A 72,089-nucleotide genomic window follows, 5' to 3' on the forward strand; every position below is an offset into this window, starting at 1 on the left:
CTCAACCAATTATCACTAGATGGGGTACATGGTTAAATGCAGTAGAATACTATCCAAATAATTTTGATTTGATAAAATCTGTAATATCACATTTAGACGACGAAGCAGAATCAATTAAAAAATCAAAAGAAATGTTTGAAGATAAACATTTACAAAATGATTTAGCTTATTTAAAAAGTAATTTTTGTTTTCTCATCCAAGCTATTACTAACCTAGAAAAAAGTATACTATCTCTTGACAAAGGTTTAAACATTATTTTAAATGTGAAAGAGAAATAAGTTATTACAATTAAAATATAATGTGTTTAAATTGTATTAAAAAATCACTAAATAACGTATATTTAAAAATAATTAATATTTTGTTTTAATGACAAATATCTATTTGTATCAACAAAGATATTCAAAATATCATAGCTTTTTATATTTTTTATATATCTTTTTCAATATATAGTATTGAAAGATCGCTGAACCTATCTTGAACCAACGATGTTCTTAGCCAAGTTTTTATTTTTTTCATTGCACTGAAACTTCTTTTGCAAGTAGTCGAACTAATTGGTATTGTTAATGCTATTGTAAATAGTTTTTTTATTATTTCTTATTTTACAAGGTAAGTCGAAACAGACAGTGCAGTTTTAAAAGGCTATTAAAAAAAAACTACGCAACTTACAGAAATTATATTTATTTAATTTATTCAGTACATCATGTCGTTTTATGTATCAAGTTTTAAAAATGACATCAGAAAGATGATAGCCGTCATTAGCGATACATTGATGAAGGCGATTTCTGAAGTTTTCTGTCGCATTTTGACACTTTTCAACTGGTATAGCGCCAATTTCCTCCTTAATTCGCTTAATTTTCCAAGGTTTGAGGCTGATGCTTAAAAACCTTTTCCTTCAGTTAGCTCCACAAGAAAAAATCACAAATGCTCAAGTTCGGTGAGCGCGCAGACCACCTCACACACCCCTCAGAGAGACGAGGTGCGTAGGGAACATCTGTCGCAGCTTCGTCATTGAAACTCGAGCAAACTCAACTTTTGGGTAATCATAATCTCGTAGGGGAAGAATTAGTCTTGATGCAAAATCCTCCTTACTGAGCGGTTAGAAATTCCCAATGCAATTGAATACTTCTGAACAGAACGCGTAGACGACTGCACAATAGCTATCGTCACTATCATCAAATTTTCGTGTGTTCTTGCCATTTTGAGTCTTCCTGAACCTCTAGGATTTAGTGTAGAACCAGTTTCTTCAAATGTATGCATCCAATTCGCGATTACATTATGGTGAGGGACGTTATCATGACGCGCAAGGTTAAACTGCAGCCGGAAAGCTCGCTGAGTTGCGATGAAAGATCGACCACTTTCAAAAAACTTATAAACGGCAAAGCCCCGTTGTTCACCAGACCAAACCATGGTAATGACAGATAACGACATGGCCGCCTGACGAAATGAAACCATCATAATCTTACTATCTCCATCATGCGGGAAGTACCAAACTTTCAAAACTGCACTGTTTGATTTGCCCCATCTTGTACGATTTTCAAAAAAACGAACAGATAATTATAAAAACAACGAATAACATTTCTAACACTTTCGATTTTGGTGGGGCTATTCAAATATATAGAGGGTTAAGCTAACTCGAGTTAATTGTTTCCTTTAACTTGCCCACCTTTGCTAATAGGTGACTAATATTTTGCAAACGCGAACAAATAGTTATGTATGGACGGACGGTCTTTCCGCGGGGATGTTATCGTTCAAATATTGATCTATAAGCACGCTACTAATGTGTTCAGCCCGTTCAGATGAAGTATGTAATTGAAATAAAACAACATTATGTACAATGGTGAAAACGTACTTGGAAAATTATGTACAATAAAAACATTAATAAATATTTATAGTAAAACCCATACAGAAATGTATTATAACTTATAAACAATAGTATATATTATATATTTATCAATATTCAATGGTAATATGGTACAGATAATAAATATACAAATAAATAATACATAATTAAATCGTTTAAACATTATTTTAATTAATATTCGATGTACTGAAAAGTCTGCGTAATTATATTTTTTTATTTTTTTTTTTTTTTATTTACGTTAATCGTTTCCAAAATAATTTATTATTTAAATTATTTTAGAAACGATTAGCGTACTTTAATTCCAGTCAATGTATAAAAATCAAACACACATTTTATAAATTTACATGAACTAGACACATTGTACACGAGTACGTTCATTTAATCGATGTACACGAACCGGTTCAAAGTCGATAGATGTTCGACTTCAAAAACTGACTGTTCAATTTTTAAAATATCGATTTACCGAGTGAATTTAAAACACAACGAATGTTTAATAATAATAATATGTTGTTAATAGTATTGTTGTACCAACAGAGTATGATATAATTATACTATTGATTGACTATATACACCAGTGTTTGCGGAAAACACGTTGTGGTCTACTGATCTGTAACAAAAGTGGTCACACGTTCACACAACGATGAGGCGGCGAATTAAATAAGTATAGGTCTGCTTATTTTTCATTGTATTCAATGGGTACGCTGCATGGCCATATTGTCGTAGACGTGCCTGATGACAGTGGTCTTGTTATCTGAAAATAACAACTAAATAACATTTTTTCCAGTTGATAACCTGTTGAAAAGTAATCAACGTGGACGGCGTTCATCAAAACAAAAGCGAAGACTTTGTACAACAATTTTAGTCTCGACAATTAAAGAGATAGCTGATAACATTATAATTAGAAAATTAATTAGTTTGCAAAATATTTCAATTATGAAATCTATATGATTGAAAAAAGTTAAAAGAGGTTGTATAGAGATTATATCATACGAAGAAAAGCGTTAATAATTGAAGTATGTAATAGTTAAAAGGGATAAGTTCATTGGAAAGATAGACTCATTTGGGCAGCAAGTCAGAAAAGTAAATGGGATATTAATGTCTCAGTCCTAATTTACAAAACAGTTTAAATTAAAACTCTAAAATAATGATTATTTGTACTGAATATATTGGTTAGAATTTAACCATACCATAGTTTATTATGAATTATATTATTTGTTTTATTATATATATTATAAATGCTATGTATAATCAGTGTTGAACATTATCCAAATAAATTATCTAGATAAATAATTAATTATCTTTTATATTATCTAGATAATAAATAAAATTAGTTATCTGATGAATTATCTTAGATGAATTCTTGAGTCATCTATTGTAATTCGAAAAATTGAACTTGAAAGTTAAAAGCTAACAAAAATTTTAAATTTATGAAAACTTTATTAATTTTATTAATTTATTAACATTATAATTAATTACTATTATTTTAAAAATTGCGTTCCTGCAATATATGTTTAGTTGTTTTATTATTTAAATTATACCTATAAGTATTATTTTTAAGAATTCTTTACATAGTTAATAAAAACAATTCAATTTATACTTTCTAGTGACTCTTACAGTATCTAATTTTAAGAAAATCAATTAAATATAACGGATAAAAGTTGAATTACATTTTTAATATTTTAACCATAAATATTACTCCTTAATAAGTATTATATAAATTGTAATGAATTATTTTATAAAATTATATTATACCTACAAAGAATGTATTTTTTTTTTTTAAACTAAATACTTATTATTTAATTCTTAATTCCCATACATAAACGTACATAGTATAAATATTTTTTGTTTATTATTTATATTAGAGGTATCTATTATATTAAAGTTAAGTTCATTTTAATTTAATTTAATTTTCTAAGTATAAATTTATAAAAAAAAAGTTATCTTTTTTTATCCACATAAATAGTGTTTTATCTTTATCTTGATAAATTTCTAGTTGAACAGTGTGTATAATGTTGCATAACTCTTTTATGGTTTTATTGGTTTATCAAGTGGTTTCGAAGCCAAGACAAAACAATAATATTATTTAATTTCTCACTTACTTTTGTAATCTTTCTCTATACTAATGTCAGCTACTGGGTACGCTTGTTCTTTATGCATGCTCACATCCAAACCTATAAATTTAAATAGTGACGAATATACATATACGAGTATCTTATGTAAGTACATTGTAATTGGTAAATAAAACGATAGTTGTATACACTATCGTAATCGTTTTAACTCTAAATCTGCGATTATTAACGCTTATAGAGATATTCAAATTAACTTACCGATGAGTTCTTTGTCTTTAGATACCCGAAGTAGATCGAAAACCTTTAGAAATCCGAATAATATTGTGCTATTAACTACAGACCATGCAATTATAGATCCTGCGCCAATCAGATGTGATTTTAAAGCCTGAAAATAAATCGTTATTTCATTTTGATTCAGATTTTGAGTGAAACGATAAATGTATTGATTTTAACATGAATGTGTATTTTTTTTGTGTACGTGTACTAACCAAATATAAGAAATATGAGATAGGATAAGGGTTCTAGTTGGTATCTACCTTAGGAGTCTCATTTTACGAATTTCTAAACAGTTTTTTAATAATTGTTAAAAACTAAAAAAAATAACGACACTGTTAATGAAATACCGTTTATTGACAAAATCGAATTTTTGTTTTTATCCTAACCCAAAAAATAATAATCATATAGACTTGAAATTTTCATTGATTGCTTATATTACCGTTCACTATATATGGTATAATTTTTAATACATTTTTTTAGCTACTTATACATATTTGAAAATGTCATGTTATTTTTTAATTTAATTTTTAAAAATCGATAAAAAAAATTTTGTTTTTACAAGGAGTCTTGAAAATTTAATACAAAGTTCCTCAGACATATCAATAACTGATAATGAAAACCAAATTAAGCCTAAATAAAAATAAAAAAATTATAAGCGTTTGAGTATAATATTTTGACAAAATGATAAAAATTACAAAAATCCGTTACATATTTATAATTAAAAATACTTATGCTATATCAACTATTTTTAGAAAAATATACTGATTCATCCGACCCCTTTCATTCAGTATCGTTTTATCGATAACAAAGGTACATTGATTTTAAGTTTAAAAAATCAATACAGCAATATTTTTGTTTCTCACTCGACCTAAGAACTGCGCCATTTTTTTTTAACTAGATTATATTATAATATTTTCATTTGTGAGCAAATTTTTTTTTCAAGTAGATCAAATATATAACAGACTGAGGCATTTTCTAGATTCACTAAATTCACTTCCCCCACAATGCAGACCATGAAACGATATTCATTATTTCACTGGGATGTAGAAATATACTTAAAATTTCGGTATTTTAACTTCTTTCGATGATTAAATACGTACGATATACACAGAGGTTGTAAACTTACTTCCAACGAATCGGGATTATTCCAAAATCCTCCTTTTACGAACAACGGCACAGCTATCACTCCCCACAATCCACCTCCAAAATGAACAGCAGTCGCTTCCAGCGGATCGTCCACTGGAAAGCAACAACGACAATTTCATTTATGTAAACATTTTTTTATATTCATGAAATTATTTAAAAAACTAATATTACAGTCAAAAGAATATTTCCCAAATTACTTTGGTGTCTTGTTGGATATGTACCTATAGATAGATATCTGTTAATTAACAATTTTTTTTACCTAATAATTACTAATAATTAATAAATAATAATAAATTATTGGTATATGATTAGGCAGTTACCCTAAAAAGAATATTTTTCCGACATTTAATTAAAATATGCAGATATCCGTTATACCAAAAGAACACAAACACATTTTCAATTAAAAGCAAGCTTTTCAAAAACTAAATTAGTGAACAAATGAATTACTGATGGGTATTCAGTTTTCTTGATTATTTATCAATTATTTTATATATTTTCATGTTATTAATTTTATTATATTTTTATGAAGCATCGACTATCAGGTCGCGACCCCTTATAATGACATTAAGATTTTGAGCGGCCCTTCTACTATGATAACATTAAAAAATAGTGATAAATTAATATGATTTATAAAACGTTTTTATTGACAAACCTTAACTTTCATCAGTTGTAATTGTCAACAATCATTATCATGATGATATTTACAAAAACATCTCACTGGTTATTTTATATATTGGCGACCCTAAAAAGATTGCTTGTGACGCCTAAAGATATCGCGTCCCCCAGTTAGAGAATCGCTGATCTACCACATCTGTTTCATCTGCTGGATATCATCACGAAATATAATGGTATAGTTACACCTGTAGTTCGTTAATCAGCATATTGATACTCAGAATTGTAACAATAACTTGTATTATGATTTTAACATAATAATTTTATTATACATGTACATGTATTCATTACTGTACTATATTTTATATTTCATTTTTAGAGTACTATTTTAGATGACAGTATACCGGGTAAAAAAATAAATAAAAGTGTGCTCCGTTTCTCTGCGATAAATGAATAATATAGGTGTGAAGCGAGAAAAGCTACGCCCTTATTAACAGATACGCAATCAGATGTTTTGTTCGTCAAGCAAAACGTATATTTAACGTAAACATAAATAATTTTGATGGGACTTTGCTCCGCACATATTTTCTGACTGTACTGAGTCAAATTTAAATTTCCGCACATTATCAATTTTTACATTAATATCTACGCACCAACCGATGCCCACCCAGTGCCTACGTCGATTATTGCTGCGTATCACCAAGCAAAATGTATAATGCTGAGTACAGAAGTAAGTATAATAATATGCCATTCCTCCCGATGTCAATTTGAATGGTTTTTGATATTAGAAATTATTACCTTTTAAACACGGAATGAGCCATTGCAATACCAAATATACGACGCAGCTGATCATGCCGATCAGTATCGCTGATAAATGAGAGTATTCATTGGCGCCTCCACACATCGAAACCTATGTGAAAAAATACATATTAAACGATTTTATGGTGAAATTAAAGTAAAGTAATTTTTTTGATTTTTTTTTTTTTTTTTTCAAATAATCTGCCATCTATATTGCAGCGTAGTGTCATACATTTTTGAACGTGAAATTGAACAGATTGTTTGAGTTGGTAATGGTTTTCGGAACAAGTAACATAGACAGTATACGACTGCAGAACGAGACAAATGAGCTGGTGTTTAACGGGTAATTACCTATATCACAACACGGGTTTTCTAAAGGGACGCCTCTTGCAAGAATCACGTTTCACGTCTAAGAAAACTATTCACCATTAACGTTTCTCAAATTATGAGATTTTAAAGTGGTCTACACGCTTTGTATCAATTTTATCATCCAGCAATCCGTGATCCCCGCGGCGCTACGGCATCTTGGCAAATATTTGATAGTTTAAAATACAGTATCGAGATCGAAAAATTAAAAGACAAAAAAAACTTCGTCATGACGAACACAGTAGTTACACTGTGATGGTGCACTGAGAAACGTGAGTTTTCAACAAAATTCACTACAATCGTGCCGCTCTTCACGTACATCACCCCAGCCCCACTCAGCTTGTTTGAATTTTTGAACATTTTCTTCACCAGTATTTAGTATGATTTCATGTACGACGATTTTCCGAACTCATACGATCTTTGTTTTCCCGTTATCAAACAAAAACCCTTAGTTAACCTTTTTCGCAGGTGATTCGGACGGTGGATGGGTGGGTAGGAGGAGCGTTATACTCACCATGCCGATCAAAACGGCGTTGATAGTGGTCGCGAACGGCCATCTCGGGTCCCCGATGAGACCGGATTTGCCCAAGGTCAGTATCACCAGTGCCGAGCCGCTACCGCCCAATATGGTGTTGATCACACTCCTGGCGACCGTCGCCCCGTCTCCGGGTTCCGTTATGTGCCCCTGGGAGCCACCGTTAAACGACAGGAATCCCGATAAGAGCAACAAAGCTCCGGTGGCCACCAGCTGCAATGATAATTGTAATTATAATTATAACAATACGCGCGCGCTGAGCATTCTGTGTGCGAACTAGAGCTCTGCACGGTCCATTTTTTTAAAAGACCGGACCGATGGGATGCAGTTTTCGTTGCTCCGCTCCGTTGGAAAATAACACTGCGGTTTTTTGTGTAAAAGTAGCGAAACATAAGCGATGCGTGGAAAACTGTTTCTAAACATGTCCTAACGGAGCTGTGCAGTGATGTCGCAGTGACAAAATATCGAATGGTGAATAGCGACCCAATTTACAACTTACAACCCGTTCCACCCGAGGACATAGTTTAAAGGGTTGGGAGTTCAGCCCCTCCCGAAAACGTGTATCCTATTTTAGCATTCAGGTAATTAAACGTAATTGAATAGTGATTATGAAACGGGCGCAGTATTACGATCTATAGTTAATCGGATTGATCGATTTATTACTCGTGTACAAATACACCACGGCACCGCCCACCGCCCTAAAAATATGATCTGGTCTTGACCGGACATGAGCTCCGAGTTCAGTGCCACTGGAACTGTGCGTCGTACAACTATCCCTTTGAGCAAGTTGATTTTATTGACGGCAATCCGATCGCGTTCCCTGTGCATCGGCAGCACTCGTGTGCGCTCGGTGTAACGTCCAAACGATACGAATTCATGCGACGCGTAACGCTCAAGTACTCTCTACATGTTCAAGTTAGCCGCGTAGACGCCGTCTTAAGAGCAGACCGGTATTTTTATTTGCCGTATTCGTAAAAGTTAAACGAACAATGTTCCGACAATTCTGTGCAGTTGGGGCGAAGTTATAATTCTGTCCTGCTATTTCGAACTGATAACCTCGATGAATAAGATGTTATGGCATGTTAAAATGTTGAACAGCGGTTCAAGCGCGTAAAAGACATAATGTTCGAGTAAATCGAACAAACAATTTTATACAAACGACAAACGTGCACTCGGTTGTTTATCGGTTTTCTGGGTTTCGCTGATTGATTGAAATGTTTCTCTAATAAACCTGAACTCCCGTCGCAATGTAGAATATCGCTCCATACATCGACTGATAAAAAGTAAAAGGAGCTAAGCGCACTACAGGATAAAGAAATCATTCTATTGAAACTGTAATGAATTACAGTTTATAACTAACTGTTCGTATTGAAAACAATATCTTAAAATAAAATTTAAATAACTAATGTATATATATATATATTACCGTTTAGAATAATTTCCTTACCGGCATGGAATGTCCGTTGTACTCGTTTGTGTTGACAGAACTGAAACGTCCAATCCTCGGGCCCACGAATAGTGCCCCGACAAAAGAACACGTGCCGGCCAACAAGTGCACGACCCCGGCCCCGGCGTAATCGAAATAACCGATTTTATATAACCAGCCGTCGGGCGACCAAGCCCAATGGGAGATGATGGGATACGTTACTCCTGAAACGGATGATTTTCGTCATATGCAAACCCGTCGATTATTTGTCACTCTCAAAAACCACTTCTAAACGTGAGATACTACATTTAATTTACTAATTTTGTAATTTAATTTACTAAATTTATTGATCAACGTGAAACATTGAGTTGATAACAGTAGACGAATATACCTTATCAAAAAATACAGATCTAAAACTAAAATAAATAAGGTTAAGCTAATCGGGCATGATCGAATGTTTTCAGATTACAGTCAAATTTATGGACTTTTTATTATAATTTAGGTATATTCCAATCAAATTAAAATATTTAAATTATGAAATAAAAAATGAAAGTTATGTCATTTATAATGGAATCATAGACTAACGGTATTCTGTATTTGATATATATATATATAATTGTGGGAAGGGGCAACAAATTGAAAATAGCCCCCTCTTGATAGCCCACTCATTTAACATGAACGTGTCAAAGATTGGTTTCTATTCCAAACGTACATGCGCACACAATTACATTTCCACAGTATCACGATGTACCTACGCGAACACTGCACGTCCAGTAAAATATAGTTTTTTGATGTACAAAAAAACCTACCAGAAAAAACATAAAAATAAAACAATGAACATACAGATAAAAGTAACGTGTACGTGTTATATGGACAGGTATAATTCGGAATTCGTTCTACAAATAAATGAGACCTATACGATTGTGGTATACGAATGATGCCAAAAACGAAATCGACCTAAGCATTAACAATTAAGGTATGGGCAACGGCCAATGAATAAGTTTAATAGTTTAATAGTTTCTTGATGTACGAAAAAACCAACCAGGAAAAAAAAATAATAAAACAATGAACATACAGATAAAAGTAACGTGTACGTGTTATATGGACGGGTATAATTCGGAATTCGTATTACAAATAAATGATACCTTTACGACTGTGGTATACGAATGATGCCAAAAACAAATTCGACCTAAGCATTAACAATTAAGGTATGGGCAGCGGCCAATGAATAAGCGTATATGTATAATGTACAATTTAATATATATATATATATTACGAATGTTATGCTACTGGGTGAATACCAAGACAATTAATTTTATGACACATAGATGATTATTATAAAATCAACTCCAATAGGTTTACACTATTAGGTTTAATGAAAATTATGATTTCAAGGAATACTGCGAGGGTCGATAGATATGAAATAATAACACATTTTCTAAATATAAATCTAAGTCTATGCATTAATATTGTTTTATACAATTACGAATGTTGAGATAATAATAATTATTAACCATAGATTAAGATAATATAACCTTATGGAATGATTTATGAAATAAATTCGAATAAGTTGATCGAAAAAATATTACAACCTTCGCATAATTGTAACAAATTAATTGAGACCATTCACTTGTACTATATGTACCTATATACTTTAAGTTTGTTTCTACAGGTATCTAATGTACAATTTTTAGTTCATTTAATTTTTTTTTCAAACAAGGAGGCCCGTTGTAAATTTATTATACATTATGGTGACCAGTCCGATGGTATCTATGCGGATTCCTCTTGTGCATTTCGTCGACTGTAGATCATGATAATATTTAGACATTTCATTCACGCCATATTACCTGATACGATTACACTGTAGAATATGTAAGCGATGAAGTTGCATCTTTCAGCCACGGCTCCGGATATTATCGTAGCTGCGGTCGCGGCGAACACGTACTGGAAGAACCATACGCTGTTTTGGGTTTCCGGCAACCCCACGCCGGCAAAATATTCTTTGCCGTAGAATCCGCAACCACCGCCACCGTACGCCAAACCGTAACCGAACAACCAGTACGAAATCGCACAGAAAACTTGAAATAATAACATTAATAACAATAATAACCAAGGCTCGGGACTTATAGTATTTTCCTATTTTTATGGTTTGACATAAAGTATAGCAGAGTGTTATGGAGGTGAATGTCATGTAACACGTTCAATAGCGAAATTTGAAAGTGGTTTTTTTTTTTTCTTTTTTCGACGATTTTTTAAAGAAATGTTTGTTTCCTGTTTTTCTGATTATTTTTGCTTTTTTAAATACCTGCTTAACTTTAAACGATGATATAGGCCACTGATCATACATAGAATTTTTTCAACTATTCATACATATACGTTTTATTTTTCAGAAAATCCCACGGAAAATCCATAAATAATAAGGCAAAATATCGCGAAAATCAAGGTTAGACTTTTTTTATAATATAAAGATTTTTTTTTTTCGATTTTGTCATTAAAATATTATAAAATGGACTACATTTTTTTGTAATCTTTAACTATATATTCAGCACAGTTAAAAAATATGTCTACTTTATCATGTTCATGTAACAAGAAAATTTAGAAATTTTGCTAATTTTTTCCTAATTTAGGTGGTTTTTTTTTATTAAAAATGTTTGTTAAAATTTAAGTATTTTAAATGTTTATTTGAGTGCTTATAATGTTGATTTACGTAATTTTTAATCACTTATTTTAAAATTTTTAAGTGCTATAAGAAGTCTCGAGACATGATAATAACGTATACAAATAGAACCGAAACATTACCAAACCAAATTCAAAAATAAAAAACGTACATATTATTACAATGTTTATCCGAGTGTACAGGTTAGAATGTTCAATTAATAATAATATTATGGAAATTTATGAATAATAATGTGAATCTCGAAATTTGGTATGAAACCTAAGCCGATTCAAAAGTCTTAGTCGAACCAGTCTGGTATGAGTAAATACTTTTATAACCTGACAAGTATTTATTAGCAAACAGATCAATAATAGTAAAAAATATTAATACTCTATTTCGTCTAATCTAACGTCATCATAGCTATAAATTTTAAAGTGAAATTACTAGAAATACGCGGCTTGGACTTAAAAGTCGTAAAAAAATTAAAATTTTAAAAGTCAATATAGTCAAATGAATGGAGAATTGTATAGTTCTCCATTTATTAGCTATAGCGATAACATTTCCTGGACCCGCGACCTGCTAACCTCGGCCCAAAAATAATCATCAGGGTCTTAATTTATTACGAGGTCGTTATAAAAAATAGTGTATGGATTTAATCGAGATACTTTCAAAGCAATAAAATCGGTAAGCATTTTTATAATATTATGCGTAGTACCTACACGAACATCATAATATTATAATGATATTATAATTGGTTAAAAAATAATATCTTTTCAAATGTTAAAATTTTATACAGCTTGGTAAACGTAACGTTCCAAGGTATACAAGTATATAAATTATACTTACATAAATCCAATACGTTTTTTAACAAAATGTTTGTCACGTTCTTGGGCTGCACAAATCCAGCTTCTAAACATGCGAATCCGACTTGCATAACTACCAAACAATAGATTAGTATATTAGTAGTATTCAAATTTGGATACTTTAACCATAGAGTTATAACCAATGTTGGGACTTATCTAGATAAATTTTTTGTCATATTTTATCTTATCTAGATAAAAAACACTAAGTTATCTAATTACTTATCTAAGATAAAATTCTTACTCTTATCTAGATAATTGTCTAAATTCTTGCCAAGATTAGAGTTATTTTTATTCTTGTATGGAGACGAATTCAATAAATCAGAGATAGTCAAAATCGGTCCAGCCGTTCTTGAATTATAAATTCTGTAACCCGACTTTTATATATATATATATATATATATATAGATTTTGTATTCATAATTATAATTCATGTATTATTAATAAGTAATTATTATTTCTTGGTATGACATTTTGATTGTATTTTCATGTCGGAAAAATATTTTTGGTATTTTTAAACTTAATTTTTTATTTTTCCATTGAAGTTCCAAATAAAGTTATTATTATCATATATATTTGATTTTAGTATACACTCGTTACTTATACCCCGAAGAGTCAATACTTAATTCTTGGAACCCGTAAAGTCGTAACTACTTATAGAATAATGAAAATCATCAAATTAAGATTATATGGAAAACAATATTCCAGTGTATTTTCTAAGGAATTTTCACTGGGCGACAAAAAATGTTTTTCTCAAAATAGTCAATGTATAATACCATAGTACGATTATAGTACTACAAATTTGTTTCGCATTATTTCGCCCAATCTTTCAAAATACTGTTGACTGAGTATAATCACTGGGCGAGATTTGTGTCGCCTAGTTAACTAGTTAAAAAATGCACTGATGTATTCTATATTCATCCTGATACTAAGCAATTACCATTGTTTTTTTTTTGTGTCACATTTTAGTGATTAACTATCATTAAATATTGTACATTATATATAAATACTGCTTAATGGTACACTACATTACTACAATAAACATTAAAAACTTAGGTACCTATTGATAATAATGATTATAATTGAGTCTTCCTAGATATTATTACAAATATGAAATATTGACCAAAAAATAACATTTTTTGAAAATATCTTTTATCTTTATCTAGATAAATTTGGCATTATCTATTCCCAACACTGGTTATAACCTGTTGATTGTTTAGTTATAAATACAATACTGTACTCATCAAACTGATAATATTTTTTGTGTATATATAAATTAACCAATACTTACTTAATATATTAATTTTTTGAAGCCATCGTAAATTACGAAAAGGTTAGTTGTCATTTAAAATCCAAATTTAACCAGCATTGAACAATAAATAAATAAAAAAAACGCAATATCATAGCAAATCAATCTGACCTTGTATGTGATGACTGTGAGAACCAAGAACTATAGTTCAATTCGAATTTAGAATCTAAGTAGTTAGAAACTGGTATTTTAGGCTTCAGAGTTTAGGCATTATGGTTATTTTACAAAGCGTTTTATACACTCGTACTATTGTACACTATTATAAGTATAGTAACATTTGACTAAATTTATCTGTACACATAATAGAGTATAAAATACGAGTAAAATACGAGTACCTGGAAACATCGACTTCAATGAAGAATGATGTTGATGACGAAATCGCTTAGTAATATATTTTCCCGGCTAATGAGTCATACGAAAACACTTGTCGAAACGAAAAAAAAAATATTAAAAACAAGGAAATTTAGAATCGCCTAATATTATAGACAATCTTAATTTCAACTTGGGCTCTTGGTTCGATGCGGGTATATTGATGTGCGCAGTCCGTACTTTAAACAATAAACATGGGTTGAATACCCGAGTATAGAGCCGTCTTAAAGATTTTTTGGGGACTTTGTATCAATTGTACCGAAAATCGCAGGTAAAGAAAGAAAAATTATGGGATGGAAAAAAGGTTTACATCTATTGTGCCGGTATAAAAAGTGTATAATTTATAGGTGTACATCTATTGCGCCGATCGATATTCGAGTTAATACATTTTGCGATTACCTTATTCATACATACGTAAATTGAAGAAAATGCAATTTTTCGCTCGTATCTTTGGTCATCGTGTAACATATCAGGCGAAAGAACAACAGATGCCTCTGAGGTATTTCACTCAGCGTTTGGGAAATATTTTTATTCACCCCATCAAAATATTTTTGTTTCTTATGAAGTTTTAAAAAATAATGTAACGCAACAATCATAATACGTGTTCTCTTAGTTACCACAAATAGACAAAACTCTAAATTTATGACAAAATATAAATAGTAAAATAGACATAACTAATTTTAATATTAGAGACCTAAGAAATTTTCAAAATTTGTAGGATTAGTGTAAATATATATACATATATATATATAATATACTATTAGTATAAATACAAAGTTTGTAGAATAAGTTTTAATTTTAATTTTGTTTTTAGCCATTATGATTTTTACTTGTACTGTATAATTGTTATGCTGGTACAATAGATGTATACCTTTTAAATATACCCTTTTTAAACCGGCACAATTGATGTATACCTTTTTAATATACCCTTTTTATACCAGCGCAATAGATGTATACTATACAAATAGTGTCCTCAATGCGGCGCAATTGACGAATACTGTTTTTGGACACGAAGGCAAATTAATTCGGGGCCTCCTCTATCATCACAATAATATACGAGTATGGTAAAAGTATACAAGTTAGCAAAATGTTGGTAAATATAAATTTCCAATTCTCAACCAATCAAGGTTATTTAAATGAATTGATAATTTTTTTAATAACTTCTCAACAACTAGTTACCAGATTTAATAAAAATGAAATGTATTCCTCGATAATTTATAAACAGTTATACAAAATAAGTACTTGGATGTTATCGCGTCGATATATTATGATTACGAATTTCTACGTAAATATGGATAAAATTATGTCATTCTTTACACTCCAGCAATGACCTTAATAAATTACAGTTATAATTATTTAGAAATTGGATTAACTGAAAATTTAGCCTGTATAATAGCGCTCAAATATAAATTTAAATTAATTGTATTAATATTTCATAATCAGTGGCGTAGGAAGACTGGCTAGCGCCTCTGGTAAACATAGAAAAAGTTACCTTTCTAACCAATTAAAATTTGACACATGATATTTTTTTTAACTTTTAATTTTATTAGTTTTAAATATACAATTTATACTTATAAGTTATTATTATAGTGTTAATTTTAAACTTTGAAAATTTGCTTTTCTCGCTTTATGACTGGCAAATTCATCGATAATTTTTTCACTTGAAATTTTTTATTTAAATACCCTATTTTCATAATTTCATCATTAAATTCACACGTAGTGGGTACAAATAGACTACATTTACGTATTTCAAAAAATGTCATAAATATGACGACTTTTGCACAATTTTTCACTCCTGACGTTAGCACAGTTCGCCATACCCTTGCTACATCACTGTTCATAATGAAAAATAGTTAAGAAACAATACCAGTATATTAATACTAATAATATTTCATGATAACACCGAATATTTCTAATCAATCTGGACTTTTAAGAGGGCCCCTTTTAAATTTTCCAAGACAGGGGCTGTCTGAGTATTTAATAATTAATGCAATTATTGCATGCGTTTTTGAATTTCGAATGAATTAAAAACTCATCTTTCCATGTATTTAGAGTTCAGAAGTGTGTACAACATTTGTGTTATAAGAATTAATAATATTTTTTGACGTTTAATATTCAGACGTGTGCTATGAAATGCCCTTGGTATTCCTGTACATATCGTTTTTTTGTCGCCCGACGATCGCCATTTACATACATGAACTGGTGAACAGCTGCATACCGGACAAAATCTAAAGTTATTGTTTTAGGTTTCGATCTGTGGTTTACCAACCTTTAGGTAATTTAAACGAGTAGGGTAATAAGGTTAAACTGTAATTAATATTAAACAGTGAAGAATTACAACTATATCGACATAATCGTGGATTTCGATCAAGTTTCATTGGTAAAACTAATTATGTACTATTTCGAGAGATATTATTTAATTAGTGTGTTATGCATTATGATATAACATTTTCGTTACCACACATAATTAGAAATTATTTATTAGTTATTATTAGTTATTAGTTATTTATTAGTTGAGTAAGTGTAACGGTTGTGTGCGGATGTATGTTTAACGCCAAAGCAATAAAGTTTACTGTGACTTGTGTGCACGATAACCAAACACATTTAGATACGTGAAATAAAGGCCATCAGTTTTAACGCATGCTAAAGATTCATATAACTTAGTCTTGTCAGTACCTATTTTTATTTGTTTCAATTTTTTTTTTTTTTTTAACAAACTTTTATACGATAAGATTAACGGTATAAAATTAAAATTGGTCCGTTGTTTATTTCATACAAATTATTTTACCAAAATGTTTAAAAACATTAACTGATCTGATCCAGATTAACCTACTCGATAGTACATTCGATAATATACAGTACCTAGGTAAATGTTATGTAGACATATAAACACACATTAATGATACCGTTTTCTTTCTCATCATAGCGGTTGCCATGCGTTTATTTCAATTGTAAAAAAAAAAAAAAAACATTATATTTTCATACGAAACTGAGAACATAAATACGAGTACATTATATTCATTAAACATAATTATGATTACGAAAACCATCGTCACTGAAATTACTAATAAATACTTATCTAACTATTTATTTTCTTGAAAAAAATGTAGAACCAATCAATTATAATATAAATTCTTGACAATCGTATTTTTTACGTTAATGTGAGATAAAACATTACAATTATTTGTAAAAGTCTTCGTATTTCGTTAAACATTTATCTTTTCTTCGCGACCATAAAACAATAAACAATGATTAGTAATTACTTTTTATTATTATTTTTAAATGTCAACTGTACAATACGATAGGTCCATATACACGTTCGTACAACGTTATTATGCGCTTTTGTACTAAATAGTGTCCGGTGATCAGCTTTATTTTTAACATTAATATTAGTTGGTGACATTGATAAGTCGAGCGAGTTTAATTTTTGTTTTTTTTTTTTTTTGTCGTTATTCCGACTAAAACGGACAATCACTATACGATAATCGATCGTAGTTTGTGTACTATGGATGTTGAAAATAGGTTCGATGTTTGATTTCTAAAATGCGTATCATATAGACTAAGTACGCACATACACTACAAAGGTATGTCCGTAACGCGTGTAACGATAATCAAACTTACACGTTTCAACATTTACAACTACTAAAAAGTAAACCATATGCATATCATAAACGACTACTAAAATATAATTGTATTTATTTATGAATAATAATAAACGCCCGGTGGGTCCGTGCACGAAGTACGAATATAGGTTAATTTTATATGTTAAGTGATTAATATTAAATACGTGTTAATTAATTTAACGAATAATAATAAATGATGATACAGCAATTAGGCGTTTAAAGATATTATGCAAGAACGAAGAGTAACAAATTAAAATTAAGTTAATCATTATAAGCTTAATGTTTCAAACTGAATTTGTAATTTAGGCGAATTGTTTTTGAAGAGTATGAAATAATACATTTTTCAACTTTATTTCCTTAAGTTGAAATTCGGTTTACCAGTGCGAAAAAACCATAATTGCGTTTGTGTGTACGAACATACAACGTATTAGTTGACGTATTGGTAAGATATGCACATGATGCTTGGGATGTATTAATATAAAGGAATTTAAAGAAATTACGATTATAATACCTCAGGACAATTGATATTGAAATTTAGGGAGGTTATATGGTCTGCTTAAGTCGTTAAATTGTTTTTTAAATTATATTATTACAGTATTAAAATCTGTGACTAGCGATTTTAGTATTTGTATGACATAAGTGTAGTAAAAATTCTGTTCTGCATTCGTAGTAATTTTTTAATAAGGTAATATTGGTGTATTCTCGAAATTGTTGACTTTAGAATTGATGAAACAAGTGAAAATATGAAACACACTAAGCATAATAAAGAGTCGTGAAACTTTCAACAATTATTGTTCAAAAAACCAAATACATGTAATGCTTTATTAGAGATAACATTTTCATAATTTACATGTTCAATAAAGGAAAGACTAGATTGTATACTATTTATTAAGTTTTTAACTAAATATTTGATAATATGATTTAAAGTTTTGTTTTTTCTTGTAAACAATAATAATAATTTGAAAATGAAAACATCATAATTCGAATTTGTTAGTCACGAATAACTATATTTCTACTTGCTCTGCATAGGTACTAAAGATTTAAAAATGTATTGGTTTTCGAAAACGACCGGTAATAATGTCGAATTCAAATAATTTTTGAAACACTAAAATATTTTTATAAACAAATGCATTTTTTTTTTTTTTTTTTTTAATCGATAAAAAATAAATACTCACAAGATATAATTATTCCATTTATAATCAAAAACATGTCGTTGATATTGAGCTTTAATTCGTCCAATTCCAGTCGCGTGACCATTAAATGGCTTAATGCGGTTTCACTATTATTCACGGCCATAATATTACAGTGAAATTAAAAATATTTAAAAAGATTCCACCGAAAACGAAATGTAAAGGAATGAGAACAGATGATAAAAATTATATTTTCCTTTAATGTTCATGCGTGCTGTATTCCATTGTATATCATAACGTTGTCCGAACAGCGGCGTCAGAAGAATTTTGCAGAATGATTCCGGAGAAGGTTAGAAACTGCAGTCAAAAGTGGTTTCAAAGTAGACAAAAATCAACTGACGAGATTAAACTTACTGTACACCGCCGGGTGCGTTTTTGCGTCCGATTACTGGTTTGCGAATTAGACGTGTTGGAGAGGGCAACACGGTGAAGTCGTAAAGATGAAACGAATGCCAATCGCTAATTACGTGCATACTCGCATTCCTTGGACGAACAAACATTGCAATTTTTAATCGTTCAGATATCAATATTTTACATACGTACTTAATGATGACATTCTAGTTTTCGCAGAAAGCAAAAAAAAATACTTAACTTATTACATACAGTAATGATGCGCGAACGACGACGATTGTGAACACATTGACGTAATCACGGGGATACGTAGATCTTTCTACATCTCTGTTTCTCCCCATCTCATTTACTCTACGGTGTCCCTTGTATGTTTTTCAAAAAAAATCTCGCCCTTCTGCCCGGTAAATTAACATTAATGACAATTAATTTTGACTTGTTTTATTGGTTTTAATAGGTAAAAATAAATTTATAAAGTTGATGACCTTTATTTCTGGTGTACTATTTAATTTTTATAATTAGTAGTGTAAAAAAGGCCGTTTATTGTTAATTTTTCATCTTTTTTCGCCGTTTATTTAATTAATTAGAAATAATTTTACTACACGATGACTACACGATGATCGTGATATTTGGTAAAGTTATCTTTTTAAATCAAAAAAGGCCGAATTCGGGTTCACGATAGTAATTTAACGAATACATTTAGCGGAACTGATATCATTATTGGTTTAAAATCTAAGATAACACCGCTTGGAAATCGACGTACGCATTGCTTGTTTCGTTTCGTTCCTCGCACACATGATACTGGTTGCGAGCGTGTGCGTGATTTATCACTGATAAATGATTAACTATCACACACGATATACACATCGTACATTTCGTAGGTTTCTGTGGGCAGCAGATTTGTTATTCGTAATACACTTGAGCAGGGTTTTAAGCGCCTAGAAACAAGGCACTTTCATCCGACGGTTTGTTATCATCAAACATGATTTCACCTATGCACCTGACCTTACAGTTTTGGTCTCATTATTTTCTAACCGTAAACCAATAATATTCACTGTTTGTATTTTATCACAATAACGGCATTTCGATTGTGAACATCGTGCGCGTGACGAACAATACGTTCCCGGTGATACAACGCCTGTATGTACATACACATGGATTTGGCATTCGTCCGCTGTGCGTGGCAGGACAATTAAAAAATGTAAAACACGTCCGCGGGAAAATATTCGCCAATATTGTGCCTAGTATACGTGTGCCCGAAACTGCGCGTTCAAATAGGTTATTGCAGTGAACACACGTTGTACGCGCAACGGAATCACAGTTGATTTCGTTCTTTGTACAGGGCCGTCCCGAAGATGAAAATCAAGGGGGGGAGGTGAATAATGTGAAAAATGCCGACTACAATTTTTTTACTGAATGGATGTAGTATAATTAACTATATGTAGTCGTATTTTTACATTTTAACGTGTATATATGTGTCAGTGTCGCACGTTCCTAAAATTGACAATTTAATTATATATATATATAATAAATAGTTATATACACTGTATTACGAAATACGTAATATTTGTTTTCCGTAAGTAAAATTAGGTCCTTCTAGGTTATAATGAAACAAGTCCGACTGCCGACTGATGTTTTCGTTGGGGAGGGGGGTGAGACACTTCTTCTCGGGCAACTTTGCCTAAACACTATGACAATAGTGTTTACCTGCGATGAATAATTACGATATCGTAGTTGTTCATTTCCACGGGTAAAAATCATTACTCTCAAGTACATTGTTTATACGCACACCACGCGAGGCCTCTTGCAAAATACGTACCACCTCGGTAAACGTATATTTTCGGCACGTTCCTCGTCGAAACATTGACTAAAATTATTAATCATCATTGCTGTTATTATTAAGTACGTGTGCGCGTGTTAAACATGACGTTCAACGTGTCACACGGGGTTCATTACAGCGTGAGTAACGCGATATTTGCATAAAATTAATTTCATGTCCGATCGAACACGATATAACAACGCGATAAGTGATAAGCACACGTCGACTGCGGAGCCGGCCCAGTGGCGGGTCACGTAGCCAACACGATCCCCAACATGGTCGAGCTGAGTACTATCAACATGATCATTAAAATATACGCTTTGGCAGGGTTTTGCGTCGCCGCGTACGCGTTTTACGCGGAGACTTCATTGGAAAACGATCCGGACTTCAAGCCGTTGTGCGACATCAGGGATTACGTAAATTGTTCGCCGGCTTTTCAATCCCCGTAAGTTTGTACGCACATTTTAAATTTTATTTTTAATTAAAGCGATGGACATTCATGACGAACGATCCGAACGCTTTGAAAACGCTCAGAACTTGCTTTTGTCCGAACCGTAACGGTACACAAGATCGAATAACGATTTCGCTGTGAATACACGTGTGTAACGCAGCTATCACAGGACAAAAAATTGAGGCAGTGCTCCGGGGCCCCGAAAAACAGGGGAGTTCGGGGTCCTTGGACAGTTCTGAAATTATTTAATAAAACAATTTATTCATATATTATAGATGAACCAGTTTGTTAATATTGTAGCACGTAAAATATTATACATTTGATTAGATACGTATTAATAAAATACAATAAATCTAATAATTTTAATTAAATAGCTAATAACAATAATAATATAATCTGATAATTATCTGTTTGTTGTTTATTTTTACATTTTCATTATCTAGTTTCGTAGTGAATACACAGAATATTACATATATATTTTGAATCATCATATAAAGATAATTTTAGTCGGGGGATCTAGTTTATTTATTTCCCCGGGTTCCTATCCTATCAAGTCTGAAAAATTTAAAATATAACTGTACATTTAATTTATTCGTATTAAATATAAACCACAATGAGTGACCTATCGCCTATACAATAAGCATGAGGATAAACAAATGTTTTAGTAATTGCAAAACTAATGTGATCCTCACAGCTTAATCGTAGTAATTTTTGTTGGTACATATCTGAAAATTATTATCACTTATATCGCACATATTATTATATTATGAAATTTCGTATATTTTAGTCCTGTGATCTAATCTTATCCGTTAATAACCGTGTCGTGTTGGAAAAATGGAATAAATAATAAACTATTGTATACTGTTGTGTGAAATAATTCTTGCTCAAGCAAATAACCGTTTCATTTTTAACTAACAACAATATTTTATTTGTTTTATCATTGAAATGTAAAATGTATTATGAAACTAAAAATTGAATGATTTTATTAAAATATAACAAGTACGGCTCAAGAAAGCATAATTTGCTATTCATCAATAAGTATATTTCTACTCAATAAAATAAAATATCTTAATAATAGATGATTAATTTGCAAATCAAATTGAAAACTTAAAATTGTATCCAATAACGAAACTTCAAAAACAATGATGATAAATCTTACATCAAAACGTGCAATATTTTAATTTATAATATATTTGTAGTACTATACTGTTACACAAATGTATATGTCTGTAACTAAATTTCACTACGTATTGATTATTAATAAAAAAAAACTTTTTGATTCTTACATTTGAATTTTTTTATTATTTTATTATCCTGAAATATGAATTAATACTATCATAAACTTAAACTTGGTATGATCAATTAATAAGATAATTAAGTACCTATTACAAAACACTATTATCTATATTAAGTTTGCTGTAGTTATTTTATTTATAATCTGATATAGATATTTGAAAATGATTGGCTTTGAAAAGCTATAAACTAATTAAGATAAATATTTTAAAAGAATAATAATACTTACCACACATGTCCGACAACATTGCAACCATAAAAAATACAGATGATAAAATTTTAAATTATCGGGAACGTATAGTATAGTATTTGCATCAACATTTGATTGATTGAATCATTTTTTGTGATAATTTGTATTACTACAATTAGTCATCTTAACGTAGATCAGGTATTTAGTTGACTATATTGTATGTATTACGTTTCGCTATCATTGGTATTTATTAGTGAAACACGTTTGAAACAGTATCACTTGATTTTATACTTAAATTACTATTTCAGAACATTATTAGTATGACATAAGTAAAAAAAAGTTAAAATAATAAACACTAGAGAAAATAATAGAGCTCGATAATATAATTGGTATTGAATAATATTTTTTACATAGTGGACTAGTGCGAGCTTTAGTAATAATACGTTAAATTAAAAATTTTTAAATACGTCATCCTTCTGCAGCATGATTATCTCAGATAATTAAGGACCGGTATTTCAATGTGTACTTAAACTTAAGCTCAAGACTATGTAAAACTTAAGTATAGTTTTTTACATTTCGTTGAGGTGTATGTAACAAGTACTACTTTTTTGCGGCTTATCTTAAGGAACGCTCGAAGTATGGTTTAAGCTGGTGATTAGGTGTGGCTTGTCTACAACGATTTATTTTATCAAAATAACATTTTAATCAAAATTTAAATAAACAATAAATAGTTGTAGCGTATAGTGAATAGTTTTATATTATACCTAATAAAATTATGGATAATGATACTTTTACATGTTCAATGTGTAATTGCATTTGTAAGTAGGCTTGATCAGTCAAGAAAATCTCGAATTGTTTGTATCAATAGTTAAATTCCTCGAATGGGATGAAAAATAATTTTATTATAGATTTCGTTTAAATAAATGATGTGTGAATATTGTATTAGATTTAATTGTAAAGTTGCAAAATTTAACCATCTACAGATCGATATGAATCAATGGCAAAATAAATACGTAAATCATATTTTAGATTCTGAGCAGAGCGAGGAATGTATTGGTTTTATGATGATATTTATTTATTTTTATTTTTTATTCTGTAAACACTTTTTCTCCCTCTAAACTTGCTCAAAAGTATCAAGTGTAGTATTTTATCTGAAAGGCAATGTTCTTGAGCTGGTACTTTAGAGAGGTCATTTTTCAAATTTTCGAAACGGTACTCGAAATAAAAGCGGTTAAAGTTGAAAAACGTACGATTTCATAATTTTATAATATTAAATAATTACGGACGACGTTTTCTACCAGAAATATTACTTCAAATAAAAAATGACTAGAGATCTTATTTGTTGTTTTTTGGATTTTGTTTCTTACGGTTTAAAGTTCGAAAAATTTTAGTCGTTTTTGAGCTATTTATAGATATTTTAATTTTGGGAGTTTTTTTTTGTTGTAATTCGGTTAAAAACATTCGTAAAAACTTGAAATTTGGGTTGTTTACTTATATTATCCTTACCTAAACATGGTAAGATTTTCAAAACATTTGAGCGACTTTTGAGCCTTTTCTTTTACATTTTTTTTTCATTTTTATGATATTTCCTAATTATAAATTATAATTATATAAATTATCTTTTAATGTAAATCGTTCTTAAGCTATTCTTAAAACGCTTTGTATATCACCATAAAAACAAATTAAATTAAATAAAAAAGATTCCCTCGTCCGCTCAGAATCGTTTTTTATCGAATGCAATCATTGCATTCAAATCGAATACAGCCTTAATCATGGTGTTTTGGTTTATCTTAATCCTACGAAATACCCCAGTTGAAATATCAGCCCTTAATCATACAAATAATAATAAAAAATATCTTATTATTCTATATTGAATTTATCATATCTTATAATATTTAATTACTAATAGATTAAAATATTATATTTTATAAACAAGATAATAAAACTTTATTGAAAAATACAAAGTCTGCGCCTTGTAATCAGTGAATACAGTACAGGCGTGTCAACGGATTTGACGATTCACATTCTAATATGAGCCAGTCAATCGTGTTGTGTAGAATAATAGTATTATTTAACATGGGTAAAACTCTAGAAGTAAACGAACGAGTGATTTAATAAATTTTAAAATGTATCATTTCTTTTATTATTAACTGATATCCTTTAATTTGCATGCCGTTTTTATTGAAAACCCCAAAATTCAACCATTGACGTCCATCGGCCCATTAGCTCAGTTGGTTAGAGCGTCGTGCTAATAACGCGAAGGTCGTGGGTTCGATCCCCCCATGGGCCAGAAATTTTTTTTTTATTAAATTAATTGAAAACGATCGTGTTTTCTAATACCATTGGTTTAATAATAAATTTTATTTTAGTTTTTATAAAATTAATACTAATATTATATTTTTAATTTTAAAAACTGTTATACAAATTCATACAAATTTCATACTAAATATTGGTGAAGAATTTTTTTAAAAAATGCCATATATATGATGTAAGTATTATGTGTATCTAGTTTTATTTATTATATATTTTCTCGAACTTTTTCAAACAGTCAAGAATGAAATGAAAAATTAACCAAAACCATTGTTATGAACTATACAACTGTTAAGCGGTTTGAAAATATTTGTTTCAAATAAATCAATGTATTGCAACTTTGAAAATCGAAACGGTTGTCCTTGAAAATGCGGTGCACGCACATTTCAAATAAACCGACCACAATTTTTTGCTAATTGTATAATGAAATGTCTTACAAGAATGTTAACTATTTGCAGATACGCCAAGGGGTTCGGTATCGTCGGGTACGTGTTCGGCGAAGATGTATTTTTCAATGTTCCCAACGGACTCGTCGGAATGATATTCTACACCGTATCGTTCCTGTTGAGTACGTACACACAACTTATAATACTATAAAATATAAATGATCGAATGTGTACAACATTACATATTATTCTATTCAGAGGAATATTATCTTCGCGGAAAATCGTCCGTGTTGTCCAAGAGATGAAATCCGAAAAACCAATTTTACCCAGGCGTGGTTTCAGAGACTTAACAGATGGGGAGGGGGTATTTTTTTTAGCTATCGCTAAATTTCAGAGGGATCTTAAAAAATATACTAACCTGGAATACAAGTTTGACAATAAATAATCTCTTGTATTCACACATTACACTTGTTTTTATTTAATAAAATATTTATACATTACGTTCCTATATTATGATACACAACTTAAATTAATTTCATAATATGGTTTTTAGACAAAATAAAATTATTAGGTAGGCATCTAATTAGATGATCGGGATTTTACAGCTCACCAGGACAAAAATGTATTAAAAAATTTTAATATTTGAAAAGCCTGGGAGATTCATGACCCCAGTGCCTCCCCCTCTTGGAGCCGTGCTTTATCTTATCTCTTACACGACCGTAGTACTTTTCAATGATTATGCGCAAATAGTTATGCTGTACATAATATGTACTGAGTCAATATGGCTAAATATTTTTCAAATTTTGGTTTGGACGCGTGCTTTTGAATTTTATCGGATTAACCGATCTCCAGCTTTCTAATCAAGTTATAGCTTGTTTTTACACCCTGACAAAATATGTCACACAATACGTAGACCATTTGATATTGTTTCTCTTAAAGTATTATAATACATCAATTATATTTTGTATTATGCAATAGAGATTTATGATAAATAAATTGGTGTTACTATTTAAGTATCGTCAATGGTCGAAGTGACTCGAATAAGTGGTCGTTAAAATTTCGTAACTAATCAATATAACGTACCTTAAAACTAAATATTTCATGTTGAATATATATCTTTACTTGAGATCAAATCTATAATATTATTACTAGTAACCACTATAAAATATTCAGACCGATTTTTCAGAAGAGCGTGTTATTTGAAAACAAAAATTAGCAAAGAATTGAATGAAAGAAAATTAAAACCAATAGCATCGTGTAGTGTAGTAATATGTCATCCTTCTGTTTTTCACACCTCAAACTTTTATCACCATAAATTATATTTTAAGTATCATATCGTACTGCGGAGCCCACGGGTTTTCCTTAAACACGTACAACTATAATGATGATGACACTCCACCCTTTCCCATCATATATTAAAATCTACATTATCATCTCATATAAGTAAAGGAATGGATGGATAATTGCTAGGACTGGGACCGGTATCCTAAGGCTAATGGCTACCAATGCAACAGTTGCACAACATGATAATCCAGCTATGATGTGGGTGCTATCGATAGTGACATTTGTAACCGGGTACTATCGATCACGAGTGGGACCTGTATAACCTGTTGATTTACGTTGGTCTTTTAATTTTCCTTTCGTTTCCTTCCAGGTTTCTCGAACAACGAAAAAATCGTAAACGCCCAATACTACCTGGCGATCGCGTCGAACGCGTCCACCGTTTACCTGGCTATTGTGTTGGCTTTCGTCGTCGGAGAACTGTGCTTGGTGTGCCTGACCACGTACGTAATAAACGCCGTGAGCCTGTTGTGCGTCTCGTCCAAACGGTGTCGGTTAACGCGCAACAGAAATGGCTGCAAAACGAAAGGCGATTGAAAGAAATCGAAAAAAATCACAACGAACCCGACCCAAACGAGACGGAAACCAGCGCGCGTATTTTATTATTTATTATAATCGACCGAAAACGATTCGGGTTTTTGTACACCTCCTCCGGATGAATAAACAAAAATTCGTCAGACATTACGTGTTATACGTGTTACGATATTCGTGCCTACTCGGTAACAGGAAAGAACAAAAAAATAAATAAATAAATCTTATCGCATAGTTTTACATTATACGTCGTTACAAGCGTTTGCCGATTCGCGTGGGCGAACACGTACGTATAACGTACGCAGATCTAACATGGAATCTCCCGCGGCGGCAGCGAATATCCAACCGAGTGTGGGTCAGATGGAATGCCACGGTGGAATCGATTTTTTTTTTTTTTTGGGGAGTGCCCTGCTACACGACGAATCGTCGAAAACAAAACGCGCGCGCAGACCCGTCCATATTCGTATGGCACATGCTATATTACATTAAACAGGTTGAGGTCGACCGAGACGAACGACATTGAAACGGTATGTCGTCGGTACACGCCTAGGTACTCGAACTAGGAACGGGCGCGACTGGGCAACCGTGGTCGAAAAATAAAATCAAGCCTAGTCGATAATGATGTTATTCTTATTGTCATATTCATATTGCCCTCGCAAAAAAGTGTATCGGAATCATCGACAATAGTGGTAACTGATACACGTTCACACGCGGTTAGGGCTCGCGACGTTTTTTCGGTCAACGCTATGGGTCGACGAGTAATTTATTCGCTTCCCCGTTGACCGCGGTCTTCTAAACGGATCGACAAACGCCCACGTTCCCGAGGGACCTGCCGCGCGAACGCGATGAACCCGAATAACATCGGTGTACACATGTGTGCTTACACGCGATGCGCAAGTGCCAGGTTTCGAACAAACTTCGTGTACACGAACAGGAAACACTCGTTTGCAGGAATCTTCGAAATTCATTATGCGTAATACATATGCGTGCCGTGCGTCTGCTGTGGTCTTAATTTAAACACAAGAAACGAAATGTCGTTTGGTAATCATTGATCGGACGGTTACATTTCGACTCGTCCATTCCTACGCGTTTTCAATCAATTAATAAAACCGATCAAATCTGTCTTTGCAGAGCCCGTTAACAGTGTAAAAGTGAAAAACACAAGCATAAGCGTGCACAGACGTTACTGGCAGAGCAGTCATACATAACACATTAACATTTAATATTAACAAAAAATTTGAACTGCGTAACTTCATTTAACTTAATAATAATATTTTTCCGATATTCTTATACGTGTATTTACCGTTTACGGACGTTTCGACAGGGTTGAACATAATATGGTTATTTATTATTGTGATGATATTGAATATTTCAGTGAGGGAAGGAAGATTCGCACGGAGTAGTCAAGTGCCTAACCTGACTACCCCGAGCTTATAAATATAATATTACGGTATATCAACAAAAAAACTTGACTTGGTTTAAAACTAATTCATAATTAACAGTAGTAAAAAAATATAATTTGTATAATAATATTCGATAAGAACAGTGATGATATTAATCTACACAATATAATGCATTTTGTATGGAAAAAACTAATTAATTACTTATAATAATAAATACAAAGGTGTTAATAAATAACATTTATAAATGTATTGAAAATAATAAACGCATGCACTCAACCCTGCGCAGTGATTCAAACGAAAACCGGGTGTTAAACGTTTACAGAAAGATTTAAGGACACGGAAAACATTTTTAGAAAGTAGCGCGAAAAAAAAGGGAAAATAACCTCGTAACGTGTCGTTCGGCGACAACCGCAAACAATAACACGTAGGTAAGGACAACAAAAGCGGTTTATTATTATTATATTTTTTTTTCTGGCGAATCTCTACTGGGCACATGTAAATATTGTAAATTCCCCAAAAATTTTTTGCTACCGTATTGCACTAACGTAAATTCCCCCAATAAAATTAGAACCATTTAGAGTAACCCAGAAGACACCACGTAGAGGCGGTTCTAGTTATCCTCCAAAAATATTCGTATTTTTAATTGCATATATATTTCTTTGTTCATATTTTATAATTAGAAAAATATCATACAAATAACCATTATGAGTAAACATTTCACGGTCCCTTATACTTTTTATTGATTTCATTTTGGCTATGAATTACTAGTATTGAATTAAATTTTGTACTTCTTGATGATTGATAATTGAAGAGGTCAATACAAAAACTATGTTAGTCCATATTTGAAGCAACATAGCAATTTTTCCACATACAGTCTGGGCAGAAGCATCTTCCGAATTAACAAAATCCATAAATACTTGTGAATCATTCCGTGCTCATTTTAAATCAAATTTTAACCATAGCCATCCAAACATTTTTATGTTTATTAATATACTAAAAAATATTCGATTAGAAATTTACATAAAATTACAAAGCATACACAAACCAAATAGTTGCAATAATAGTAAGTTAAAAAGACGTCAAAAATTATTAAACTAGCTAATAGAAAATTATAAAGAACAAAAAATTACTACATTTCATTATATAAAAACCGTTTCACATTATTACTCCATCAAATATGCAGTTAAAAATACAAATATTTTTGGAGGATAACTAGAACTGCTTCCACGTGGTGTCCTCTGGGTTACGCTAAATGGTTCTAATTTTTTTAGGGGAGTTTATGTAAGTGTAATACGGTAGCAAAATGTTTTTAGGGGAATTTACGTTAATATAATATGGTAGCAAAATGTTTTTAGGGGAATTTACTATTTAATTTTTTAGGGAAGTTTACATTTGCCCTTTCTTCTGTATAATGGTGTGTACAAGCATAATGTAGGTAGTAGGATTCGTTTGAACTTGTCGGCCTCTGCAGCCACCTTATGCAAAGTTTATTTTTAGAAAGTTAAAAAATAAATTGTTAAAGGTTTAACATGATAACTGGCTTACTGGATTAACTTACTTAACTGGCTAAATCTTCTTCATAAATCTTGATATGACGTATATTGTATACACTGTCTTATTGTTTGTATTGGACTTATTACAAAATATAATTATTTTGGAAAAAATTTCTAGGGTAGGAAAGATACCTCTGGATACCTCTTAGTGACGCCTATGGTCCTATCAATCAGTTGGTTTGAACCGTAATTCGTGCTGTCAGCGGATATGGTAAAAGTACAGTGTGTGTGATACGGAAAGTAATTAAAAAATCGATTTGCGCAGTGTATTATGAATAGAGAGTGAGCATCTATATGTCCATCACAATTTGTGAACATATCTCAGCTACTACTTAGTCATATACGACTGCATTTGCGTACATATTACTTTTTACATGTACATTTGCGAAAGGTTATAATACAAAAGCCGAATCAAACGCGTGCGAAACACGACGACGGAGTTACGTATACATACGAGTATAGGGCCGCCTCGAAAGGGGGTCTTGGGGGGTATCACCCCCCCCCCCCCCCCCAACAACAACAAAAACACCAGTCGGCAATCGGACTTGTTTCATTATGGCTTAGAAGGACTTATTTTTACTTACGGAAAACAAAACTACTTATTATACCTAAAATATAAAATATTATATATATATATAATTAAATTGTCAATTTTAAGAACGTGCGACATTGACATATATATACATGTTAAAAAGTAAAAATACGACTACATATAGTTAATTATACTACATATATTGAGTAAAAAAATTGTATTAGGCATTTTTCATATTATTCACCCTCCCCCTTGATTTTCATCTTCGGGACGGCCCTGTACGAGTATATATAATACGTAGTCGTATTTTTTTATATATACATTACATCAACATGTAATATACATACGACTATACGTACGGACGTTGTATTATTAGTGCAGTAAAATTTCGTGCTAGTGGCGGCTCACGCCGAATCACATTGAAAAATCGACTTGATATTACTTAGTCCTTACGTAGATATTACGTATAAAGTACAGGTTCGCACAGCATGTTTGCTGGATATATCCGTAAAATATCCGTAAATATTAATGGTTTTCATCAAATTTTTAGATTTATCGTAACTACCTAACAGGGCACCATATGATAATAAAAAAAACCGTGTTTTCATTCCTCAACCGGATTTGAAAAATACATTTTTAATTTTTAATTTCTATAAAATTGAAAAGCAGTCAGATTAGGAAATTAAAATGTTTTTAGGAACAAGTATGGTAAGTATAAACCCAATTATTATTTACATATTTATTGCTACGATACATTTTGAAAAAAATGGAAGGCATATATGATTAGTCTTAATTGCTGTTGTAATTGGTATAAAATGGATAACCTTTTCGACAGCAGAAGCTATATATAATATAGTGTATCGGCATTCATTCATCTCATCGATAGTAAGACGCACTGCTGAAGCCGCACATTTGAGTAAAATAAACAAACCCATTATGAAGTAAACGATTTAGGCGAGATAAAAATTGTCTAATTTAAATTAATTTATTGCAACAACATCACATTTAACCGTAAATGTTTTCCTGCTTCAGTTTTGGGTTTTCAATTTCGTTATTTTAAAATGTTCATAAAATTGCTAAGTCATAATTTTTTATGTAATTGAAAAACGCAAAAGTTATTTATTTAAATAAGCTAAGGAATGAAAGTAGGGATTTAATATTAAATTTAAAAATAAAGAAAATTCGTATTGACGGAAATAATTCCCAAAAAAAATACACTGGACTATCTTACATACGTATATATATATATATATATATATATATATGTGAGTGTGTGTGTGTACGAAAACAATACAGTTCCGGTGATACTGATTAATGATTGATTAAAAATTTTAATGCATTTAATGCTCCATTTTAGCGAGGCTAAGTTAAACGCTACAAATAAAATACCGCGTTTTATAATGATCTTAAAGGGACATAGAGAATCGTTGTATTCGGAATATAAACAGAAAATGTTTGAAGATTGTATATTTCGTTATATTTTTAAATTTATCTATTAGTTGAGAGGTACTCGTATTTCAATTTTTTTTTTCATTATTTAATACATGAACATGAATAAGATAGATATATAAGCGTTACGTTAAAATTGGTATAGCACCTCGGTCTCCTGAGACTTAGATCCGACACAGGTCCAAACAAAACAGTACACAATAATATTTTATGTCAAATGTGCAATTTATGTATTAAACTTTTCTATCGCACAACACTACCTACCCATCCCATTTTGATCATGAAGTAGCTGCTTCGATAAAACTTGCATCGCACTGCCTCTGCTGATTTCAATAATACTCTTCGAATCGATTCTCAATACACGGTATTAATATTTCGATACAAGTCGTACAAGCTGTGCGCCTGTGTTTCACGTGTTGTGGGCCGACCGACCACAAAGTGCCAACGGTCGGTGCATGGTGCACGGGTGGTTCCGCGTTCTCGCAGATAACCCAGCGGCTGTGCACTGCAAAGAGATCGCGATCGCGAGTTTTTAACTTTTGTTGTTCGGAAAATCAATATCGGTTGCATAGGTTATCGTAACCTTTTGATTTCGGAAGAAAAGAAAAAAAATCCATCATCCACACGCGTAATCGTCGGCCAATCAAGCACTGCGACTAACCAAACTACTACACCAAACTAACTCGTGCTTTCCTAATTAAGAAAGAAGACCCACCCATTTGCCCGACCTGCAACCATCCTATGACAGTTAAACACATCCTTACGTATTGCAGAAAGTACGAAATACAACGTCTCAAGTATAATTTAACTCAACATCTTGTTGAAAACATCAATATCGACACAATTATTGTTCTCAAATTCCTATCGGTACAGAGCTTCATAAAAAAATGTAATGTAATTAAATATATTCCTGTTAATGTTATATGCAACCTTTATTTATACTACTTTAGTTATATCAAATAAGCTTAAATTAAGTGTAACAACCCTTTTTTAATATAAATTTATGTAATACTTTTGTAGCCAATGGCCCCAATCGCCGAGATATAAATAAAAAAATAAATAAATAAAAAGCACTGCGAACTCGATCGGTTTTCACATATCAACGAATCCAATATCCTACATTATATACCAGTGATGCCCAACCTTTTTCGTTTGGCGGGCCACTTTGGTAAACAATTATTTTCAAGCGGGCCATAAAGTATAAAAGTACAAAAATAATCTTATATATTGGACTTGTTTTTTTATCTTTTATTGTCTATTGAAAAGATTATGAAGGTACACATCGTAAGAACACATTAGTTTGATCATTATGTTATTTTAAGTACACGGGTGATATCGATATTTAAATGTAAATTTTGCGTATGAAAATGGCAAACAGAAAAAAAACGCAAATATATTGATGATTGCCGAATTTTTAATGGTCTATAAATTACTTTTTCATTGAAATTAATGGAAAAGCCGTTTGTATTGTGTGTCGTGAAACGGTTTCAGTTTTTAATGCTAGCTCCACACTCTCGCGAGGTCGCCTCGTCGAGAGTCTAGTCGAGTTAACGCGAGGCGAGGCAGCACACGAATGCATAGTCTACACTCTCGTGTAGTCTCGTGACTCACTCAGTTGTTTCTAGCGGTTGTACAAAATGGACGTGGTTGAAATAGCAGCTGCGGCTGCATTGTGTGCATACAGTTATCATAATTTTCTAAATTTAAGCCACTCAAAAAAAATTAAGCAACCCAACAAGAGGAGATGGTGGACAACAAAAATACACAGAAACAGAACAAAGTAAGTTAGTTTGATATTAAGTATTGATATTAATGGCGTAATAAGAAAAATGAAGGAGAGAATAATTATAATTTGTACTACTCTTTATTTTCTCATAACATTTTTCTTTCAGGTAAAGCATGGAAAATGTATTTGTAGAATTGTTATATGAACCTTTAGGCGAGTTTGAAAATTTTACTAGAATGTCATTATCAGATTTTGAATATTTACTCACTTTAATTTCACCTATTATTTCAAAACAAGATACTCAACTGAGAGATTCAATCCCAGCTAAGATAAGACTAGCAATTACACTACGATTTTTAGCTACAGGTGATAGTTATAAAAGCCTTCACTTTTTGTTTAAAGTATCTAGCCAAATAATATCAAAGATTGTACCAGAAGTATGTGCAGCAATCAACCAAGTTCTTAAAAATGAAGTGAAGGTAAAAATATTATAATTATTTATTTAATAAATAACACTTTTCATAGTAAATTTATATTTTAAATGGTGCAAAAGAAAATAACATTTTTTTTATTTGAACAACCTGTTTGTAAAATAAAATAAAAATTTAACAATAAAAAACATAAATATTAACTTTTTAAATATTTATATGAAAACATTTTTAAACAAATATTAGAAATTAAAATAAATTAGTTACTTTGTGCTAGAATAACTAGGAACATAATTATATAAGCTAAATATTAATACTACACTATCATCACTGGTTGTTACTTTCTTCATAATTACCAACAGTAGTGTAATAAGTTGTGTCCACTATATTTTGAATATGAGAGTTAGAGACTGTCAATTGGTTTGAAGTATTACTTAGTGTATTTGAATTTGAATAAGTAGAATTTGTCGTTAAAGGTTGTTCTGGAATAAGTATTGAAAGTGGTTGACTCGGCGAATCAGAAAAAAAAGTTACAGTAGATGATGATTTATTTGCAGAAAATGTAGGCTGTAGTGAAGATAACAAGGGATTATTAAGCCGATGATAGCGTTGAACAAACATTCCATCAATATCGTACATAAAAAGTTCTCGTTCATTTTCCGGTAACTTACGTAATTTATTTGCGAGTATCCTTCCATATAAATCATACTCATCCTCCTCGTGTTTTTTATTTAAAACACTTTCTAAAGTATTAAACGCCCTCTTCATTTGTCTCCCAGCCTCTTCAACTTCAGGATTTCCTAGTCGGCGAGATGTTTGTCGTTGTATCAGGAATTTTCTTGTGTTGGTTGACTAGTTATATTGTTAGGAGAATTAAATTCATTGTCGTCGTCCTTATCATTTTCTAATGTTTCCTGGTCAGTTATTTGCGAAATGTTTCCCTAAAATATTAAAAAAGAGCATTTAAATCCGTTATCTAGTAATTACATTATACAATATAATGCCTATAAATATTAACTATTTATTTCAATTTATATTTCAGCTACCATCAACTTCAAGTGATTGATTAGAAATAGAAAAAGGATTTGGAAAACACATAGTTTTGCAATGCCCAGTTAACACTGGTTCAGAATACTACAATTATAAAAACTCGTTTAGTATTGTGTTAATGGGATTAGTTAGTAGTGACTATCGTTTTCTATTTGCTGATATAGGGAGCCAAGGTAGAATTTGCGACGGTGGCGTGTTTAAAAATTTTTTGCTGTGGAAAAAAATTTGCTCAAACAGCCTTAACATTCCTGCTCCTTCTCCCCTTCATGGCTCAAATGTTGATTTACCATATGTTTTCCTAGGAGATGAAGCATTTGCTCTTCATACCAACTTGATGAAACCATTTCCCGGAAACCATGAGATTGGCTCTCCAAAACGCATTTTTAATCAAAAATTATCAAGCTCCCGTGTTGTGATTGAAAATGTATTTGGAATAATAACTACTAAATTCCGAATTTTCAAAAAACCAATTTCAATAGAGTTAGAAAAAGTTTCCATCATAACAATGACATGTGTGCTATTGCATAATTTTTTAAGGAGAAATGAAACGGCTGCATCAATTTATACTCCTCCCAGTACAATTGACATTTGTGATAATACTGGAGTGATAATTCAACCGGGTTCATGGAGAAGAGAAATCGGCAAAAATTGTGCTATTAGGCCTATCGATCAAGTACCACGCAGATCACCAGAAAATGCAATACAAATAAGAGAACAATGTACGTCATACTTTTATAATAATAATTAATACCTTTCAATAAATAACTCTTTCATGCACAGGTTTTTGTATGTTTTTCAGACCTTAGTTGCACGTGTATTTAATTTTTTTTTTTTTATGTATATTTATATATATATATATATAGATAGAGATAAACATAAACTAGTAATTATGAAATAATTATATTTACCTTTTAAGTATTTAATGTCACGTTGCAATCGTTTAGTTTTTCAAGAAAACTTTCCATTTGATCATATAAAAACCATATTGGTCGATAAATATCGTTCTGACCGGCTCCTGATTTAATGAACGCTTTTATCTTTCTCAAATAGCCCCGAAATGTAGCCATAATTGAATTTTTTTTATTTTTCAAATCTTCTATGGATATATTCAAAATCTTGCTAATTCTGCACCATGCGTCATTTATTTTTGCCTTATCTTTGTGATTACCATGCTTTGCATTCCATAAAATCTCTTCTGTTTGGTATAGCTCCACAAATTTAATCGAAATTTCGTTCGTCCAATCAGCCATTTTTGCATAAAATGTTTTGATTTCTTTTTGTTTCGTTAACTGAGGACTCGTGAGCTCAGGCGAGAGTGAAGTAGGTACGCCTTGCCTCGTGTCTCGTGGTCTTTTGACTCGCGACCAAAATACCGACTCGGAGTGGAGCGCGCACGAGGCGAGGTGAGGCAAGGTGAGGCGACAGAGTGAACCGACTACACTCTCGTGCTCGTGCTACCTCGTGGCATCTCGGCGAGAGTGTGGAGCTAGCATAAAGAATTTAATATCAAACGACATTATGAATCAAAAATTGTCCATACATTTAAAATTTTTTTTTATTTTAGAAAATTCGTAACGGGCCACATAGAATATCTTTGCGGCCACATGTGGCCCGCGGGCCGCAGGTTGGGCACCACTGTTGTATACGTTATAATATATAGAGATTTTATAGGGTTCTATACAATCTGCTGGTACGTTCTAGCAGGGCCGGAACTACGGGGTGGAAGACAAGGATTCATCCCCGGGCGTAACATTTTAAAAGGTTGTAATTTTCGTTATTATTAACAACTAATTTGATATTTTTAACTTCATTAAATACTGATATTAGGTTAAAACTCAATAAGTACGATTGTATATTGATTATGAGAACACAATTTATTTGAGTATTTGTTTATTAGTCTATGGATAGGGCGTAATTTTAACATTTTACACGGGCGTAAAAATTCTTAGTTCCATCTTTGCGTTCTAATGTTTCGGTGTATCGAATAAGTGTTTTCTCGATAGTGTTTTTCCATCTGTATATGATTACTACGTGCTCGTTAAAGTTGATCGAATTTCCATTCAAACATAATCTTATCTTATCGTAAACGCGGCAATGTTTGTTCGCATGTTCAATTATAGATGAACGATCACGTACAATCGTTTTGCGGAATCGTTTGATTGTTAATTTAAACCACGAGCTGAAGCAATTATAATAGCCAAGTGCCGAACATCGAGTAAGTAATAAGCTGTTGATAAAGTCGTTCGATTTGAAATTCGTTTACAATACAATTAATGTGGCTCGACAGACCAGTACATTATGTATAATTTAGACATGAACAAAAGGTAAAAATTATAAGAGTTGTTATGCAATAGCAAATATTTAAATTTGTTTGAGGATAAATCGTTATTTTATGCAATTTCGTAGACATTTAAATTTCAAACGGCCATACATTTTTTTCTTAAAGTCCGGTAGACATTTTTTTAAAGTTATTAGAAGAATAACTTATGGATAACCTTGTGTTAAAATGTTACACCTTAAGTATAAATAGAAAATATTTTATGAATTTTTAACTACAAAATAACATGCAAATTATCGCTATTTTGACTTACAAATTTCATACAAATTTGGACTTTATGGGCTTATGTGTGGAACGATTTCCAATTCATTTTTAGGTTCAAAAAGTATAATTTATAATAAACCTTGTATTAAGTTTTCAAGAGTTCTCTTACAGCCAAATTTTTTTATCGGTAAAAAAAACTTAGAAAAATTGAAAATTGAAATTGTCTATAAATAAGTCAAAAAATTTCAAAATACTTCAAAAACGTTACCATGTATAGAAAACGCTAATTTAAATATTTGGTGAAAATTTTAAGTGTATGCGGTTTTTGTATTTGAGTTAGAACATTTAAAAAAAAAAACTGTTTGCCAAAACGTAATTTTGCGTGAAAATTCCCATTTTTTAATATTTTTTTTATGGTTTTTTTCGATGCTCTTAAAAAGTATTGAAAAAGTTTAATTTTTGGCTTACTCAAGTATCATCTACATTCAGTTTCCTTTCAGAAAAGTTGCTGTTTAAGAAAATCGAAGCATTTTTACTGCCCTAAAACGTGATGACGGAGAAAAAAAAAATAAAAAAAAACACACATCATTATAAAACCAATAGATTCCATCACTCAGTTCAGAATCTAAAATATACAATTTGCATTGAAATCCGGGCCTTAGTAATAAGTAATAACTATTATAACTGTGCCTGTGTACGAGGACATAAACCAAGAAATAAACTACAAAAATACATCATGGCGGCAGGTCACCTTCATCATCGATTTCCAGGAAAATAATAACCATAACATTGCTAAAAATAAACGAAAACGAAATCCAAATACATCATTTAAATGAAGACATTTCGCTGAATAACAACGGATAAAAACAGAAGAATTGCTCTGAAAACTCAGTGAATTCTAGGACTATAAAGATAATAAATAAAATAAAAAATAATAAGACATAATACATATTTGTCGACTATCCGTAAGGACGTGGTATCGAAAGAAAAGTGTTGATACTTTTACTTGGTATTGAATCAAATGAAAATACCGATATGAGTAAAATATCGTAACGAAAGGAACAATTTGAGTAAGAATCGAGAGAAAAGTATTGATCCTTTTACTTCGTCGTATCGTCGTATCGAATCGAATTAAAATAATGATAATGGTAAAATATAAAAAAGACCAATATGAATAATCGTCCGATTAAGAGGAAACTTCAGTGCCGCAAAAACCGGGTGTGCAGTGTGCCGCGCACACGGGCCCCAAGACTTACATACATTTGGGGGCCCCCTAGTCCCAGCTTATAATAAACTACACTTTACAAACACACAATTATTTAATAATATTATATTATTATTTTATAATAAAAAGAAAATTTTTTTAAAATTCAGGTAAGGATGTTATAATATTTTAGAGTAATATAATATTTAACAATGAGTCTATTGAGTATTTGAGTAGGCATACAACATACCTACCTAAACTACTTAAATAAATTTACTATATAAATATGTGGTGAAGTATAATATACAACAGTTGTAAGTATTTTTTGATATATATATATATCATAAGCTAACTGATGTGAAATATGTTTTAAAACCTAAAAAAATTGATACTTAATAAATAAAACGTACAACAAATATAAATCCTAGGAAGGGACTTAATATAATTACCGCACACGGGCCTCCTATTTTGTAGTTGCGACACTGGGGAACCTATTGCGCTATTGTATTGTGGACTGTTGTTTCTGGTCCGTGGAAATAACAATATAATCGTATTGAGTATAGACTATAGTATGATGACTAATTTATGTAAACAAATCCTCCATCACGCGCGAAAACCGTTTTACTAGAAAATAATTATTGTACGATACCATTCGACCATTCGATTACTTTTGATTTTTGAACAAATATGGCGGTTAGTAAATGATTCGATACAGTGGCGTAGCTAGGATTTTCTGAAGGGGGGTATTAATTATAATTATTAAATATTATATATAATACGTACAAACTAAAACTTTTATTTTAATTAATTAATATGTATACATAATGTCTGTAATAGAGATGTAATGTATATTCGAATTCGGATAGCTTTACCATAAATTATTCGAATATTTGACTATTCGAATATCAGTATTCGATGCTACAATACCTATTATTATTAAACGTTTGTGTTGCACGAAAACGTAAACGAATAATTTTCGTCACGTATTGCCGCAATCACGATAATGTTAACCTGTATACATATGTAATTAGTATTGTGCATCATTTTATATTTCATATTGTATTATCGATTTACCTATATTCCTATCATAATGTAATATATGATACGACTCAAGGGGGGTGTCATATCTACCAAACACCCCCCTTGTATACGCCACTGATTCGATACTATTCATTCGATATCAGTATTTTTTTATCAAAATGAGTAAAGTATCGAAACCATGGTATCGATACAAAAAGTACTTGTATCGAAAGAAATGTGTCGATACTTTATTGGTATCGATAGTATCTCAACGTCCCTAACTACCCGTCGACCACGGCACTCAACGTGAACATAGATTATGATTGAAATAATCGCGATTCGGGGATGTGAAGTTTAAACCGATTGTACCTAAACGAACATGTTATAAACTGGGACGTGTCGAAATCATTACAATACACAATACAATCCTTGGGAACATTGCGGTCTACGCAGTGTCGTAGGACGTAACATTGCATGGCCGAGCGTATATCATTATATATGATTGATCACGATATAAACGCACTCGCGTCAATAGCTATTAGTCGATGGATTATAAGAGCTTCAACACTAGGTTCGGTACGCAAATAATACATATATAGGTGAACCGTGTACCTTGTGTTTGCGGTCATATTATATGCGTACGTATGTTTAGCAGTCTTGTAAAGAATACTTTTATTTTGTGTTCAGAATACTTTATAGTTTTCAATAAATATATCTAGAATAGATTTTTGGAATACTTGAAAAATTATTCGAACACTTTGAGAATAGTATTTTTTAATACAGTTTTTTTTTTTGTTTTTTCGTATCGATGTCAAGGGATGATAGCAGACGAACGACGACAAAACACTGATCAACGACAACAATTCATCACCATTGATGTTGTATTTGGTAATTCCGTCACTCATTCAGACAAGGCATTAAAAAACATTTTCCCCTAAGACCATAAAAAAGTGTTGGATATCGCCAATAGTGTATTTTTTCACACACACATATACATATCCAATATATTACGTATATTGGCTAATTTGTAATTTTTTCTATACAAACATGAATTATCAAATATATCAAATATAGTGTCGGTTTGGTTCATGATTGGGCCTTCGGCAAAAAATTTACTAAGGGTCCCTAAACAACATAGTATTGGAGGAGATTCAATAAATATCTACTAAAATTGTTTTTCTCGATACGCTCAAACTCTACAACAAATATTAATTTTTTTTTTGTTTTTAAATTTTTCCAAAGCCAATATTATAGAATTATCATTATGTTCGTGTATGCGACCGTTAACAACACTTATCTCAATTTTTCAAAATATAAACAATATTTGTTCGATTTCGATCAAAAGAACAAAAATGTATAAACTATAGCGGTTCTAATTCTATTAAATCACGTCAATGATATTTCAAGAGAGACTTTAGGGTATCATCCAAATAAGATAAATTCTTTATTAAGGTTTTAAAAATGTAACACATGATCAGATCGATTTTTATTAGAATTCACTTCTGGTGTACAGTCAAGAAGGTGAAACTGTTTAGTAGGTTTTTCTCTTTCATAATACTTTATCCAATCGGTTTTGAAAATGAAATATGGCAATATTAATTACTACCATAATTCATCGGATTTTTTGTATTAATACCTACCAGTGGTGGACACAGGGAGGGGTTTTGGGGGTTCAACCCCCCCTTCGAAATGAAAGGATTATTAATTTCAAATGTAGTTATCTTATCTTATATACCTTAAAAAAAATGAATTGTTAAAAATACGATTAAAATATGCTAAAAAAAAATGTTTTTTTAAGAAAAGCGAATTTGTAATAATTTGTAATTTTCTAAACGTTCTATAAGGTATTGGTACTTAAAAACTCAAATTTTTGAAATTGCATGATAGCAATACTTCGTAAAAATAATGCCTGTTTGTAAGTCATTTATTATCAGTAAATAAAAATAAGTAAATATACGTAATCGATATAATATTATTTACAATGATACATTATGATTAACGGTTTCCCAAAATTTTGTGTTGTATGATTATGTGTTAACGAACGACAATAGTCAATCTATAGCAAATAGTCAATTATTTCAAAATAATGGTAATCAGGCTCGTATTTAGAGGGGGCACGGGTAGGCACATGTCCGGGGGCGTCAAGTCTCAGGGGCGGCAAAATATTTTAGCAAAATTAATTTTAAAAATGGTGTACCTAATGAAAAAAAATAAAACAATAAAAAAAAGAAAATAGTACGTTTTATTATGTAATAATTTGTTTAATTTGTTGGTTAAAAAAAGTATTGAAAGATCTTCATTTATAAGTTATATTTTAATATTAAAGAATCTCGATTATAGACGAAATAATAAGTGTTATATTATTATTATTATTTTTTTTTTTTTTGGGGGGGGGCATAAATAATATGCCCGAGGCGCCAAATTTTTAAATAAGGGCCTGACGGTATTATTCTTATTTTTTCAAAACCCCTACCGAAATTTTTTTCTGCGTCCGCCTCTGATACTTACTTTATTTCATGTTATTAATAATCAGTAACCAGGATTATAAATTATTTATAAACACAAATACATCCAAATTACGTATTTAAATATAATAATGAAAAAAAACCAAAAAAAACTTATTCAAAATACGTATTTCGAATATATTTTTTTAATGTATTCAGAAAAGCAATCAAGTACAAGAAAAGTATTACGTACGTTTATTCGAATACTTAACTACACTGTTGGTTAGCAATGAAACCAGCTATGTAATCAGTGATATCATCAATAGTACACTTCAATAACTCTACGTTGTTTGTAATATTCAACGAAGGGATAAAATCTGATTCTTTTAATGTTTTTAATTCCATTAAAATAATATGTGATAGCGTAGAAGTGAAATACGAGATAACATATTCGGTAACAGTAAATCGTATCATTGTTTGTTATCAATAATTTACGCCTCACTCTTTATCATTCTTGCTGCAGGTTCGTTTCTCATTTCACGCAGTTCACGATCGTGTCGCTATCTTTCGGACGACTCCAGCGACCTGTACGGCCGCAGAGGCGCTCGTAACGGCACAGACAGTCGTCGCCACTATCGGCCGCTCGTCCGACAGTTTGAAAATCAGCACAGGACCGGTGATCCTGCGTCGACAGTCGGTCGGACCGACTCGAATCGTACGCGACCGGACGCGCGTAGTTTCGTGTCATCCGTAGATGTCGGTACAACCGCAATCCTTGAAACCAGGGCTGAAGCACAAATCGCTGAACATTGCGCTCTCGCTTGTAACGATTTCGCCGCGGACCGCAAGTATATATACGGTTGGCCGCGATAGAACGTGCGGGAGTGGTGTGTCCAGTGATGGCATGCTGAACATCGATCCCTGAGTGAAGTTTAGGCCGATCTGCTCATGCGTGTTCCATCACATGTTCCGGTGTCGCGGTTGGAGGACACTCCCGATGCCGCCCGCGCCGCCCGGTTGCAGTGTCCCAGCACAATCCTACGACGCGCTATGGGTTTCTTCCGCACAGAGAGGCACACTGTCCCGTATGCATCCGAACGCGCGTGTATCCTACACATCCCAAAAACGGCCCTGCTGTTCGCAGGTTGCCCTCTTTTTTTTCCTTTTTTCTTCAATTTTTTTATTTTTTTCATTTTTCCTTCCGTCGATCACACCCTGTTTTTGGTTCTTCGATTTTGATTAACGCGCGCGCACCGTTTTCATTATCTATTGTTATTCATGACCGAACGACATATTTTTCATCTTCAAAGCGAACACTTTTTGCCGTTTTCGACATTTTTACGCGAGTGCAGCGACGACACGGCGGCGTGTTGATCCCCCTCGTTGCTAATTCACTCGTTAATCGCGTTTTCACACCCGGCGGCCGTTTCGTCAACGTAAAAGACCGATTGACGAACTGTTACAGCTCGTCCAACGATCGCGTTATCCGACCAATCGCGTGCTAATTGATAATGATTATGGTTGTATTTCTCGAAAAACGGATAGCAAAAGGTTAGTTTCACGATGTTAGTTTTTACGGTTTAACGGATTTCGCGTTACGGTGCGTCCTAGGTGAACGCGATTTTGCGAGCGAGTGGGCGACGCGATAAAATTCAAAATAGATTTAATTTATGAATGTCCTATCTAGAAGTTAAACAAGCGGGCGGGCGGGCGATTAAAATATTATCGTTCGCGCCATTTTTGTACTCTTTTCGAATACTTAAATTCAATTATTTGTGTATTTTAATTTATAAAATTACAAATCGTCCGCCCGCAACCGGGACATTCGCTCGCCCGCTCGCAAAATCGCATTCACCTAGGACGTACCGTTAGACCCTCCGCACACTACACGCAATTCACACGCGACGCGATTGAAAAGCGATATGTGTGCTACACGCGCGATTTGTGCGAATTGAAACGAAACGATTTTCAGTGCCAACCGCGTAACTCGTTTTGATGTTAAAATTTGTTTCCGATTTCAATTCGCGCGATACGATACGATTATTGCTACTGCCGGTAGGATATTCAATTTTTCAAGATATCGCCCGTGACAAATATCGGGAGTGCCTAGAGGGTTTTTCATTTGCCGTCCTGGTGGCGTGCGAAAACCGACCGAAAGGGTGTCGGACCGAGAGCGGAAAATTTAGGTCGGGTCGCGGTTAGCCACCGACGTCTGGGCCGCGAACATTAGGATCCCAGGAGCCGCAGTCGCCGCCGCCGCTGCCGCCGCCGCTGCCGCCGCCGCCGCCGCGCCGCCCGATATGCTACGGCGGCGGCAGCGCTCGGTTGCTGGGATCCTGGTCGCCGCGGAGGATGTATAATACTTGGATTACACAATGTTTTTCGCAGAACCGCTTTGGCCGCAATGACGTTTCGATGACGTACACGTATTTTACGACGTATTTTACGTACACCTCCGTGGTTGCAGTAATAGCAGCATCGATCGTGTTGTTGTTATTGTTGTTGTTGTGCACACCGCCGTTTGCGTTTATGATCGGCAGCCGGTCGACCTTGGATTTTGTTTTACGCTCGTGCCGACGGGATCTGTTAGGGATTGGCCCACCCGCGCCATTCTGTTTTTATGATCCACGTGAACGGTGAAATAAAACGCGTAAAATCGTATGCGCCCGACGTCATCGGAACGCCGAATCGATAAGTTTCGACTGACGAATAAAACCGTTCTAAAACCGTATTGAACCGTAAAACTGATCCCTGGCTTGTTCAAGGAGTAGTAAAACACGTTGCACAACTTGTACAAAACAACTTATGCGTTTCATCGCGACTCTTCGCCGCCTCCGAATCACCGCGTCACTTGCCCGTAAAGTATACCCACATTGTAAAATAGTCAATACTCTTAACAAGCATGAAAGCAATTATTATATTTAATTAGGTTAAGCAAATTTATAAAAGACAGAAGACGCGTAAATAAAAATTCTTCTGTGTAACTCGACTACTACGGAAACATACGCGTTAAAAAAAAGAAATACAATTTCCAAAAGAAAAGAAAAATCAAATAAAAAAATAAAAAATTTTTACCAGACTGATCCACGAAGCCACCGATGGGGGGGACAATGTTATGTCTACATTGTATAGACCACGTACCCAAGGCATATACTGGTCACTCGAAATTGACTCTTCGTGGTATCGTTGTGCACCCAGTGCGTGGACGATAACGTGGTGAAGAGTATGAAGCTCGTCGATACTCAAGAGCTCGATTTCGAAGCAATCAACAAATAAATTTTTATTCATCCGACAACGGACCACCGCAATCGGTTTTTCAGACATCTTTGTTGAATGATTGATAGGTGAAGAATAAAAAAGAAAAATTCGTATTAAATACGTTTTATAATATCAAGTATAACGTAAACATGATATGTTATTACGTGTTGATCGCACGTCTATAAAATGATTTTTTTTTATATTAGAATAAAAAGAACAATATGTATATTAATTGACACATTAAATAATTTAGATATACATATAATAAACTTAAAATAAATTTAGAAGAAATCACCAATTGGTGACACCTCCCTAATATTTATCACTTGGATTTAGGATAATTAAGAAAGAAGATCACGATTTCAATTTCGTTTTAGCCTGCGAGGACGTTTATATTTTTGATGAGGGCATTAGTTCTTGAGCTGAGTTTACAATAGAATTGATTGTAGTGGAGTTTGGAGAAATCAGAGACGGTTTGAATTTGTAAGTCCTTATGGAGTGAAATGTTGATCATGTACAATGGAGCACAATTCAGGTATGGAGATACTGTATAGGACGGATGTTAGAGGGTTTGGGTTTGGGTCGGCCCCCAAATCGGAATGCCATATAACCATATTGGTCTAATTATTGACTTACATAAAAGAATTTCGGTTTTGAAATTTAATTAGAACTTAAGACGGGAACGGAAGAAATGGAGTCGATTGTTAGTAAGATTCCTTTTGAATTAGAAGTGAGATTTCTAAGTGAGATGCTTATTTAAGATTATGCCAAAGTATTTGGTCTCATTTTGGATTGCCAAGGGCGAACTGGGCGGACTGGCCACTATGCCACTGTATATTTGCACTGTGTGCCAGTATCATATTACAAAATGTATATCCATCGGGCCGGTATAAAACTTAACGTTTTAAAAATGTATTATAATTGTATTAAAAATATTTGTAAAGATAGATTTAAGTACTCTCCTAAGTAAAATTATATTAGATTCAATTTTATGCAAGTTTGATTCCTTGCGTATTACGTAACAGGCTAGTCTTTCTCTCTCTTTATAAATATATTATGCTATCAGCAATATGAATGCGCCATATGAATTGAAGGGTTCGGTACAATAATGAGATAACTTTACTTTTTGAAATTATTCAGGGGACAAAAAAAAAATCTTACTAACTTCTTTTTGATCAAATTATGGTTTTAAAAACTGATTTTCATCTTTAAATATATGTATAACATTACTTGAGATCTTATTACTTTTGGATAAATTTAAATAATTTGAATTAATATAATATTTATGTTATAATTATTAGATGTTAACATTATTCAATAATAAATAGTTACTTTTTGAATTTGTTTACTAGGTAATTTATAATAATTACATAAAATACATCTGTAGTATAATAATTTTATACTTCAGGTGTATTTTATGTATGAACTATAAAGTTAAATATTATTTGATAATTTGTTTGTAAGTATTTTATTATATTTATATAAACAATCTTTATATTCATATTATTCAACTATGATTTAAAAGTAAAAATAATTAGTTAAAATTATATTTAATAATTTAAAATAAAAATTCTTATTATAAAATATTTTGGGTACATCAATAAAAATAAAAATTTTAATTTTACAGTAAATATATATATATATATATATATTAGGTACATTTTAAGGAGAATCAAACTTAAATCACAGTATATCCAAAAATATAAGCATATTTTATTTAATTGATGATTTGAAAACTAAAAATAACGAAGAGGTAAAATGTTTTTGTACACAGGGGTGCTTATGCTTTTCGCTAGAGGCCAATTTTTTTTTATGCAGAACTGTGTGCCGATTGGGTCCCAGTTCGCCCCTGTGGACTAATATGATTTTGTTTTTTTGTTTTAATGCTGGACAATTACCAGAGCAAAGTGCGAATGTGACATAGGGGGGATTTGTTTTCGTTAATTATAATTATACAGTTTTTGGACTGGATATAATGAGCTTTAAATGATCTTCAAGATAATATGCTGCTAAATTGATGTCATTATTAGTTGACAAGATAGCCGTGTTGTCGGAAAATGTAGTTAAAGTAGTGCTGTTAGTTTTAAGGATATCCACGGTGAAAATATTATATAAATCCAGTGAAAGATTATTTCTTTGAGGAACACCTGATTCAATGTTATACAGATGGGAGAAAGAACTTTGAAATGACAATTTAACTAAAATAATAGTGTAATTACTTTTAAATGAAAAAATATTTATATACTGAATAATAATTATATATAATTAATACAAATACGGATAACTTTAAAAGTTAATGATGTGAGTGATCACAATAACAATATGCAGGGAATAAAATAAAAAATAAACAAATCATAACAACGTCGAAAAAGTAAATATTTAATTATGTTTAATAATATTTAATTATATTTAATTACATTATGTATTAAATATGTAGCCAACAGCATATTATTGTTAATATTAAATTGTATTTTTTTTTTTTAATGGAAAAGCTCTAAAGAGATTAAAGATAATAGACTCTGGTGAAACTCGATTGATGCAATTGCTCTATAATGATCGCATCACACAACCAGTATATAAGATTTTTGTCTTATTAACTACCGAATGTTTCTGAATTGTCTACTAACGAAAAACACAAATGAAAATTATTCTTTGATAGATGACGATCGAAGAACACATTTTGGTCTCTATATTACGACTATCTCATATATTACCTACAGCTTATCCTAATAATCTCATAACATAATTATGATCATTATAAGTTTATTGGTAACGTTCAGGGCCGGCCCAAGCAAAAATAGTACACTAGGCAAAATCAAATTTTACCGCCTCTAAAAATAAAAATTGAGCTCTTATTTTAACTTAGCCCCTCCCTCTATTTTTATGTGATATCTATTTAAAAAAAATTTTAATTTTTTATTTTATGGATAAATTTATACGTAAAAAGACTTAAAAATGATTTCTATTACTATTACTCAAAACCCATCACTACCGCGACTATCGGATATGTGGTTATTTATATTTTTTTGAATAATTGAAAACGCGTAGGCCGTAATATAAAGTTATATAATAACTTTAGACAATATTATTTTATTATATAAGTAAGTGGTTTTCACGAATGAATTCATTTAAAATTTTTTTTAATAAAACACCAATAGAACTAAAAAAATTTTCGAGTCAATTTTGAAAATGCCGCTCCTACTAAAGTGCCGCTCTAGGCAGGTGCCTAGCTCACCTATACCTTGAGCCGGTCCTGGTTATGTAAGGGTGTAGTATATAAGTGGAAGAGGTATGGAATGCTGTGAACGGTGACGAAATATAAAAATGAAAAAACATCAAACATTTATTTCAATCAAACATTAAATATAAATAAATTATTCTAAAATAAAAATTTAAACAGAATAAGTAGGTAAATTAATGAAATACTCACTGTTTACAAATCAAGGATTAGAGTATGAATTTTTGGGGGTGCTAAAGTCCTCCTAGCACCCCCCTAGTTGCACCTATGTTTTTAGCGCATATTTGGTAGTTTTTTAATGTATATAAATCTGCACTGTAGTTATGAGGTAGTATGCGTGCGCTTTACATTTTATTGTTTGAGGGACAATAACGGTTTTGAACATCTCGTATCGCACGAGAGTGATAACGTGCAAATATACCGTACGTAGAAATCTGTGTATTGAGATGGGTCTCATACCATGCCCTCCTTTTATTTTTACTTTTAGAGCGATTTTGTAATCAGTTTAAGATTATTTCATTATAAAAATGTATATTCAAACACAATTAGAACAAATAGTATTGTTAATGCATTACAATATTAAATATTAGCTTATTAAGATTTAGATTTCCTTTAACTTTCATCGCGGCTATCAGTGCTACAAATAAGTCGACTCTTCACAATAAAAAAAAAAACTATTATTTTTATGGCGGTGGTTAGCAGCTATGACCACATAAATACATATGTTGTATAAATAAAATACTAGATGGCGCTGTTTGATTTTTTTTTTTGTTGGTGAACAGTATTATTATACTGAATGTAGTGATAAACGTATTTATTTTTATACTTTTATAAAGTATTGTAAATATGATTTTTCTATTATTATTTTTTTGTTTCTTCCATTATTATAGTTTATTCACATTAGTTATTTTGTATTATACTTGTTATCACAATCAATTTTAGTATTAATACATATAATATGAATAAATATTGTTTTGTAAGTGGTCAATAACAGTAACCACCGCGCACCTCAAAACTATTTTATACCTATCAAGTATTTATTGATAATTCGTATAATATGGTCTCTTGTACTCATAATTTTAAATCTCTAACTTAACTCTAAGTCTAACTTATTATAAAAGTAAAAGTTACCTATTTGTTGTGTATGTTCCTATAAAATTTGTTATGTAAACCAGAAAGTTCAAATATTTTATTTTAAAATATAAGTAAAAAATTGTACTACTATTTATGTAAGAGACTTAAAAGACTTAAGTATCTAATGCAGTGGTTCCCAACCCGCGGCCCGCGGGCCACATGTAGCTCGCATAGGTTTTCTATGTGGCCCATTACGAATTTTCTAAAATAAAAAAAAAATTTTAAAATGTATGAAAACATTTTTAAATTATTTATTTTCATATATTATTTTTATTTAAATTTATGAATTCGTTAAAATAATTATTTCGAAAAATACAATTACCTAATTATATATACCTCAATTTATAATCTTTTCAATAGACAATAAAAGATAAGAAAACAAGTCCAATATATAAGATTATTTTTAAACTTTTATACTTTGTGGGCCGCTTGAAAATAATTGTTTATCAAAGTGGCCCGCCAAAAGGAAAAAGGTTGGACATCACTGATCTAATGTGATAAAAGAAATTATTAGTTTTAAAATATAATAGGATGTTTGTATTAAAAATTGTTATGTAAATCAGAAAGTTTAAAACATATTGTATTATCAAGTAAGAAAATGTAGGTAAAATTCTTATAACTAGTTATGATAAAAGAAATGTTTTTTTATACCTACTTGATTAATATTATGATATATAAATCTGTGATATAAAATATGTGTTATTAATAATACTTAAAGTTACCTAATATGAAAGAATTTATTAGTTTTTAGAGTATAATATTATGATGTATGTTATACAAATTCGTTGAACATTTTTGGCGGTGGTTAATAGAAGTAACCACCTTTTCCTAGACTTTTCCTCGAAAATTTATAATTTTAAAATAATTTTTTTAGTAGTTACGTTACCTTATTTAACACGTTCAACGCTACCCATGATTTCGGAGGCTAACCGCGTTACAAATCTGGTGACGCGTCTATAACATTAGAAGCAGTGGCGTACCCGTAAGGAGGAACAACAGGGGAATTTGCCCTCCCATCCCAGAAGTTTTTTTGATGCCATAATGCAAATTAATTGTTCAGCTTAAATTATGTAAATTATAAATATTTTTAATTTTCACTGATTATAATTGTGTTTGATATAAAAAATTTTTTATATCACTTATCAATGTAATATAAAATTTCAATATTCGACCAAATTGGGATTAGGAGTGATGGTCACATATAGTCACTATTTTATAATGTGGTTATCATTGATATCAAGTGATCAACATGAGTTTTAAGTATTTAGTAATAATTTATAATAAAGTTTCAGATAATATTATAGCTATAAAAAATTGTGCAATTAATATATGCCTCCTCCAAAAATGTTTCACAGTTACGTTACTGATTAGAAGTACATCTCTATTGATTTATAAAATTGTATTACATTTTGTTATTAGATTTTACAGTTTTTTAGATCCTTGGTAGCCTTTATTTATTATGAATTCTTGTGCTAATACTACTTACTAGATATTGTAGATATTGATAGGTACATAATAAATAAAAATTTAACCAAAATCAAATAACTCACCATTATTATTATTGTTCGTCTTGTGTGTTACGCAAAATAAAACGAATTAAATACATTGTCCAAACCAGTATAAAAGTAGTGATATACATCATTTATGTTATAAATAATTTTAAATGGTTTAATTTGAAGTATTAATGTCACAAAAACTACAACCAACGGTTAACTAAATTTAGAATTGATTGTCTATGGCTTATTTAAGTTTCAGAGTTTATTAAAATGAAAATGACTGAGTTATGAATTATTGAATAATTATAGCATATTAAAACGTATACGTTTCTGATGCGTGATTTTCAATTTTTTAATTTTGGTGTTAAATTAATATAAATTTTGTAAATAAAGAATAATTTTTCTGTAAAAAATCTGAATAGTTTTTTTTCATGCCATATTTATTTCTTTTAATTAATTTGTAGTTAATAAATATATAGGAAATGTTTTTCAAAATATAATCTAATTTTAATTTTAGTTAATAAATACACATATAATAACAGCTAACTCGAATTTGTTCGTATTTTTAAAAAAATGTAACTCGAAAAATACATAAGTTGAATTAATTTTTATCTTCCTTGAAATTTGAGTTATCGAGACTAGATTGTTTTAGGTAGTATGAAATTATTAGCAAAATATATGTTTAGGGTATTAATTAGGTTTTCGTCGTTTTCTGTTTTATTTTGTTTGTCTTTCGATAAAGCGGGAAAGTTAAATTTTTACTTGATCAATTAAAATCTCTATAGTTTAAACTGTATTTTTTCTCTCATAGTTTTACGAGAATAATTTAATAATTTATTTTTTCTCGTAATTTAATGTACTTATCTATACAAAATTTAAGTATTGTCGCACTGTTATTTAAAAAATATTCGGACTTTGATGCAACTTTCTTTATCCCGTGACTTATAAACAGCAAACTTAACAATCTAATTTAATCATTGTACATTTATATTTTACATTGGCAATGTAACACCAATCTATCGTGAGATTCTGCAATACAAGCTATACAATAAAAGACATACCGGCAAGTGTTATAATCGATTTCTGTATGAAACCCAAGGAAATAATCGTACACGGTAAACAAAATAAAAATAAATAAATAGTATACAAATGGAAATAGTTGAATGAATACTAATTTAATCGTATCATTTAAAAAAGGAAATAATAGCAAAACAGATTTGTATACATTTTTTCTTTAGATTTCATGAATGAATCACATTTTTTTGTATGAAAATAAATTGTCGCTACGCCATGTGCATTTAGACGTAAACAATCCCACTCGTAGCGTATTCAAATTCTATACGAAACGCTGCTATGTAATTTACATAATATCAGGTAGGTATTTATTTACAGAAAATATAAAAAATAATATTACAACTACTTTAAAAACATTTGAAAAAATGTGTTCACCACAAGCGCCAATATTCGAGGTATTTGGTTGTCACGCATTATATTTATAAATACGATTAATACGATAAATAATTGAAATAGTAATAATGATAATTCATGGGAGTAATGCCAAAGGTGTGGGCCACTGCAAGCAACGTTGTTTTTTGGAAAATAAACACGAATATTTGTGCACACTTAGTTGCCTGGTTGCCGTGATCGATGCAGGGGCGTATTTAGACTTACTTCTAGGGGGGACTCAAATTTTTTCTTTAATTCAGGCTCAAAATTTACAAGTAAAATTTTTGGTAATATTTATATCAAGTGAATCCTTAATATTTGTGGTTTTTTTTTTTTTTTTTTAATCTAACGCCGGATCCACTTAGGATGGTCTTTTGTGTAGTACTTTTTTAACACCTATCTGTGTTTTGAAAGTTTCGCTTGTGTTTTTTCTAATTTTTCACTAAGTATGGACTGGGTCTTCAATCAAAATAATATATATTATTTATCGTTATGGGACATATAAACATTATAAGCAATTGAGCGTTTAACATTATAAATAATTTAAACGTTATTCAATTTAAGCGTTTAAACGTTTAAAAAATTTTCGGTTTACCAATATTGACAATATGAACAATAACAATATGTTATTGACGTTATGAAAAATTTAGCGTTTGGCGTTATTTAAATTAGTGTAAAATTTGAAACGTTTTCAAATGTAGCAATACTATAAAATAAATCATAATTTTTGTTTCTTAATAAAAAATCTATTACTTATATAAAAATTGTCTTGGTCTATAAATTCTCGGAGGAGGGGGGCGATTGCCCCATCACCCCCTCCCCTTCAAATACGCTACTGGATGGATGGTTCGGTTTATGTATGCATACATTTTTGCGATCATTATCGTCCAATTTTTATATACGTATGTGGCTGTATAACCGTGTACGATATACGTACAATATTATTTACCGCTTAAACACATAATATCTACACGATTACACGATTGCGTTTTCATCGAGAAAAAACTTCTACGCGCCCCACTCTGTACCTACCCGTGTGTACGTGACTAAAATCACTGTTTTCATCTATACGTTTCACTTGTTCCTGATCATTGTAGTGATCACTGCGATGTTAATTCATCTATAAAAATTTCGAGTATTTCTAATATAGGTACAATTGTACTCAAGTGTCGGATACACATACAATGTTAAATTCAGTACAAATGTATTGTTCTAATACGTATATGAATGACCCGAATCGGGATCATGATATTGAATCGACACTATCTGGCAAAAAGACTACACGATCAACGGCTGATGGATTAATTAAATTATAATTATTATGTATATTAACCAAAAAACTACAATTATAATAAAAAAAAAAAATATTTAAAAAAAGTTTTTCATATATTAATGAAAAATTTTGATATAAATAGTGAAAAATTAAAAAATTAAAATTGAAAAAACAAAATTGAAAATGTGTGATGTAAAATTGAAAATAATAGATAAAATATTTATAATTTAAAATAACATATAAAACATTGAATATTAAAAACAATATCAGAAAAACAACTGTAAACTGTAATATATGATAATAATATTATCATATACAACATATTATGTTAAAAATATTGACTATCATTTTATAGGTACATTATTGCTATGTTATTTGCCTACGCACTATTTGTACTTTATTTAGTCTATTAAATATGTTGAAGAACTCTAGATAGAGTGTCATATCTCTGTGTACATTGTTTATTATTTTTCGCTCTATCTAGAGTTTGTTGGTCTAGCTAGAGTCTAGAGAAGTAACTGCTACAGTTATCTAAATGCTTTGTACACTACCTAGTCTAAGCGTAGACAGTTTTAGCTAGAGTAACTATACGAAAAAAATCTATAGTTTACAGGTACCTGTTATTGTAATATACCCCCACTTTTGGTTTTCTCTAAAGACAAATTTCAAAACTGTTATTGGAGTTAAAGCAGTGGCGTATTTACGGAGGGGGGGGTCCAGGGGTACTAAGGGGTAATATATAATCCTAAATATAATATATAGGTACATATATATAATATTACATAAGACTTTACGATTATTACATTATATAATTAGTTTAACTTCCTCCAAAAACTGCATATGGACGTAACGATTACAATATAATATATAGTTTATATTAATTATGTATAAACTGTGGACCCTCCCCAGAAAAAATTGAAAATACGCCATTAAGTTGAAGAATAAACAAAATATGATGTAGGTAATCATATGCATCATAATACCGTACAATTGTTATAGTATTATATTAGTTATAACATCATTAAAAAATGTTATATATTTAAATATTATGTGTAGGTAATATTTACATAAAAGGTAAAAATAATTTTTTTTTTTTTTAGTTTTGTTGAGAAATCTTTTTGAAAATAAACTCTTTTATGTGAAGATGTGAACTATGATCTTTGTAAGCTCTAGAACAAATGTTGAAATTATGTTTTTTGTACATTCTATTTGTAATTAAATAAATATTTAGAAACATAATTGTATTTTTAATTGTTAATTTTTTGTAGTATATTTAGAATCAATTTTCTCAAATAACCTGTTGGTACGCACTAATAATTGATCTTCCAGATTTCTTAACTTATATTAATACATCATGTTATTCGTATTAATATATTAATTTTAGAAAATTTAAATTTTAAATGTGCAATACATAAAACATACATGATACATCATAAGAACCGAAAAACCTTTTAGAATCTAAAATTAATAGTATCATTGATCAAATTTCTGGTTTCGGTTTTGGTTCTTTAAAATTTCAATTAAATGATTTTAAAAGTTAAGGTTCTATAATTTGATCAATATTCTGGATTCCAAACCGGTTATCTTCGGTTCGATTTCAATCCTTGTTGGAAACACTTCTCACGTTTCAGTTTATTCGATATGAAATAAGCATAATATCATTATGTATTATACATTTTTACGTTTTAAAAACCGATTTTTCTAAAAACCAAATTTCTTAATATGTTTTTATAGTGTACATACACAGCTGAGGAAGTCTTATAAAACCAAGTCTACCTCGGTTTTACTCTACGGTGTACAAGTACTTTAAAATATAAAAGTAATGCCGCATTACCATGAAATACAGAATACTACAATAACGTATGATAATTCAGTAATAACAAAAAAATTTTTTTTTGATTTAAACCCAGTCAAAGAGTTATAAGGTTAAGGTTAATTTACAGCACATTTACATTTAATGAAAATATATATATATATATTTCTGGCGTTGAAACAATATTGCTAATTGAGTATGAATAAAAAATATAATGAATAAACTTGTAAAACTTAAATGGTACTAAATGATTACATTTATTATATTATACAATTCATCATTATTTAAATCAATGACACTATAGCAGCGTGAAGGATAACAGAATCTTAATAATTTCCTCTCTAAAAAATGTCCAACACTACCATTATAGACTAAGAAGGTTATATAGTTTATCCGATTAAGGTATACGATTTTATAAGTATGAACGTGTATGTGTATGTAACTAATATTTTATTACTAATGTTTGAGATTCTGTATGAGGCGTTGAATGTTTTTTTTTTTTTACTTTTTCGTTCATTCGTAATACAGATTTCAACAATAAGTACCATATTATTATTTTAACAAATGCATTTTGATTACAATGATAACTATTTAATACAGATATATAAACACGTAACGAAATATAGAAATCATAACTGATGATTACATACTTCTAATGTAGTAATTAACTAAGTAATTAAGTAAAACATAAATCACTTATATGTCAATCAGAATGGGATCAAAATAAATAGGTTGTGTGCAGAGATAGGCAAGATACTTGAAAAAAAGTATCTAGATACTACATACTAAATATAAGATAAATTTAACATTTCTAAAAAGATTACATTATTAATATTATTATATAATTATTATAAGATACATTTTTTTTCCAAAGATTTAGATACAAAATGACAAGATATTAATTTTTTTTTCAATTATTATTAAAGTATGTTAAGGTATTAAAATACATTGTATTTTAATATTGTGTATTTTCAATAAAAATTAAAACACACAAACATTTATTATGGGGTGCAAAAAGTGGTCTGACCCATTATCTTTTTTTAAGATTAAATAAAAAAAAATTAAAAAGTTTTATATAAAATATAAATAAAATCAATTTAAATTTATTAATTATTACTTTATTTTAAAAATAACAGATTACTTTTAAGAAATTTAAATTTTCCAACGTTTTATCATATAATTTAGAACGTATTGACATATATATGAAGCCAGACGGAGAAAACATTCATTCAACTGGTATTGAATGGGTCTCTACTTCTTTCAAACTTGTTTTGCAAAACATGTTTTCAATTAATTTTGTGCTTATATCAGTCAACTGTATAAATTACATAAGGTGAATTTAAAATTGATTATTATTTTTTCTTAGAAAAAATGTATTATAATTTGTATCTTTCATCTTTACGTAAAAATAATGAAAACATACAAGATTCAAATGTATCTAAGACATATTTTAGATAAAAATATCTAAACTACTGTCCATCCCTGGCTATATGTACCCATTACCCATTGTATACGTATCAACAGTTTTTGCCACTAGCGGTTCTAACACTGGGTTCCCATGTGATAAGATTTCTATATCATATTAAATTATCTAGGGCTTAATTTTTTTTTATGACGTATAATTTTTATATTTAAAGCATTGTTCAAATTTTTTTTTTATTTAGCAATAATTGTGTTGGATTTTCTGTTCTTTATTTCATACATCCACTTACTTTTGTAATTATATTTTCATACATATGGGTATATAATATAAGTGTAAGAAAATTAAAATACATTTTAAGTTCCTACATTTATACACTTTATTGCATGTATATATATACACAAACATAAGGCATAATAAAAATTAGTAGTACATATTTTATTTTTAAATGCATATTATTATATGTTGAATATGTTTAATTTCAGTGTTATTGAAGAACAAATGTGCAATTAAGTGCATAAATTTATGATACTCCCGGATGGTTAAAGATTATCCGTTCTGCTAATTTTATAGAGTTTTATTATTTTATTGTTATATAGGTATCATCGTAAAAGTACATACATTACAGTACTATACATAATAATATATTATTGACAATCAATGGTAGCTCATTATTTCAGTATTCAATTATTAGAAATAACACTTAGTTTTGTTAAAGTATAAATATATACCAGTACAGTATAGTATAATATGATTTAGATATTATCACTATTTTAGTTATATTGTTTTTGTAGTGAAAATGAAGCCAAGGATATAAAAATGAAACATAGTTTAGTATGGACAATAGATAAATGCGTTAATGCATTGATCGAATGACTATGAATATCGTTCGTTTTCTAGATCAGGTAATAATAAACAATGGTAATAATAATAAAAAAAAATTATACAGTTTGATGTATTGAATATTGATACATGACAATTGACCAATCTATTATTGTTTCTAAGTAGAATTACATAAGGTTCACATTTAAAAGTTTAATTAGGGATTTAAAAAACAAAATGATCAATACCATTATATTTTATTGAGTTTTTAAATAATTATCTAGTATAATATATTTTAATAATATAAAAAGTAAAATTGATATTAATGTAGGTAATTAATTTTTTATTTACTCTATTCAGTTACCTAAAATATAAATTGTCGGTTTTAGTGTTTAAAATAAAAAAAAAAAATGTTTCCAGTGTTATGGTTTGAATAAACGGAATTAAAGATATGCTAGGGTTTATTATTTTTATTAATTATGTTGATTTATTTGATATACACGACAACATATGGAGACTTCGATGATCGTTTTTACAAATATTTTTCGATTCATCATTTATAAACCGCTGTTGACGTTTTATCGAAAGCTATTCCTATTAATCGTTTTTTGTTGCTTAATTACTGTTTTATTACTTATCATATTATTTTATTTCAAATAATTTTAATGGAAAGTTTTTAAGATGCAAACTGCCAAACTTTTAATATACAGTTAACTCTAACCTAACCTAACCGATTGAGTTTTATCAGAACTGGAGACGTTGAAAAACGACAAAAGTCTTTGAGCGAATTTTTTTCCAAAACGCTTTCCTACGGCAACCGCATCTGGTGGCAGAACCGTATTGATTCATTACATACGTTCACCAATACACAACGCACCAGAAATCTAGATTATTTTCGCGAAAATTAAACAACGTATTGCACAATCGAGGATATTATATTACATATTTATCGGTTTCGCGAGTACCAATAACAGGTGATTGTGTAATGTTCTCGGACGTATAATACACATTGTATTTATATGTTTTATGTGCGCGGAAAGACCTTTGGGATTTTTTATGTACACGTTATGTTATAATAAGATTCTGTAGTCATAAAACCAAACATGCAACGTATCATACGTTTACCGGACATTAAGTTTAATCGCGTACAACGCAAGGTAATAATGCTTAAGGTATGCGTTTTCTAACTAAATAAGTAGTATAATCTTCGATCTGCGCGCGTTGTGGAAATGCAATTGAATCGTTATAAAATCCAAATGTATTTCTGTTATTTCAACGCTACAGGCCGCGCAGGATATTTACAGGTATTTTCATTGCGACCAACGGTAGAGCGTCGAAAGTCAGACGTTGCGTACAAACATTATAGCGTATTGTCGCGGAAATCGCGTCTTTTTTTTTTTTTTATGTCTAAATAAAGAGTTCCGCCGACCCGACTGAATCGCTAACAACGTTCGTTATAATAATGTACATAAAACAAATCGTTCGGATAATCTCGACTACGCCCGGCCATCACGACGATGTCGTAATATCGTGTGCACTTTTACTGGAATCATTCCGTTCGTCATCCACCGGCGTTTTATCGCATACGGTTACGTCGAGTTTACATACGTTCGAAATCACGGAGAAACCCAAAGGTGGGCAACGATGAAAACGATCGATTAAACCAACGCGACAACGATGAGCTACGAGTTGTTTCAATTAATTTAATAACGATATTTAAATTTTTTTTTTCTGAATCAACCGAGCAAAGCGTATAGTTGACGATGCCGAGCTACGGTGGTAGTAGGTTAATTTTGATCATTCAGTAATATTGTCGTGATGAGTTAAAACAAAATATTGTATTGATTTTCAATACATTATTGTTCAATATAGCAAGGTTGCGGGCAAGTTAACTAATTTTTGTAACTCGTCAAGTTTAGTTTATCTGCAGAATTGTAAGTTAAGTTTACAGTTGAAGTATAAGTGAAAGTTTTTTTTTAACTCAAAATAAATAGTATGATACTTATGATGTATAGAAGTACGTATAGTACGGATCGTATGAAACGGATTTTAGAATTATTAGTATATTAAGTTATACATATGCGTCCACTGACCGGCAGGGGATGGATCGCACGTATCGGTCCGTCGGTAATACCGACGAAATTGATCGAAGGGGCAACTTTTCCGACTGGTGCGGATGACGTCATACGGATTTCGCTACGATAATGCGAATGTTACTAAAAAAACCGACCGTCGCATTGGCAATATGATTGCTACCGGTACAGTGGACGCACTACCACAATTTGATCCGTTTCATACGATCCGACCGATACGTACAATGCGTACCTATGGACGCGTACCTTAGTCGAACATTTATGTGCAAGTTATTTTGATCCCTAACCGAGGAATAGTGCATCCAAAACTTCCATAATTATTATTCCGATTATTTTTACTAAAAGCATTATTTTCTACAAAAAAATAAAATTAAGTTTTTAATTTCTAGAATTTAAATTAGAGGAGCAAATCAACTTGAAATGCCTTTACGATTGATTAATTGGAAAGTAATTGCATATCATGGAAACAAATGTAACTCGTTGACATAAGTCACTTTAAAAAAATATATAGCTCGTTAAGAAACTTTAACTTTTTAACTCGTTAATATCCAACCATAAAAAAATAGTAAATACTGTTAGTTTTTATTTGAAAAGTGAGAATTAATTTACTGTTTTCTTAGCAAACGTAATAGATACGGATCATTTATTTTATTGTAATTTGTTAATCAAATTTGATCATCGATGTTGTACATAATCTGTATAGATTTTAATTAAGTTTTCGGTAGAAAATAAAAACAGATTTTTATTTGTTATAAGCTTACGGTGCAATACACCGTACCGATACATAGTACCGAGCAAGTGTTCGAGAATAATTTTGATAAACCGATGTTGGACGGTATAGATCATACGCAATGAGACCCTATTGCGTTCGCGAAACGGATTACGTCCACTTAGTTCCCGGCGGTGCAATCGCCTAAGGTCCGTATTTGAATTTTTATTTTTTTCGTTCACTTTTATCCGTTCGAGAACACACGCTGCCGCGACGTTATTATTCCTAATATTATTATTATTATTATTATTATTATTATTATTATTATTATTATCGTTGTTAATAGTAATAATATTGTTATTGCGCGTGTGCTTCGCGCGATATCTGCAATGGTTTGACGCGACGGCTGCGGTCGGCGCGTAGGTCGCGCGGACCGGTTTGCCTACAGCACCGCTAGATGTCTCCGCCTCGTCGACGGCTGTTGGTCGCGGGCCCGACCACTGTGCCGTGCGAGCACAGACCGCGTTCGAAAGTCGCCCGTCAGTCACGCGTTCCCTCCAAATTCCGGCGCACGCGGCTAACCGTCGACTAACCGTAACACCGTTACCGAGCCGCAGAGACCAGTATATTACGCGTTTACCACTGTCACCGCCGTCGTTCGCGCGATCGAGACCACATCGGTTCGGCGCAGCCTAACCTAGGTTTAATGCCGTAAACGGTCCGTCGGGTCGCGTTCTCGACAGCCGCCGACCTTTTGTCGCTCGGCTCAAGAGCTTCCCAGCTCGAACAGCAGCAGCACGCAACGTACCTTTGGAATCGAATTGGCGAGGTGAGTAAATCAATCCTATTGCAGACGTAATTCGTCCCCTCTGAGCGGTTAGAATGCAACTATACTTACTCATTGGAGACCCCTTGAAGAAATAAAATAATAATCATATCAACTCTTCGGTTCGTTTGGTTGAAATCGAATAATAACAATAATAATACGAAAAAGTCGGGAATACAGTTATGTACTATTGTGTTCGAAATTCGTGTAATTTGTACCCGATAATAATATGCTTTTGAAATATTTTATACTCGTAATTTATTGTTGTGTACCATTAAGAAACTTACTTCTATTCAGTCCCCGAAAAAAAAACCTTTGTCTTTAGGCTCTGGTACATTACGTATTTGCACCCTCTATGCCTTTGTTCAATCTGGCATTGTAATCCGAACGTATTGTTTCACATAATATCATTATTTTCGCGTTGTCCACTTCGGCGACCGATCGGACAAACGGTTAAATAATATTAACTATTCGTTTATTCGCACCGTATGGGTGCAGTGACGCCGCGGTGTACTTTTATGATAATTAGCCGACAAGTCGGACCTCGGTAATTGTATAATTAATTTCGTAACGAAATCTCACACCCTTGACATTGAGATTCCTAGTTTGTAGTGATTATTCACGTTTTTCCGCACAACACAATACGACTGTAATCGTTTTGCGGGATTGGTCCATCGCTTGCGAACTCTAGGTAAAATGTATTCCGTGTAGGGTTTTCCATCTAAGCATGCGTGTGTGGTTATTGACATAATGTAAACAATGCAAAGTTATGTGGATACATTCAATTGATTCACGAACTATGTTTATCATTATTATTGTACGAGAACATTTTATTTAGTTTTTTTACTATTGCACTTGCGATTTGTTCCTACAAATCAATTCATTTTTGAATTTTTTGATTAGTTTATTTAAATTAAGATAAATTCTAACAACACTACATGGTATAAGCTATAATATATGACGTGAAATGTTTGCGTTACGAATGCCAATGGTTTTATCACCTGAAACATTGTTTAAATTTTAATAATGCTTTCGAATAATTTATAGGTATATTTTTTTCGAGTAAAATATAGTTCAGCTACTATTGTAGCTCGGAAATTATTTTCGAAACTTCATTACAATGTTAAAACAAAATCCTTTGTGGTACAATTCACTATATATCTTCATGGTTAGGCATGAGGAAAATTCAAACTTAACAACAATAAGTTCTTGTCATTATTTATTTTTCGAAAAACAACTTATTTATTGATACTTGAACTGTCATACTGAATAAACGATAAACATTTACTTTGTCATGAAATGATAATTTCTTGTTCATGGAATTTTAAAAAAAAAAATCGCCGGTTACTTTCTTTATAAAAATATTATTAAAACAAGTATTTTATAGCAACACAGTCTAATTAAAATTTGTAAAATCCTTTTAAAACTGCTACAATATACTGCAGGCCCAATAAAGTCGATACACGCACACATTAGAAACGGGTCAGTATCTGCATATACGTTTATAAATTCTCAGAGGCGTTTTAAGTTTCACCACTCATTAACTCGAGAAACCTCGGATTTTCAACAATCGTGCTTGGGTCGTAATGTTTGCTCGCGCAACGTACGCGTATGCGAAAAGTGCTGTGATTCAATGTAATATCGTTATATGTTAATTTTAAAATGATAAAAAACTCACCGGCCGACGTACATTTACAATACACATACAGGTATAGGTACTTAATATTATGGTATAATATTTTGTCGTTTATTCTTCAAGTTCATCAACACTATCATCGCAGTATTGCGCGCTCGAGGTTTGACGAGGCACTTTTCCCTCCGACCGGAGATAAATAGTAGTTTTCTGGTTTACAATAAACATGCACTCCGCTGCGGCGGTTGTATTTGGGCGTAAGGTGTTGGCCAGCAAACGTACGTGGGGGTTATGAAATATAAACACAACGATCGCACGTTATAAGAACCCAGTTTGAAGATATTTTTTGCATGCGTGTAGGTAGTGCACCGAATTAATGTTGCACACGGGACTAGCCGCGCAAAAATGTATACTTTCCAAATAGAAATCTGCTGCGTACGAATACTTGCGAATTTTTTTTTATATTATTCTCCGGATTCCTCATCGCAAGTGCGTTACCATCTGTTGTATGCATACGTACGTAATACGTATTGAACATAGCGAGAAGTAGGTAGTTTTGTGTACGGTGGTCTAGTGTCTTATTTGCATTTTAAACGTATTAAATTGGTAAAATGTAGCCACCTAAATGGATTGTCCTGTCTGTAGTGCACGGAGTTGTATGGGGTTGCACGGGCACTGCGATAGTTGTATGCGTGTAGAATAAGGGTTGACAATAATAGCGTGCAAAGGAAACAAATTAACTACCAAAAATATTTTAATCTAGAACTAGTTTTGTTTCTATGTCTTCTCAAGATAATTTGCTGTACAAATATCGTACAAAATTAATATTTAATGTCGGATTGTTACCCATTAACAACACTAATTAAAAGTATTCCACGCGTAATAGTTTTATTAATTGATTTTAAACCAAATTTTTTAAAAAAAAAAAAAAAAATGTCTCCGTGCTAAAATATATAATTTTTCTCATTAAGCTCATATTAAAGTACTACATTTTACATAAATACTTGCTGAATTGTTCAGCCTCGACCGGGAGACATTTTACTATTTTATCGACCAGGTTCAAAAATGGCACAAACGTATATTTATTTTCTAAATAATATTTGCGTATATCTACCACAATAACTTATGTGATTCCAATTGTGTTTTAAACACAAAATAAATAAATTTATTAACTTGTTATTATAATTATTATTTTTTTTTCTGGACCTCCAACATTTTTTTCGAATGACGGAGCTCTTTGTGTACCAATTGCCGACCCTTCAACCATACAGGTACCATAGCCAGTGGCGTATTCAGGATTCATTTAACGAGGGTGTTTTAAAATTTAATAGACTTAAAGTGAGTGGAGGTTCTGCCCTCCACGTATTACATTTATAAATACCATGTATTTATATAAATTATTATATTAATGAAAATGATTACACATATATTTACGTTTATTTAAATTATACCGTAAGTAAATTTGCAATTTGGTGTAATACCATAAAATACGGTCGATGGGGGGGGGGTGTTCCAACACCCATATCACCCCCCTAAATCGCTGACCGACCACGATGTCCGTGCGCGTTGAAACCCGTACGTAAGATCCGTGCAGTGTGATATCCGCGCGGGCACTGAAACAAGTTTCCGGAAACACTCGAGAGTTCGTCGCGCAACAAAAAACGGATGCCGGTGACTAATCGGGCCGCGTGTCGGATGTGCCCGTAGTACTTAGCGGTTGTATTCGTCATCTGATTATAGCGTGACATCATAGACGAGCGGCAGCGCAAACATCAAAACCGATTTGACGTGGAACCGGCGACGGATAGAAATACCTGGTAAATATAAAATCGTCGGTAAATCCACAGTGTTTACCGGAATGTTGGGTACACTTCGTACAATTGCTCGACCGCCACGTCAGTTCGCCGTGCTTTTGATCGAAAACGTTTGCGTACGCTCATCGGTGACGTGCTTTGGATACCTTTTACGGCAGGGGGGGAGGGTTGTACGTTTCGGACTCTAACCGCACGCTTGGTAAAAACGGCATGGAGGAAAAACGACCAGATATATATTGGTTTGACACCTCGTTAGTCGACCCGTCTGCGAGTTAGCCGAGTACAACCGACGTGTGTCTGCCGCGTAGTGTTTCGTCGGAAGTTTTACCACCTATAATCATCGTTGCGACTATCGCGCTGACGAATAATACGATAACAATACTCGTATAACATTATGTTTATTCGGTCGTGAATGATGTGCGTACCGACGAAGCGTTACCGAACGGTTGCTGGCGTGCATGGATTTTCGGCCGGCCCCGAGTCGCGGCGTCGCGGAACGATAACCGAAACAAAACGTTCCTACACATTATGACACTCGTCTCAGCTGGGTCGAACGGGAGTGAAAAAAAAATCATTTGCACACGCGGTTTACGTACAGCACGACCGCGGTTGTTGCAATGTAGTCCGTGTATACGCACGTGAACACGCTGAGAACTGCACCGATCTCTGTAAGTACCAATGCATTAACCGTCGGAATAAGAAAAATAAACGATAAATTTCATCACGACGAGAATCTCCTTGAAGTGTTTATTTACAATAAATAATAATAATCATAACAGTAATGTAGTAATAATCATAATAATAGTCACAGAAACAGAAACGTGTACTTACTCATACACAGACACACGCAACGACGACAACGACGATGCGTAATATTACATAACACCCATAAACGAATAAACATCTACTCGTATAGTTACGGATATCACTAAATTCCCCTTAAAGGGTTTTTTGTTATCTTTATACACTGTAAAGGTGGCTTATATGGTACGTATGAATTCGTACAAATGGATTGCAAAAGATTGGTTATATAAAAAATTAATTACAGATTTTCGAAGTCCGTCACATTAGCTCTTCTCCTCTCACCCAAAATAATTTTTTATACTTCAGAGCTCTATTGTTCGTACGTATGCGATTTATGAGAAAAAAAAACTAAAAATGTTAAATAAATATAGTGCATATTTTAGAATTGTAGAATTTTGAAGACAATACATGCATTATAATGATCGGGATTTAGCGTTTAAAATAATATAAAAAGTATTTCATCGAGGTTTTTTTTTTATACCCAATACTAATAGGTCTACATAGTTTTAAATATAGCCTCAGTTCTCTCCCCCATCTATTCAACCAGTGTGTTAAACCACCGGTAATTGATCATCAATACATTTTCTAATAATTTTGTGTAAATAACAGGGGGTCTCACTTTATATATATGTAAATTTAGTAGCATTTATATTTTTATATACAAATACTTAATATTAAATTCAAAATCTACGTTTATTTTTTTAATTTATTGTTACCTGGTTTATAATCATCACAAATATTGGGGGGAGGGGCTGTCTTAATTTTGTTTTTCCAATCAAATAGAATAGGTACTTCATATATCTGAACATTTGGATAAAAATAATATTGTTATAATATTTCTCGCACTTTTCCCTTGTATTCATTTATAAAATTATGCAATTATATAGAACTATACGGGCCAGTAGCACTATGATAAACATATTGTCTGGTGCTAAGAAATTATTTTTTTTTGCTTTGTTCAAAAAATCAAAACTCACTTAAATTAGGTATAATTTAGCTAATTTTGCCGTGGTAAACGTAATTTAAAAATTTCATTTGTTAACTGGAATCATCATAATAATTCGGGCAGAAATGAGCTCAAAGGGGGAAGCTAAACATTGATTAACATTTTTCATGAAAATCATCAAACAGCGTTATAGGTATGTAATTTAGTTAAATTTTTTTAAATTTTACACAGTAATTTTATTTCAGCGTTTCATTTAATTAATAAGCTATTTTTATAATTAATTTGATTTAAACGGACTTGTTGTACTCCACAATGCAAAATATTATTTTGCAGTCGAATGAATCTTATACGTTTTTAAAAATTTGCTTTTAACACAACACACATTTAAATTGGTAAAAATCTTAACAAAAAGTATTGTATGATTATTACGGATTACTATCGTATTCAATAATTTTTAATAATATTTACCTAATGTTGTAACAGCTCCCTTGGCCTTAGCTTTCCTCTGAGCAATGATATAATAGAAATTATATACTCGCGTTCAACTATCAACAAATATTGTGCATTGGCTCACGCAAGATAAAATCTTATCAGATGATGAAACTTTGCTTAGTATTTTTTTTCAACTTAAAGAAATTAATAAAACACTTTCCATATTTGAGTATTGTTTGAAAAATACGACTTTTACTAGTTACGGGTCTACGTATATAACCTTAGATTAGCTAGAACAGGAAATTCGGCCAAAACTACTTATTCTAGTTATAGGTCATACATATTATGTATTAAAAACGTAGAAAATGCGCAATCATATTATTGTGATCGCGGTATTTCGTTGTATTGTTTGATCTTATCGTATATGTCTTGAGGTGTAGCGTCGCAGCTCTTATTGTATATTGTAATTAATATTGCGTATTAGGTATTATTATTAATTTAATATTTCGGGTCAAAAATGTTGGGCTCCGCCTAACCGTCAAAAATATCCCTTTAGGTATTGTAATCATCGGATATCGTGTATGTACTTTCAACCGTTGAATAACAAATTATACATTCATATTAATGTTTGTAATACTGTCCGAACGTGCATATAGAAAATAAACTCATTGCATTAATATTATTTTATGCATGTTTTCTATATAAATAGGTCGATCACGTTTAAGAGTACGCCATAACCTAAGTGTTATGAGTATGTTACGATTTAAAAAACTTCGTAACTCCTTTGAAAATTTCGTAAACACCGATAACGTTCTTCCATTTATTTTTCCACGTCGGCTTACTCTAACAGCACAAAATCTGCTGTACTGAATGTAAATTAATTACGTTATTGCTTGTAAGACAAGGGACAATTACTGCACATTCGGATATACGTTACAAATTTCAATCGATTTTTTAGATACTTTTATTATGTTAAGAGTGATAATTCGAACCCTGATAATGATTGTTGCTATATAGGATCTCATTTTCTGATACTATATTTCAGTGGCACAGCCAGAATTCTTTGGTGGGAGGGGGTGTTGATCAATTTTTACACAGTGATGGTTTAGTTTTTCGCGACCGATGCACAATATTATATAAATTAAATACTTACTACCAAAGTAAAGTGTTAAAATGTTAATACTTTAAATATTTTTACTTTTTTTACGATTTTCATAGACCATTAATATCATTTTCTTATCATTTCGGGGGGGGGGGGGGGCTGAAACCCCATTAGCTCCCCCCTTGGTTACGCCACTGCTTATTTCCACGCGTCGAATGTCATCTCGGAAGTCAATGCACCAATCTGTTGCTACATACGCCCACCCCACACAATATATTTAGTATATTCATCGCAAGTGTACATATGCGATTGTTACACCGGGTTCGTGTTATGTGAGATGTACCGTGAGAGTGATATTTCACATATCGGCGATGTGCATAATAATATGTAGGTATACGTGTGTTACGACTCTATCACGCTGTAAATGAGTGGGTGACACTTCAATGACGTTTCGGGCCCGTGCGTAGATAATGCGCTGCTGCCGGACACGATCAAGTTGATTTAATTAGATCTCGAGTTCGACGCGCGCGTTATTATCCCCCGGAAGATAACAATAATAATGTAAACAATAACACGTGCACACGGACACCTGATATGCGTGCAAGTATATTATTATTTTGCGCGCCCTTGACACGCAATAATTTCAGGCAGTTATGCATAACAAGACTGTGCGCTGCCCATCCCCGGAGGCTCGGTGTGGAATTCGATTTCGAATCGTACATTTTCATTTGTATTTCGTTCGACACGACCCCGACGAAAATGTACACCGAGATAAATACGCGCTCGTAAGTGACAATAATTAATAATAATCGTTGGTTGTCGCGAACAACAATGTATCGCGTCACGATGGAGATGATATTGTTTCTCGTATTATTGTTACATATTGTACGCCGAGCGTAGGCTCTCCTCTCCTATATGATACGTTCAAGCCTAGTCGCGCGTGCTCCGTCCTTGTCCGGCGGCTTCGAACAACACATGCCTACACGTCGTTGTTTCCGGCCGCGCGGCGTTATTGCCGAGGCGCTTCCTACCTGCTTTTCGACGGAACACGGTCGAGTTTGCGACTTCATTGTATAGCCGGGTTATTAGTGTCGGTCCGAGGCCGGCAAAGTCGAACCGATTTTGGCGTTACAACCTTGGTAATCCCAAAAAAAGTTGCAGCAGGGCTGCTGAACGTGTTGTAATAATATGATTTGATATACCGTCGCTGCGCAATTCGGCCGACTACGTTACACACGCTCGGATTGAAATATTTATTATAATGGACCGTGGGCAGCGGAACCGTAATCGTCCCGTGTATTATATTATACACGTTTGTAAATTAAACTGTCCGCTCGCCATATACGTTTTTCTTACATACGATGATAGTGTTGAAAACAAAAATCGTATACAATACAATATTCTAATTTATGTCGGTACGTCTGGAATGCGCGTCCAAGCGATCGATTTATTAAAAGCGATATTCAACTGATAAACGGTCCTATTAATATTCGTTAAAAATTATATAATTAATTTATATTAGTCGCTTCTTATTATGCGTGATCATTGATGATTTTCAAAATAAACATAAACCAATTTTATTACTACAAAATACTAATGTAAACATCCTAAGTTTAGTACACTGTTGCCCGAAAATTGTGAACATTTTTAAATTAATCCGTTTTTTTGTTATCAAGTCATAGTCGAACGATTAAAATGTTGAATTCACGAGACAATTTAACTTTTAATCAATCTATACTAACTTTTAATTCATTTTTCACAAACTTTTTTTTCAACTTTTAATTAACTTGGAACTCATGTTTCCGTGTTACCTGATCTAAACTATAACTAGTTAAAGATAATTTTTTTCAAACATAAGTTCCACCGTTTATATATCTTTGTGCCCAAAGGAATGTGGCACATTTAAGCTATGACCGCGTCCGAGAAGGGGATATTCGTATAAATTTGCAGTACCTAAAGTACCGCGGCCGGCACTATAGTTTGTGCGTTTCACGAATCGCCCACACAGGTGGCTTGATTCGATAAACGATTGAGTATAATAATATGTGCGTCCTATTATAACGTAGCATTACGCGTACGTAAAATTAATAATAGCCACACGAAATCAATATCATTGCATGTACATTGTTGTACACCTATATAACAGTACATCGTTGTACATAATAATGTACAGCGAATATGAGTTTTTCTCGATTGTCGACCTCAGGCGTTGTTTTCGATAGTATGCATACGCGTGTAATAGCAGTAGTAGCAATATGCTCTCGCGCGTATGCTACGATAACGTATACGAGCCAGTGTGGATATATTTCGCTTTTATTCGGACGGATCCTTGAAGCCAGGAGGTTATGAAATATTGTTCTGCAGCAGACAATACGAATTATTCGTTAAAAATGCTACGAACGCGTATTATTTCTCGAAGCGATTCGTATACGATCCGTGTACGAATCACAGTGAGAATTGATTAACAAGAACAATAAACCCGTTAAATGTCGGAATTTTGCGTGCACGGATCGCAATAATACCCAATCATAGTATTCGTATGGATAACAATAATAATAACACACCTAAAAATATTAATAGTATTGATGGTGGAATAGTGGTTCGTTTGTTTGCCGTTCTGTACGTACGCAGCCGTCGCCACACGCGTACGATATAATATTCGTACCGATTGCTGTTGTTGAATAGTGTATCACACAGTACCCACATCAATACGT

General features: G+C 31.7%; 3 protein-coding genes, 1 non-coding gene and 1 pseudogene across 5 annotated transcripts in view; 3 read left to right on the forward strand and 2 right to left on the reverse strand.

Moving 5' to 3' along the window:
* Window positions 1-2,093: 2,093 nt before the first annotated feature.
* LOC112693831 (putative ammonium transporter 1) lies at window positions 2,094-19,470 on the reverse strand. The gene is made up of 10 exons (XM_025569074.1): window positions 19,082-19,470; window positions 12,592-12,681; window positions 10,937-11,167; window positions 9,111-9,313; window positions 7,643-7,876; window positions 6,763-6,874; window positions 5,333-5,445; window positions 4,189-4,315; window positions 3,961-4,032; window positions 2,094-2,612 (listed from the first exon to the last, which is right to left on the reverse strand). The coding sequence occupies exons 1-10, from the start codon at window positions 19,200-19,202 to the stop codon at window positions 2,551-2,553; spliced, it is 1,365 nt and encodes a 454-aa protein (XP_025424859.1). The 5' UTR covers window positions 19,203-19,470; the 3' UTR covers window positions 2,094-2,550.
* Window positions 19,471-21,224: 1,754 nt separating this feature from the next.
* On the forward strand, window positions 21,225-27,913 carry LOC112693855 (vitamin K epoxide reductase complex subunit 1-like protein 1). 2 transcript variants are annotated; one of them, XM_025569101.1, is made up of 3 exons: window positions 21,225-21,708; window positions 25,966-26,075; window positions 27,548-27,913. In XM_025569101.1, exons 1-3 carry the CDS (start codon window positions 21,539-21,541, stop codon window positions 27,769-27,771), a joined length of 504 nt encoding a protein of 167 aa, XP_025424886.1. In that variant the 5' UTR covers window positions 21,225-21,538; the 3' UTR covers window positions 27,772-27,913. The 2 variants fall into 2 exon arrangements, with proteins under 2 accessions (XP_025424886.1, XP_025424887.1); XM_025569102.1 differs by lacking the exon at window positions 27,548-27,913 and adding an exon at window positions 26,152-26,249.
* Trnai-aau lies at window positions 25,414-25,487 on the forward strand. Its single transcript has one exon. It is a non-coding gene; the product is annotated as a tRNA-Ile (tRNA).
* A 7,270-nt stretch (window positions 27,914-35,183) lies between the features above and the next one.
* LOC112693849 lies at window positions 35,184-37,313 on the reverse strand (annotated as a pseudogene).
* A 25,008-nt stretch (window positions 37,314-62,321) lies between these two features.
* LOC112693860 overlaps window positions 62,322-72,089 on the forward strand; it is a 77,644-nt gene continuing 67,876 nt past the window's right edge. Inside the window, exon 1 of the mRNA XM_025569107.1 lies at window positions 62,322-62,647. The gene's annotated coding sequence lies outside the window, so the exon portion shown is untranslated. The remainder of the gene's footprint in view (window positions 62,648-72,089) is intronic.

This window comes from Sipha flava, unplaced genomic scaffold, assembly GCF_003268045.1.
Source record: "Sipha flava isolate LNK unplaced genomic scaffold, YSA_version1 118_pilon_pilon, whole genome shotgun sequence".
NCBI lineage: Eukaryota > Metazoa > Arthropoda > Insecta > Hemiptera > Aphididae > Sipha > Sipha flava.

What these genes read in the sequence shown, in the direction of transcription:
- LOC112693831 (XM_025569074.1), bottom strand. Translation starts at nt 19,202, where the DNA reads ATGGCCGTGAATAATAGTGAAACCGCATTAAGCCATTTAATGGTCACG. An exon ending in ACGCCGTTTTGATCGGCATG is followed by an intron (nt 6,875 to 7,642) that starts GTGAGTATAACG and finishes TTTTTCACATAG; the next exon opens with GTTTCGATGTGTGGAGGCGC. An exon ending in TATAGAGAAAGATTACAAAA is followed by an intron (nt 2,613 to 3,960) that starts GTAAGTGAGAAA and finishes TGTTATTTTCAG; the next exon opens with ATAACAAGACCACTGTCATC.
- LOC112693855 (XM_025569101.1), top strand. Translation starts at nt 21,539, where the DNA reads ATGGTCGAGCTGAGTACTATCAACATGATCATTAAAATATACGCTTTG. An exon ending in TCGCCGGCTTTTCAATCCCC is followed by an intron (nt 21,709 to 25,965) that starts GTAAGTTTGTAC and finishes AACTATTTGCAG; the next exon opens with ATACGCCAAGGGGTTCGGTA. An exon ending in CACCGTATCGTTCCTGTTGA is followed by an intron (nt 26,076 to 27,547) that starts GTACGTACACAC and finishes GTTTCCTTCCAG; the next exon opens with GTTTCTCGAACAACGAAAAA.